The sequence below is a fragment of the Pinus tabuliformis genome, chromosome 3_2, assembly GCF_031772625.1.
Source record: "Pinus tabuliformis cultivar Carrire ecotype Pingquan chromosome 3_2, CPIR1, whole genome shotgun sequence".
NCBI classification, from domain to species: domain Eukaryota; kingdom Viridiplantae; phylum Streptophyta; class Pinopsida; order Pinales; family Pinaceae; genus Pinus; species Pinus tabuliformis.
This window is the reverse complement of record NC_142302.1, coordinates 1216669776-1216741864: the sequence shown is the minus strand read 5'-3', so window position 1 is coordinate 1216741864 and position 72089 is coordinate 1216669776. Positions and strand designations below refer to the sequence as shown.

General features: G+C 38.6%; 2 pseudogenes; one reads left to right on the top strand and one right to left on the bottom strand.

Moving 5' to 3' along the window:
- The first annotated feature begins 24641 nt into the window (after positions 1-24641).
- LOC149185117 (uncharacterized) lies at positions 24642-53165 on the top strand (annotated as a pseudogene).
- Positions 53166-63182: 10017 nt separating this feature from the next.
- On the bottom strand, positions 63183-64673 carry LOC149185116 (putative carboxylesterase 6 pseudogene; annotated as a pseudogene).
- Between the last annotated feature and the right edge of the window lie 7416 nt (positions 64674-72089).

The following is a 72089-nucleotide window of genomic DNA, read 5'->3' as shown; positions in this document are numbered from 1 at the left end:
TGCCGAAACTATACTTCTGGCCAATTTCTTTCAGGATACGACAACTCACATATCTGATCATATTCAGGAATGAAGACGAAGAAAGAGGCTCATTAAAGCCGAAATTCCTCCTGAATATCGTCTCAAATGGTTCTTGAAATTGTTACAAACTGAGATTTCCAAGGATGTCTCTCTGTCCGGAGTCTATTCTGAAGAGAAAGCTAATTTTTGGGCCCAACAGTTAGAATTGATTTAGTCTCAGTCTGGGATTCTTTAGAAAATCTTGCCTGATTCTCCTAGGACTAAGGTTGATATAGCCAAATTTAAGCTAGGTCCTCATGTAGATGGTATTGTTGGATCGATAAACACTAATGTGGTGAACCTGTTGAGTCAATTATAGTAGTTGTTTTTACAAACTGATCCTGCCAATCAGGTCACATCATCTAACCCTTCACCTTCCCAACCCTCTTCCATTAACGTCGTCCAATCTTCTAACCCTAAAGAAAAACAAAATTCCAATTGGAAGAAGAAAGGACGAGGTAAGAAGAAGAATCAAGAAGGTAAATCTAACACAAACAAACCTGGCAATAGTGCTGGTGAGGGTGGAACGTAGTCCAAAAAGAAACTTAAGTTTCCATGCAAGTTATGCAATGGAGACTATTTGACTCATCTCTGCCCAAAAATTCAAGATGCTCAGTGCTTGTTAGTGTAGCAAGGGTCTTCTAGCTCTAAAATAGTGTTAACCAACCCTTTTCCCTAAGGGCAGTAGTTGCTTGCTGGCACAAATTCAAATCCTGGTACCTCTGTAGGGGGCAACCAGGAAGAGGATAAATCATCAAATGTTTTCATGATGGGTTCTCATGTTAATGTGGCCACTCGGTCACGTGATTATGGTGAAACTAAAACATCCAAGGACAAATCTGCTCCTGGAACCACCAACCCCCTTCATATTGAGCGACCCTCTGTCGAGACTACACCTTGGATACTGAAAGGTTTCGCTAAACACACAACTATCAACCCTAATGCTAGGGCCACCTAGAATTACTCCATTGTTGAGGATCTGGCTCAGAGTCCATGCGCTATGTCCACTTTAGAGGTGCTCTAGTCGTGTCCAACTCAACGAAGTGCTTTTCTTTTGGCGATAGGGGCAGTTGATCCAAATAATTCCTTAGTGCTCACTTTTGACATGCTTAATGTCAAAAAGTGACTTCCTCATCATATGGCTTTTCAAATCAAGTCTACTTATCGAAAAACTAATATTTTTTGAACAGTTGTAGATGAGGGAGCTTCCACATCTGTAATGTCTATATCATGCTAGAAGGCCATTGGATCCCCTTCGACCGTTCCTTCACCTACCCTCCTCACAGCCTTTGATGGGAATTCTCATAAGCCACATGGGATTATCCTAGCCTTTCCTATATGTGTTGGGGGAAATGTCGTTAATATCGAAGTAGAAGTCATTGATGTTAACCTAGATTACAATCTCCTCTTAGGATAGAACTGTATTTACGAAATGGATGTCGTTGTTTCGACTTTGTTTCATCTCATTTGCTTTCCTCATGAGGGGAGAATTGTTAATGTTGATCAATTGACTATTCTCAAGTTCGAGAAACTTCAGATCCTACTATTCCCTTAGTGGATAAACCCCGTCTACCTACTATGAATCTGGGAGTTGGGATGTATTCTTCATTGATGGGTACATTATATTTTCCCTCTCCTATCGCTAGAATCAATGTCATTTCATCATCCAAGGAGTCTTCACAGGAAGAGTTCCTCTGAACTCATTATTTTTTAGACCCTTGGACCTTGCCTTCGCCTACAACCACATTAGTTGAAGGAAAAGTTAGTGGAATGGCATTTCCTATGTCTGCAGCAGAGCTTAGATATCAGTTTATTGTCAACTCTACAGACAACCATTCTACTCCTTTCTCTGAGGAGGAGTTAGATGGTGATGTGGCCCCAGCTTGGACCCTTGATTCTACCTCTACTATGGACTACTTAGATACAGTTTTACCATTGGAAGAAGCAATCTTAGAAGCAATGATTGGTGTAGATCGACCTTGGGAAGACTTACACCATCATTCATATTTTCTTCCTCCATTGCAAGAAGTCGAATCTAGGTTCCTCGAGCTATTTACTAGTGATTTTTGTAAGGTATCAAATCCTTTGGCTCCAGTACACATTCGTGCCAAAGGTAACATGTCGATGATTTAAATAACTATACCTATAAACATCTCTAGGAAACTTAGCATGATAGAAAACGTCTTCATCGGAGTCGAGTGTTCCCCTGAAGAGATTCAAATTTACACCGACCTCTTCAAAGAGTTTCAGGATGTATTTGCTTGGTCTTATGAAGAAATTCCTAGTATTGATCCATCCATCGTTCAGTATGAGATCAAGATGTATGAAAATGCTAAGTCGATTCGTCAGAAGCTTCGGTCGGTCAATCCTAGGAAAGCAGCAGCTATTAAAGCTGAAGTAGAAAAGTTGCTCAAGGTGGGTTTCATATACCTCATTCCCCTAACGGATTGGGTTTCTAATCCAGTCCCAGTTAATAAAAAACAAGGAATGATCCGTGTATGCATTGACTTTAGGAATTTGAACAAAGCTTGTACGAAAGATAATTACCCCACACCGTTTATTGATCAGATAGTGGATGAATGGGTGGGTAATGAATTTTTTTCCTTCATGGATGGATTCTCTAGTTATAATCAAATATCTATCCATCCAGATGACCAGCACAAGACAACTTTCATATTTCCCCAGGGTGCCTTTGCATACAAAAAGATGCCTTTCGGTCTTAAAAATGCTGGAGCGACACTTCAGCAGGCCATGTCATATGCTTTCCATGGCATCAAGCATGTCATCAAAGTATACTTAGATGATTTAACTACTTTTTCTCGAAAGAGAATCGATCATCCTGGTCACCTTCGATTGCTTTCAAATGATGTCGTTTTTACAAGATCCAGTTGAATCCAAATAAATGCATTTTTGTGGTTACATCAAGTTGGTTGTTAGGGTTCATTGTATCAACCGAAGGGAATCGAGTTGATCCCTTCAAGGTAGAGGCAATAATTCTGTTGCCTCCCCCGTCCTCAATTCCAGAACTTCAAAGTCTTCAGGGGAATGCTAATCTCTTAAGAAGGTTTATAGCGAATTATGTCGAGATCACTAAAGGGTTTATGCATTTGCTATGGAAATGAGCTCCATTCGTATGGGACAACTTTGCGCAATGGTCATTTGATACCTTGAAAAAGGCATTAGTCTCTGCCTCGCTTTTGAATCCACTGGATTATGGTAGGGATTTCCTTTTATAACTCGTTGTTGCAGAATCAACCATAGGTATGGTTCTCGTTTAGGAAGACAATGCACTCATAGAGCATGTGATTTATTACTTGATCCAAGGCTTGGTAGGTCCTGAACTTCACTATTCTCCTATTGAGAAGTTGGCCTTGGCAGCTGTCCATGCTATCCAGTGGCTCTGTCATTATATCTTGCTACGCAAAACTTTTGTCTCAGCAGCGGCCAATCCATTCCACTTTGTCCTCAGTAGGCGAGTGATTGGGAGAAAATACAATTGATGGATTGTCATTTTACAAGAATTCGATCTCGATTTCTTGTCCGCCAAATCTAAGAAATCTTTAGTTTTCACGGAGTTAATTTCCGAGCTGCCTTGTGGAGAGGATACTCTTTATGAGGAAAGTTTTCCCGGTGAGAATCTATTCCTCATCTCTTCACAATACCCCTGGTATGGAGATATCATTGTCTATCTCTAAACTTCGAATTTTCCCTCTGCTTTCTCTAAGGATGAACGTCAAAAATTACATCACCTGGCTAAGAACTATGTCATCATTGGTGATACGTTATATCGCCGAGGGGTTGATTCGATCCTTGGACGTTGTTTAACCTTGGAGGAAGTAGAGTCTGTGTTCAATGATTGCCACAGTGGAGCTTGTGGTGGTCATCTTTCAGGGCTTGCTACAGCCCATTGTATCTTGTGTTCCGATTACTTTTGGCCTTCGCTCTTCAAAGATTGTGTTGAAGCGATCAAACGTTGCCACCCCTGTCAAGTCTATACTCGGAAGATGCACGCACATTGAGCTCCTCTTTTTCCAGTTGTCACTGTTGGTCCTTTTACTAATGGGGGTATTGATTTTACTACTTGTAATCTGCCTTCAGCAGTGAATCACAAGTACATTATCGTGGCCGTAGACTACTTCATGAAGTGGGCTGAGGCCATGCCCACTTATAAAAATGTTAGTGAAATAGTGACATTGTTCCTCTTCAATTAGATTATCTCAAGGTTCGGCATCCTGAGAGAGATTGTCACTGACCATGGCAGTCGTTTCCAGAATCAAATAATGTCTGAATTGGCTCTTAAATTGGGTTTTCGGCAGGAGCATTCATCTCCATATTATCATCCGACCAATGGATAGGTCAAGGCTGTGAACAAAACCCTTAAGATGATCTTGCAAAGGATGATTGACAAAAATTGGTCCAATTGGAATCTTATGTTGTATCCAGCTCTTTGGGCATACCGAACCTTGGTAAATACTGCCACAGGTTTTACACCCTTTCAGTTAGTTTATGGACTAGAATCTATATTTCCCATTGAATGCAAAATCCCATCCCTTAAACTAGTTGTTGAGCTCCTCCCCAAGACTTCGAGTCTTGAAGAGTGCCTCCTTCATTTGGAACATCTCGATGAGCAGCGTCGAGATGCCACCATAATTAATGAGGCTCATAAGAAAAGGGTTAAAACTTAGTACGATAAAGCTGTTTGTCCTCGAATCTTTTTTGAAGGTGACCTTGTCTTAGTCTATGACCAAGATAAAGACGCCTTGGGGGCAGGCAAGATCAAGCCTATGTGGTATAGTCCCTTTATAGTTAAACAAGTTTTAGAAAAAGGGGCATATGAGTTAGTCGATTTCAAAGGGAACAAGTTGGCAGAGCCATGAAATGGGCTCTACCTTAAGAAGTACTTTTCTTAGGTAGTAGCTAGGCAATGGCTTCTTTGTACATTTTGTATTTTTTGTACATATCTCATAGGGAGTTTTTTGATATCAACACATTTTGATCTGCTGTGGCAGGTGTTGATGGATGACTTGGTCTATTTTGGATTCGATGATGGTGCTAGTCGGCACACTTAGAACCTCGCTTCCACAGCTTGGGTGATCTACTATCCAACTGGTCAGTTGATGGTGTCAAGGGGAGTATGCATTGTTCCTACATCGAATAATATGGCTGAGTATACTGCCGTCATTAATTTACTATCCGAAGCTATTTCTTATGGAATCTATTTTTTGATAGTCTATCTTGATTCACAACTGATAGTGTCACAATTGAATAACATTTATTGGGTTAGGGATCCATGTTTATATCGCCAATATTTAAGAGTGAGGTTATTGCAAAGATCATTTACTTACATTACTTATTCGCACATTCCAAGATCTCATAATTGGTTAGCGGATTCTATTGCTAATGAAGATTTAGATTGGCACATCATTCATTCATCATGATAAAATAAAGCATCACAACTTCGAAACTGTATATATATCATAAAACATCATGAATGTACATAAGTGTGTCCAAAATAATATACAAAAATTAGGACTCAAATGCCCATAATCATGTCCAGACTATCTATGACCCATCTCAGTATGAGCAGCCAAGTATGCGACTACAGCCTTAGCCACACGCCTAAGACTCTGAACCCAGTCCCATGACATTCCAACCACGTGACGCTGCATCTCTATAGGGAGATCGTCTACCACTGCCATCAACACTCGGTGAGTTAACCACACCAATTTCTGCTGAAGTGTATATAGGACCTGCTCTACATTGGCAGCTGCCTCTTCTTCACCTTGGCTGCGACGTCCATGCCGTGGGAAACCATATGGTCATACTGGCCCAATATCTGGAATACGATAATTACATTAGTCATCTGAATCCCATCAAAAATATTTTTCAAGTTCATTTTCATATTTGAAAAATCATAAAAATCATAAAAATCAAAAACATTTGTTACCTATATTTCCCCATGTCATGCCTAGTGGTAATGCTAGATCAGGATCTCCCCAGAAGTCCAAGCTAACATAGCAGTAATCATCCATTGTGATGATTTGCTGCTCCCACCAGAAGAAGAAATTATCGTCAAAAGCTGTCTGCGGTACGTCCCCACCTCCTAGTCATTTCATTAGATCAGCCCACCTGCCCATCCGTGGATCTCACGGGCTATTGATCGGAACTAGTACTCTAGGGTGTAGCACTGGGACCTTCTCAAAAAATAAGGAGCACAGAATGGTCCCATACCCAAAGTTTTTGGTTTGGCCCTTTTTTATAGATGATAGCTGGCTCTTCAAGTTGGTGAGAAGATGTGTACACCAATAAAACACTATGGTGAGACAGTCTACTGCCAAGCTCATGGCAAGCCGTGAAGATTGGTGTAAGGAAGCTAATCCATTCACTCTGGATATAGTGAACAGGATGATCCTCAATGACAAACTCTCTACGTGCTTTATTGGAATTTCGCTTCCAATCTTTTTTGGATGGCCCAGGCAGTATATATGCACATAGTCCTCGATAGAAAGGCTACCTCGTGATCGGCCCATAGAATGTACTACCTCTCCCCTCCAGGAAAGGCCTATGATAAAATAGATATCATCAATCTCTATCCTCAATGGCATTTGATCAATCATGAATGAGTCGTCCTCGACGCTCTAGTAGTGAATGAGCATTTCAAGCAAGTGAGTATTTGCCTTCATATTTGGCATTTTGAAAATTTTTAGCAAACCACATCCTCTTAAGGCATCCAAGGCCTGTTGATCATTCATAACCTCATCATCAACAATGGCATGCTCCCTTTCCCTCCAAGTAATTGTCATCTTGAGAAAAAAACAAGTTTGGACCGTTAGTTTTTTGTTTTGAAATTAAAACAGTGTATACGCGGTCTGTTTTATACATAGTCGTGTCTAGGGCTTGCGTATACGCAGGTTGCATATAGCCAACCCGCTTATATGCCACGATAAAATTTTTGACATAAATTCAATGGTGAAATTTTAATTAAAATTCTTAAAAACAATCACAATTGATGCAAGACAAGTTTGGGGCTTACCTGGTGATTTTGGAAAGATTTGAATGGTCGGATTCAACAAAAGGAAAGATTTCTTCTTTTTCTCCACTCCTTGTGCTCTCAACTCAAACGATAACAATGGTGAGTCAAAAAACTATTTTATAAGATTTAAAAATGTCAAATTTTTTCAAAACTTTATTTTGTTTTGTCTCATATAACTTTTAACTTGGGAGCTTGGAGTGTCGAAAAAAGATTGTTTTTTAGGACATTTTGGATTCTTTTTTGACAGTTTCGAGTTGATTCCATGACAACTATACCGTCATGGTAGGTATCGTTTTCTCATTGGCATATAGGTTAGGAAAGCCATTTTTTCGTTGCATTTTGCATACTAGCCTCCATTTGTCAGTACACTTGCCATAGGGTCGATCCCATCGTATTATGGTTCGTAAACCATCTTCACTCACCGATTTTTTAAGTCATCGAACGATGTTAGAGCCATCCTTTTCATGGGCATCATAGTTAGCACCTCATTGACATTTGTTGCCCATGCTACTTCAATTTGAGTAGGCTCTGGAGTCCTCTGTAGTCCCTCCATGACTTATGCGATGAAGGCTCATTCCTCTTTGCTTCTTCGCTTCATTCTGGCCTTATACCCTAGAGGCTCCTTTATGTTGAGTTGTACTACTGCATTGCATTTTGACCATTTGCACCTTTTGGCCTTGAGCTGGCTTCACTTGGACTCATGTTTAAGCCACTTTTTGACCATGTCATCTGCAAAATCAAACTTGCAATCCCTTAGCTTCTGCAACTTGACACCCTATGACTCGTGGAAGGAACATACCTTTGAGTGTCTTTGACCAGTTTTCGCCACCCTGCATTGAGCATAGGATTGTTCCAATCCCAGGAACTAGATCATCTACTTCACTAGCACTCATTCTTTCCATTGTATTATAGCATTATTTTATTCTTTTTCCAGCTTAAAGAAAAAGAAAAAAAAATTATATATTCCAAAAAAGAGCGGGAACGGGACAATATTTCAATTTATTGTTGGTAGCTAGAGTCATTTGTGTCGCCCTTGAACAAAGCACTCAAAATAAATTCTCTCCTCCATTTTGGCGGGATTTAGTTTTACTTAGGTATGCCTTAACCTTGTTATTGAGTCAGTTCTCCTCCGATTGGTTATCTCTTGCATTCATATGGAGAGTTCGTTCGTGCCTCCTACATGACGAAATTATATAGAGTCATCATATGCTACCACATGGTCATCATTGAGTCATGCTTTTGTTCAAGGCAAGTTAGCCTGAGTCAGCCTCTCTGTGGTTTCTCTTGACTCATTTTTCAGTCGGCCATCCCTAGTTGTCAGTGTCTTGTCCATCATCACATCAGTTATATTGGTCCTTTACTCATGCTGGTTTGAGAAGGTCTCCATTGACTTCTTGTTGGCGGGTCTTGTTCTTATCAACGACAACATCTTGCTCTGAGGACAAGCCTAGAGCCACACCCTGGCCCTATTTTCATTATTGGTAGGTCACCTTGTGCTCAGCATCAATCAATATCATGGTTCTTTGACTGAGTGGTTTCCCTTATGTTCAACATTAGCTTACATTATCACACATTGGGATTCATGCAGTACCTTGGTCTCCATTTGACCCTATTGGTGGATACCTTGCCTCAGTGTCAGCTTTCATTATTGGTCGGTTCAAAGGGTTTCTGTCTTGTGCTAGCCACATCTTGCGTACGCCAAAAATGTGCTTCGATTAGGTTACTACATAGTTTTCATCCAATTCCTTCCACATTATTGGCCTGCAGGTTACACTCACACTATATGATGAAATATGCCTTAATGCCTTCCTTCTAGTGGATCTTTCCCCATCGACCTACGACTCATTGCTCTAGGACAAAGGTCTCGATTCCATTTGGTAGTACCTTGGGGTTTGCAGTCATTAGTGGCAGATCCTTCACTATCGATAGTGGGAAACCATCACTGTCTCCTAATCGATAGATTCTTCTAGGTGTTCGAATTCAGATCATTTATTCACAATTGTTAGATTGTACTAGGGTACCTTGACTCTCATTATCATCATCGATGAGTAGTCTCGCATTTGTTAACATTATACATCAATGAATGGTAATCAAACGATTTCTCACATGGTCGATTTCAGCTCATTCATTCCCATTGTATAGAAATGTACCATGGTGGTCAGTGAAGACCTTGGGTTGCATCAACATTCATTGGTTCACTTGACAGTTTCTCATGTTACTGCTAGTTGATACCATTCCTCCTTATATGTTGCAGTCATTCATGGCGACATTCTATGTGCTGGCACCCGAGTTTGCAGTGTAGTACCATCTTATTCCATCATGTTCATTTTGTACTATTGGGATCAGCCTTTGATATTAGTGATCAGCTTCATCCTTCAGCATCATTGACATTCTTATATGTGATATTCAGACATGTACTTGTTCGATCATGATCAGATGATCCATTATGTATTTCTAATCTTCGATACTTGTATACTTAGTGGATTTGCTTGTACTTGATGTGCAGACATTCTTTACTTTCTTTGAGCATGGGTATGCCCATCTTAGATAGTGTTTCTTTCTGGTCTACTTTTGTGGCTTGGCAAGCTGAAATCTGGTGAAGTCCTTCTCATTTTTTGACAGGTTTCCTTTCCATGTACTTAATACATTTTAGCCATCATTTACCCCTTCTAACCTCATATATTAGGGGGCATATGTTATAGCTCCAAATCTGACCCTTGATATTTGTGATGCTACATTTATGGCCTAGGGAAACCCCTCCTTCTAGACTTGGTCCAAATACTTAAAAAATAGTGTTTTACTCCCTGTACGCGACATTTCCCTAAGCTAAACACGTGTGTACGCAGGTCAGTATATACCCAACTTGCGTATATGTCTTAAAACACTTAAAAAAATTAAATCTCCTTAATTTCATGTGGAGATCACAGGTTTTACCATTTGATTACCTATTAGTGCCCATGGCCCAACTGTTCCCAATGAATTCCCAACTAAAAAACTACTTTGGGAGAAGTATAAAAAGGTTTCAATGGGAAGGCCTTAAGGAGGAGAGAAGAGAGAGAGTTACTCTGCTAAGATTATCCCTAATCAGGTCTAAAGATCCTTGTGCTTCCAACACTCCCCCCACGACAGGAAACCCTTGTTTCCTTGAGTTATGATGTCATTTCACTATTTGAGATATCTTTGTGTGAGTCATGGAAGGAGCGTTTTGAAGACTTGGGATTGGATGGACTCGGAGGATGGTTCCGCTTCGAGCCAGCAAGAGGAAGATTCAGTTGATATCATTCCTTGCTTTGGTTTAGTTATCTGCAATAAATAAACATTTGTCTTGTTCTCAAAATTAATCTTCTTTATGCATATGATGTTATTGTTATGGTTTACATATGAATAATTATTTCAATGTATAATTAACCATCATTCAATAAGTTATGAAGTTGATTTCTATATGATACTTTGTCTATATATGGCTATGCTTCTTTGAATTGGTTGTTTTGCGGGTTCAAGGATCGAGAGGAACTCCAAGAGGGTTTGAACCCTAGCAGGATCTACCCAAACGAAGGACCTACCAGTGCACCTCTCTTCGCGTAGTTTGCTTATTTAAGTATATGGCTGTGTGGAATGCTTGTTTTTTACTGTAGATAACCCCCGCTCTGCTAGGGTGTTGACCTAAAACCCTAGGGGACTTTGTCCCTCAACAATTCCTACATCATGGACGCCATTTGTTTTGTCTCTAATTTTCCTATTATGGGATGGAAGTGGATGGTACAAAATCCTCTTCCCATTCAGTTTTATCGCAATTACTGTGGGAATACAATTTCAACCCACATTTTTACAAGATTTGTCATGGAGTTATGCTCCCTATTCATAAAATTCTCTATAACATAGATGCCCCAAGATTTTCCCCAGAAGTTGAAGTTGACATTCTCCCTATGGGAAGGTGGTTTGGGGAGGAGTTGTTCACATACATTAGGGTGTTTGGCAGCATTGCTTCACCCCATGTGCTTCCTTTTTATGTCCTCGACAAACTAATGGCTAGGGAAATAACCTACTAGACTTGTGGTGTTGGGGGAATGAGTAAAGTACTGAAAGATTCTAAGAAGGCCATTTAGCCTCAATTTCCTGTAGTATGCAGAGCTTTTGCATTATTTGACTTAGGTCATGCTTTTAAAGAGGTTGATAATATGTTATGTTTACAACTACCAAAGTTCCTGGGGAGGCAGTATGATCCTTTTAGTGTTGTAAGTAATTTTACTACAATGGTTAAAATAAAAGTGCTTGCCAATGAAGAAGATCCCTTTAACAATGTATTTCTGCAGAAGAACACTTTTAGAGAGGTTCTACATATGGCACAAATTCAGTTTGACCAAGAAAAACTCCAAAATTTTGAAAATTATAGAAAGTAGAGGTTAACAAAGGTCCCGGTGGACCAATTTCTCATTGAACCAATAAGCGAGCCTATTCCTAGTGTTAGCATAAGTGGTAGTTCAAAACAGGAGAAGTCTAAATCAAATTCTGAAAAACAATCAGCTGAAAAGTCTGGTGATCAGTCCAAGAGTGAACATGGTAGAAGTGAGGGGTCAATTAAAGACACAGATCACTCTACAGAAAACCCTGACCAGCAGGTTTTGTCCCCGAAACAACCTGAAATTCCCACTCCCCTTACAAAGGCAACAAAGCCACTTGTAGTGGATCTAGAAGGGGAATGGGAGAATTTTAATAATTTAATCAACACTAAAGAATAGAGCGTAGAGCCACTGAAAAACCCAAGAGAGATAGCCACAGAAATGGTGGTAGAAGGGACTATCAATACTCAGGAAACAGAGCATATTCCTGTTGCTCTGTCATCTGAAATTGTACTAAAGATAGAGGAGATTCCTCCTCTAGACGTATTTTATAGCCCTCAACATAAGGCTTTCGTCAGAAGGAAAAGGAAGAAAAGAAAAATATATGTCATGCTCGCTCCAGAGGATGAACCTCTGGATGTTCTTTAGAAGGACCCAACTACATACCCATCAGAAAATCTAACGAGGCTCTCTCAGATCGCAGGAGCGTACGCTTCGGCAACAATTGATAAAGCAATAGAAGTTCAAATGCTACTAAAAGAGAGAGGATAGGATTTTGTCTTTAGAACGACAACTACATCAAGTCAGCATCAGTCAAGAAGCATAGATATAGTTGGAAAAACTCTAGCAGGGCTTCTAGCAGATGCAATTGGATCATCAAATCAGTTTGGCCAATAAAGAAGAACAGTTACAAGCTATGATAGAACTGGATAAGAATGATCCTAAGATTTGGGAGTTTATCACAGGAGCACTCGCTCTTAATTTCCAGCTCTTGTAACAGGAAGAATTACTCTGTCAGAACATCTCGCAATGCAATTCCCATTGTGAAATAAGTTATAATATTAAAAATCAAGTCATAAATTTACGACTTGATCATGATTAAATTTTTAAGAAGATTTCAAACTTCTTGAACTGACAAAGATCAGAAGAAGGGAAAAGAGTGGAATTTCCCATAATCGACGAATCGAACAAATAAATGTTACTTGCAAAATGGGATTCCCAGCTTAAAGAAGTAGAACATGTGATGGAAGAGGCACAATAGCTTCAAAAAAAAATGGAAACAAACAGCAGAAGAAAAGGAAGAGTTGATTAACCATGTAAATAGGTTAAACTAGGACACATACTGGCAGTACCTGTTAAAGCCACATAGCCAATGGATGACCCTGAAATGCCTCATAACCTCTAAGGAGAAGATAGTGCTAGCTCTTGCCAACACCGTATTTGCAGGATAGTTAAAAGCTGAAGTTGCCCAACCGATGCTCTTGAAACCGATGCTGGATATTTGCAATCTAAAGGATCAGATGCAAGATTTATCATAGATACAATTTAGTTTTATTTTAGTTCATTTTTGCTTAAAATGAGGCAGGTCGTTTAAACCTCCTCATCTATTTTTGTAATATTTATTTTTAGATTTCATATAGTAGTATTTAACCCCTTTCATTGCATTTGGAGAGGGGTCTAGAGTTTTATCAAAAACAATTCTTTAGAAGGTGTAGTTTGCCCCCCACTGAGGAGGTTTTGATAAAATGAATGGAACGAGATTTATTTTTATATGAGTTTGATGTTTGCTATTGAAATGCACTTTTGTACTCTTAGTGGATGTTGAGTGATTTGAAGATAAATCTATATTGTTGTAGCTCATGAGTATAACTTATTACCAATGATATTTTTATCTCCTAATATTTTTTACTTATGTGCCAATTGATAAATTATTTTCAATTATTGATATATGAAAGTTTGAATGTTTAGTTGTCATTATTGCACTTATATATGGTGATAACTTACATTTTATGCTGAGTATATGAATAACTCTTATGCGATATGTTTCTCATAATTGTTTTGGCTAACTTTTTATACGAAACAATCATTTTTAATGGATTCTTTTCTCGTAGTGATTGAATGATTTTCATTATCAATTGTTGTTAGAAATTATTTTAGATCGCATAAGTGAAACGTTACTCCCAGGATAGTTTAAAGTTAGATGTTTTCTTTCATTAGAATAGATTTCATATGATCATTAAAAGATAGATTAGATTTAGAATAAGAATTCACCCCATAAAATCAAAAAAGAAAAACATTATCCCATTAGTACACCCATCATAAATAGATTGGGAAACTGGTCCCATCATCCCCAGTCGAAGCCACTATTCCAAATTGAAAAGGAGTTGCTTTAAGGTCTGGACTGGGTGGTTATCCCCTTGTTGTAGACCCAATTTTTCAAGCCTTCAACATATTTGGTGCTAGAAGGATGGCCTAACTATGAATGGCAAGTAAATCCACATCTTCATGCCATTATATGAGTAAAACGCCCTCACCATCACCCTCAACTTCTCGCTCTGCATTCCAGATCTTCCATCAATAAACCAAAAGTTGAAAAGAAAAAAACAGAGCACATTGCCAAAATCCCAAACAAGCCAGATCAGTCTTCTTCAGATCCCCCTGAGTTACAAAATTTAATTCATAAGTTACAGGGAATTTCTTTATCTCAAGAAGAATCTGAGTTTTCCCAAGGTAGTGTCACTTCTCATCTCACCTCGACTCAACGACTGACTAGAGCACAAAGCGAAAAGCTAGGAATCCCACTGGTTGAGTTTCCTTTACCAAGTCATAAGAAAGCTAGGAAAACACCAGTAGAATCTCAGAGTGAGGTTTTATCATCATCTTCATCTATCATCCCATCCATATCATCACAAGTCCATTCATCCATCCCACAACTCCAGATCGTGGTTCACATTGGTACAGGAGAAACATCCTCCTCTACCCAACCACCTTCAACTACTACAACTCCTCTCCCTATCCATACTCCAATGATGGTAGGAAATCCTCCACCAAGGCCATGGGCTAATCTAGGATCCATGAGAATGCCTGCGCCCTTATCACAATTACCAGCTCATCCTAAAAAATGGCTCCCCAAGTTCAACCTTGACAATGGCATATCAACTGAAGAGCACATAAATATTTTCATGTTGTCTATTAATTTAAATGAAGTAACAGAAGAGGATGCAATTGTACGATTATTCCCTTATACTTTAAAAGGAGAAGTAAGATCATGGTATTTTTCACTACCATCAAGCTCCATTAATAACTCGGATACATTCCAAGATCAGTTTTTAACTAAATTTGGAGATGACTGATCTACAACAACATTAATCGTGACCTCTCGAATTTGAAAGTTGAACCAAGAGAACCAATTAAGAATTTCAATTCTCGCTTCAATAAATTATTAAACAAAATACTAGTAGTGTCGAAGCCTAGCAACGAAGTCCAAAATGAATGGTATATTTCCGCTTTGCCTTCAAATTCAGCCATCTTTGTGGATAGGGCTGCCAAGCCAACACTAGCTGAAAATATGAAAGAGGTGATAGCTATAGAGAAACGTATCCTAGTCGTAGAAAAGAAAAATGTTGTAGATGAAAGAATGTCTAAAAATGTAGCTTTTAGAGATTATCCTAAGAAAAAATAATCAAAGGACCCATTCAACCTGGAAGGGTTACAAAAAGTTTTAAAATCCATGTCCAACGAAATGGTTGAGATTAAAAAACAAGTAGCGGAAACCTCTTCCAAGAAACCTTTTAAAACTTTCAAGAGGAATCCTTCAACCGATCCGAAACCCCAAAATGCTATAACAAATGCAGAATCAGAAGGGGAAGAAGAGGATGTTTCGAATGAGGAACAAACTGATGATGATGAAGTCGTGGAACTACAAGGAATGTGGGACTTCATTCTTCCAGATGAAGAAGATCAAGATGTATTGCCTATTGCTACAAGAAGTAGAAATCAACTTGATCCTCCACAATCCAGTTCTAAATAGAAAAACCCAAGCCCAGCTCCTAAGGATAAAATCACAGGTAAGAAATCCTCACCAAAGGCTACTCAAACAAACCCAGTCTAATTTGATTCAACAACTCCATCTAAAACGCTTATCATCTCCAATGAAATGGAGTATAACATTGTTGAAGACATGAAGAAGACTAGGGCTAATATTACTTTTCATGAGCTAAGCAAATTAAAGCATCAACAGAAATTGCTCTTGAAAGAGCTACATGCAGTACATATTGTGCCTCTACCTGCCACTGTAATTTCGCAAGCTACTCATGAAATGGGAAGACCTCTGACTGTTATGTCAAATAAAGTCAATCCAAATGACATTGCTTTGATTGGAGGAAGGTCAAAATCCCATACTTCACCATTTCTCCTTACCTTTGAAGTTTTCAATAAAAATTTGCATAACTGTCTAGTAAATTTTGGTGCTTCTAATATTTTGCCTAAGATAATTTGCACAAAGTTAAATGTCCAACCTCAGAAATATACAGTACGCATAGTACGGTTGGATTGGTCTCAATTTGAGGTTATCGATGAGCTTAATCAAGTGACCATAAGGCTTTCATCAAATCCAAAGGTATGTCAAGTCATTGATATACTTGTTGCAAATATTCTTGAATTTTATGGACTAATTCTTAGCAGAGATTGGTCAGAGAAGCTTCACGGTTACTTTGTGACTGACTAGTCTCATATGTGGCTCCCTTACAACGGTAAGCCAAATCATATAAAGGTTGAGTGAGAAAGACACCAAAAGTATATAGTAACAGAGTTAGAAGGGGAAAACGAACCTATAACGTACAACAATAATATAATTGGAAACTATTCCATTGATTCATTCTTAGGGAATTTCAATGCTCATACTTCACCTTTTTTAGAAAATTCCATTTTATCTCAAATAGAAATTTTTTCTCAAATAGATACTTCTAGATGCATTAATTTTGTAGATAGACCTGTAAATAAATCTTTGTTTTGGAAATTATTTTTTGATGGTTCTAAGTCTAATGATGGAGCAGGAGCAGGTTGTATATTAGTTAGTCCAAAAGGAGATAAAACCATGCTAACATGTAGACTCAAGTTCAATTGCATGAATAATACTGCTGAATATGAAGCATTACTTCAAGGGTTATACAAGGCAATCAGGCTTGATATCAAATATCTACAAGTCTTTGGAGATTCTGAGATTGTTATCAAGCAGGTAAGAAATACTATACATTGTCTATCAGGACACCTGAAGCATTATTAATTGTTAGTACAAGACCTGACTTCACACTTTATGGCATTTAATGTATTTCCAGACTCCAAAATGCTAGTGCTAATCTCCTTGCTAATGTAGCTTCCAAGCTCATTCCATCAGAAGACTATAGTCCAGAAAAATTCTCAATTGAATTAATCTTTAGACCCTCCATTCCTGATAATATTACCAACTGGAGAGTTTTCAACGATGACCCTGATATTGTAAGTTTTCTGACTTCATAAGGCTCTTATAATAATCAGATAATTGATGAAGACCAACATGACAAGCAGCTAGAACAAGGAAGTAGCAATAGTGCTATACCTAAATCTGTATTCAAGTTGAAAGACCTATATGATTTAAAAGACAGATTCAAACGGTCCACCAATTCAAAACTTTAGAGTTCAACTCTGAGATATGAATTAGTGAATCTAGGGACTGACATAAAACCACAAAATATCAACTTAGGTCTTGGTCTAACACCCGAGGAAAAATCAACTTTCATTCCACTATTGAAACAATATTAAGATGTATTTTCCTGGAATTACAATGATCTCTATTTTCACAAAATCTGACCTTGATAGGCTGCTGATCAAGTAGACTCTGAGTAACTCTTTCAAACCAATCTTTTGGTTGAAGCTTAGCCTCCTCAACCTGAGAGGGCTCTCTCACTAGGTTTAGGGTTTTTGATTAATGATTAGATGGCTAACTATAGGAACAAAATGAACAAAAGTACAACTAGTTGGCTAGTTGAAACTATGATTAGTAGATATCTATTGGGCTATGGAGTCAAAATAGTATTCAACATAAAAACATGATCAGAAAATCATGGAATTCAAGGCACTTAGAGTTTAGGAATAAAATAGTAACACAGTGAAACAACGTAGTTTACAAGCATGTGAAGGAAGTTAGAGAATTTTCTAATGAATTCTAAGTATCACAAGCTCATACCACTGCAAATAAGTAATTGAAAAAAGCCATCAGAACATCAAACACATAAACTCTTTATGAATCTTGAGTAGTCAAACTTATCTCTGTATTAAGTATGAAAAACACCGTTTTTTACAATAACACAATCTTTCCTTCACTAATGAAATTTCCAACCACTATGCATCTATAAGACCCAAATGATCATCTTCAGTGGTTTCTTAGTGTGCTACGAAACTACTATGTGTGTTCTTTTTCAACACAGCCTGCAACAATCAGTGGTTTGGGAGCTTTTCCCAAAATTTTGAAAAAACTAATGTATTAACCAAAAATCAAAATCACATCCCTTCACATATATTCTTCTTTGCAGTTGTTCGACATCTATATTCCAAAATCCTTTTATGTGCCCAAAATTGTTTCAATACATCTCCTTCAGGTCTTGAAGATGGTAATTCTAACTCTTCATGAACAACAAAGGCTTCTTCTATTCTCTCCAACTCAACATTGGACTCTTGTAGCTTCTTGGATTTCTGGGTTAAGGGTTTTCTGGATTTGAAAACAAAATCTACAACCTCATCCTTAAATTCCAGTTTTTTGGAGGATTTCACTTTCTTCGACTTCCTTTGATCAACTTCTATCATACCTGCTTGCACCAATGAGGACTTTGTAATGTCAATGGCCCTTAAGATATCACTTAAGTCACCCTTCAAGCTTGAACCTTCTTCGAAATCACTATTTTCCCCTTTTCCTTTGCAATCTGGCTCCTAGTAAGTCTCCTTTGAACTGGTTTACTAGATGATTGTTCTAGTGTTTCTCCTTTAAGCTCAGATATCTTTCCCTTTATAGAATTACGAGTTTCAAGAATGATTGCTGGACTTTTAGCCGCTGAGGTTTTGCTTGCTTTTTCTTTCAGCAAACCTTTTTGCCCTAGTCATTGCAGACCTACTATCTTTTGCTGATGAAGTTTCTTTGACCCCAAAGCTAGTACCTTCACCTTGCTTTTCTGTTCCAAAATCACATACAAACAAAAACGAAGACCAATCCTTTTTTACCCTTTTGAGTTCATGTAACACTATCAATTTAATTAGGCCATGATGAAACAAGGAAGTCTCACACCCTTGGGACTTTAGCTGAACTTTATCAGCCATCTTAGCTATACTTCGAAATAGGAAGTAAGGAAAATCTAGAGAAATCATACCAGTAAAATGTAAAAGAAGTTTAAAATGATACGAATAGAGCTTCTGGTATCTGCCTTCATAGGTGAAATAACGCTGAATTTTGAAGAGCAGGTTGGTGTAGCTATCCTTGATGTAGTCTTTGGGAACTACTTTGGTTAAGTCGGTTTCTAAAAATTGTGTCTTCAGGAACACCTTGCATGATTCCATGTTGAATCTAAAGTTCTTGAACCAGGCCTCTTGTCCCCTAGGAATTTCAGTCACCAATGCTATAACCTCTGGACAAACTTGCATATCAAACATTTCGACCTTTGTCTTTAAACCATCAAAATGAAGTGCAAACTCCTTGGTTACTTGGGTATGCCCTCCTTGCAATTTTTTACAAAACTTCCAGCACCCTACTTTCTTGAAGGCCTCTACAACTGCTTTGTCTCTGCTTAGGACCTCAGTGTTTTATGGCTCAATTCTCAAGCAATGGCCAGAGCTGTGGTGCTTCTTTTCCTCCATCATCTTTTCTTCTAAGTCCCTGTAACAAAACCAGCTTGTCTTGTAATTCAATTGATCAGCCTCGCCTGAATGATGGATGAGGAAAAACCTTGGTGAATTATTCCCAAAGTTTACTATCAAAAACAACTCGGTTTCAAGGGTTTGCATGCAACTTAAGAGGATGAGACTAGCCAGCTTCTTTGAATTTTGAAATTATGATACATAATGGCCCCTAAATTCAAAATGATGAGTTTGGAGTGGTGGCATGCTCATGGAATGACTTGTGACTGACACCTAATCATGAAAATTCTAACGAGTTTTTACCGTATTGATGTTTGATAAGACTATTTTTACGAATCCATGCTTTTGTAGCACGCTATCAAAAGCGCTGCGAAAAGAATAGTGTTTCCGTAGCACAACACTGTCTCCACTATGAAAACGTAGTTTCAGAACTAACTTCAAAATTTTCAAATTTTCCTTGAGCTATGAGTTTCTAAATAGGGATGTGGGACTCATGAAACATAAGAAAGGGATGTTAGACTTTATTTGGACACAAAAGAAAAACTAAACCTTTGAGACTCCTAACATAACACCTACCCATTGAGCATAAGATGACTTGACACACTCATCTAAGACCATGAAAAAGAAAAAGTAAACTCCTGTTTTGGTGATAACAATCTCAAAACTTATGACACTTCAATAATACAACATACAATTCTGATGATCACTAATGAAAAGCTAGTCTAGCAAAAATTGAGGAAAATCCATCCTAATTTGGAAAACTAGATTAAGTCTAAGTTGAAAAAATTACTGAAAGCCAAAATTATTTTTCCTGTTAGGCATTCTATATGGGTTTCCAACCTGGTACCAGTCAGAAAGAAAAATGGAGATATCTAGATTTGTATTGACTTTCGAAATCTCAATAAAGCTTGCCAAAAGGATAATTTTCCACTACCCCCTATGGAACAGATATTACAAGTGGTTGTAGGGTCTAAACTGATGTCATTTTAAGATGGCTTCTCGGGGCATAACCAAATCTTAGTCCACCCAGATGATCAATTGAAGACTACATTTAGAATGAAATAGGGCACTTATGCACATCAAAAGATGCCATTTGGGTTGATTAATGTTGGTGCCACATTTCAAAGGGCCATGGACATTGCGTTTAAAGGATTAGTGAATAGGTCAATGGTGATTTACTTAGATGACATAACAGTGTATTCTAAAAAATGCAGTAGTCACCTTAGAGACTTAAAACATATCTTCCAACGATGTCAAAAATATGGGATCTCACTTAATCCAAAAAAGTCTTTTTTTGCATTAAGTGAAGGAAAGCTTCTCGGATTCATAGTGTCTAAATCTGGAATCCATATTGATCCAAATAGGATTAAGGAGATTTCTAAGATATCCTTACCCCATAACAAAAAAGCGATGCAATCCTTCCTTGGTCAGATCAATTTCGTTAAAATATTTGTCCCCGACTTCTCAAGAATCGTGTCACCTCTCCAAGCCATGATAAAGAAAAACTCTCTCTTCAAATGGGGTCAGGCAGAACATGAAGCGTTCAGCCTAATAAAACAAGCAATTATAAATGCCCCATCTCTAGCGACTCCAAATTTTTTTGATCCTTTCATTTTGTATACATTTGCCTCTGAGAAATTGTATGCTACAATACTCACACATGCCAATCAAGATAAAGTCGAAGCCCCAATTGCCTTCTTTAGTTCAAACTTGCAAGGAGCTAAATTAAATTACTCCGACATTGAGAAACAAGCTTATTCTATATTCAAAGCAATCAAACACTTTAGATGCTTCCTTCCCAAGACTCATACAAAAATAATAGTACCATTTCCAGCGGTAAGAAATCTTTTGGTACAGAAAGACATGGGTAAAAAGAGGGCAAATTGGGTCACAACCCTACAAGAATATGACACTGAAATCAAACCAACAAATATTGTAAACGTTCAAGGTTTTCGCAGGATGTTGGCTGGATCTTCGTACATATCAGAAATGCAGTCTCCAGACAATGAGGTACAAATGTATGAGTTAAGCCTAAACGACACTCAATCAAGATATGCAGATATCATTTTTTACTTCAAAAATGGATATGCACCTTCACATTTGAATCAAACAAGGAAAAGATCCCTAAGGCTAAAAGCTAAACAATATCAAATTGTAAATGATGTACTCTTTAAGATGAATTATGATTATGTTCTTCTTAGATGCCTTGAGAAATATGAAGCTGAAAAAGTATTGTAGGAACTTCATGATGGACCAGCGGGCGGACACTATGCAGGAGATGCGACAGCACACAAAATCTTGCACGTAGGCTACTACTGGCCAATGTTATTTAAGGATGCACATAGCTATGTAAGAAGATGTCAGATTTGTCAAACTACTGCTGGAAGACAGAGGAAACCATCGTTGCCATTACAACCAGTTAACATCGATCAACCATTTGAACAATGGGGATTAGATATAATAGGTGAGATCGTTCCTCACTCTTCTAAATAGCATAAATACATCCTTACTGCTACCGATTACTTTACTAAATGGGTGGAAGCAGTTCCACTCAAGTCAGCCAACTCTGAGAGTATCATCGAATTCATAGATCAATTCATAATTACGAGGTTTGGCTTACCTTCCACTTTAATGTTTGATAATGCATCATATTTCTCAGGTAATGCTATGACTTAATTTATGCTCAAAAGAAGTTTTAAGCTTAAGTATTCTGCCAACTATTATCCGCAAGAAAATGGGTTGGCTGAATCAACAAACAAAGCCCTTATTAGAATAATTAAATGGACTATTGATCAAAATCATAGAAACTAGCATAAGCCTTTAATGTACGCTCTTTGCACAAATCGAATAACTCAGAAAACTCCTATTGGCACTTCTCCTTTTAATTTAGTTTATGGGAAAGAAGTGGTCCTCCCAACTAATCTAGCTATTCCTTCTTTAGCCTTAGTTCAATTCATTGAAGAAACTCCTTCCTCATCCTTGCAATTAAGACAATTGCAGATCCTTAAGCTTGAAGAGGAATGAGAAAAAGCCAGAATTACCCATGCGCATCATCAACAATTAGTAAAAGCTTCTTTTGATTCAAACTTGGTATCTAGAAAATATTTTCAGCTTGGAGACTTAGTATTGAAATGGGATAAAGCCCATGAAGAGAAAGGCAAGCATACTAAATTCCAATGGATGTGGCTTGGGCCATTCCAAATTGTCGAAATCATAGGTCCATTGACTTTCATGTTACAAGATTTAGCAGGGAAAAGAGAGTCTTTACCTGTTAATGGACAAATCCTTAAAAAATATTTCCCATAGAAGATGATCTCTTCTATTTTTTGTAGATTATTGTTTTTAGTTTAGTTTTCTTTTTGATAATAAAACAGGTTGAAAATGTTTACTTTTGGTTTCCACGAAAAGAATAGTGTCTCATGTCAATTTTGTTTTTTTTCGCTTGTATAAGTGGAAGTGGTTAGGAAAATTAATCTTTATTTTTGAAACATAGGGTCAAGTGCTATTATTCTGAAAATTTTTACTTGTTCTTTTGTTTCAGCTATACAAGTTTTGGTTAAAATCAACCTTAGGAAGAAGTTTTCCTCATATCAGTCATAAAAGGTATCAATAACAAGACAAAGATTCTCTACAGAAAAGCTATTTTTAAACTCTACAATTGTCGTCCAGAAGAATTCTTAAGGAACCAATGACTTCCTCCCCACTTTAGGAAATTGCGAGATTCAAAGAGTAATCCAACTATGCACTTTAAACTTAAAGAATAAGAGGTCTCATCAAGAGCCAGCTTATCATGATCATAAAGATTATAACTAACTGAAATTGCCAAACTACATACCAAAATAGGGTAATGGCTTGAGATTTTTTCAATCAAAAAGAAAAGGGGTCTCATCACGAGCCAACTTGTTCAGTTAAGTTATAAATCAAGTGAATGGCACTGTCAATTTTTGCCACCAAACCAAGAAATTGTTCTTTAATAATTAAAAGAAAAATAAGAAAAGAAAGAGAAATAAGTGTATATGAGGATTTATCTTTGAAAATTACATACTTCTTAAGTAGGATACTGGATCATTGCTAGGTAACAGGTAACCCTGTCGAGGCTAGGGACACCTGTTGGAAGCAGAGGCTCTACCTACGACAAATGAGTATACCTAAAATAATCTAAGGAGATGTCTTTGTTTTTATCTTTAAAAACCAAGTAATGACTGATGTAAGTATAATGACTAAATTTGGGAAGAAGATAATCAGAATAAGGATAGTTGGAACAAGATGTTGTTGTTAGCAAATAGCACTATTTACCTTATATTTTTACAATAAAATTTGATTTTTAAAACCATTTCTATTCTAGAAGTTTTAGAAAATTCAAAAAACCATCAGAGATAACTGGTTCTTTTAAGTGAATCGCCAATTGTTGTGACCATGAACAACCCCCCTTTTATTAGTGTTAGCAATAACATTAATAAATGGGGACCCTTCCAAAAAATCAAATCTTAGCATTTAATGTTTCCTTTTGTTTTTAGAATGAAACAAGATATCAAAGTGGAACTTGCTAAAACATGTAAATTTACCTTTTCATACTCCAAGTGCATACAACATCACAAGCTATGAGTTTCCATATAAAAAGCGCTACATGACCACAAGACCTAAGAAAAATCTTTATAGCGGAAAAATATCTAACATTAAGAGAAGCTTTAAAAAACCCGCTTTCAAACGATATTATCGCATCGCAAAAGGTCACAGCGGGCATCTCTTATAAAAGTAACTCCTCAAAAATGTGATCCACAAGAATGCGAGATCACAAAGTCTTACAACCTCATCGCATCGCAAATTCCAAATTCTGCGGTGCTACTTAACATAACATACCAAAATATCGCGAAATGCAATAGCCTCTCGCAAGTTGCATATTGCAGTCATCTGACGAAACAATGGTTTTTAACGATAGAAAGTTTTGCAATATTGCGAAGAAAATCACATAATCACTTTTATCTCATATCTAAGGGCTCAGAGTTCTATGACAGTACTTTCCATCATTTGATGCAAAGTTATGAACATTAAATTTTAACTTAATGGTCCATTAGTGGTCATTTATTAAAAAACAATTTGGATCAGGGCAAAGGACCATTTGACGCAAGGTGATATCTTTGATATGATTTAAGAATTAAATATTTCCTGTCACTTTATTTTTTTCTTTCTATTGATGTTTCCTGTATTCACTAGCATCTTGATCATATCCTTGCTCTCTGCTTGCAATTTTCAGGAAGAGTATGCAGAATGTAATACATGACAAAATGGGGAAGAAAGGCAAGGCACTCGCATCTGAGGAAACATAAATGACTCCATTATTCACAGACACCACTTGTACCAGGGACACAGGTATATCTACTTGGGAAGCCATGTACCAATTGTTAGAAGAGGAAAATCCAAGAATTATGAAGGTTACAGTTACAGCAGATGGACGCGACTCTTCTAAAGCATCCCTAATTGAGCTTGCATGCTCGTTTCTACACTGTATTGTTGTGAGGCCAAAGATACTCCCCTACACTGATATGGTGAAATGGATTATAGATCATGCAGACATATCTGATAGAGATTTCAAGACGGCCAGTCAGCAAGTCATGGGGTCGTTTGCCCCAAATAATTTGAGATGCATGTATCACTTGCCAGAACCCCAGGCTAGCTACAACAAGCAGTTTGTAGAAAAGTTTGCCAAAGAGAATGAACATTTGGTAGAATGCACAAAGCACTGGTCAAACAATGAGGAAAGATTAAAGAAGGATAAAAATGGTATGTACACCACTGGCTCTCTTTCTTCTCCTTATTGTTTTGCCACTGCAATGTTATGTAGATTGTTTGGGAGACCAGACATCAACAAGTTTTCATCAAAGTGGTTACCTCTATTGGATTTAGCTACCAATGCCACCATAATGGATTGGGCCCAAATTTTATCAGATAATTTAGTCTCTGCAATTTTAGGATATCGAGCTAAAAGAGGTTTTACTTCAAGGTTTACCCTCCACTATTTTTGAGTGCCTACGTCATGGACGCCATTTGTTTTGTCTCTGATTTTCCTATTATGGGATCGAAGTAGACAGTACAAAATCCTCTTCCCATTCAGGTTTATCAAAAATTATTATGGGAATCCAATTTCATCCCACATTTTTACAAGATTTGTCAAGGAGTTATGCTCCCTATTCATAAAATGCTCTACAACAGAGACGCCCCAAGATTTTCCCTAGAAGCTGAAGTTGACATTTTGCCTGTGGGAAGGTGGTTTGGAGAGGGGTTTTTCACATACAGCAGGGTGTTTGGCAGAATTATTTCACCCAATGTGCTTCCTTTTATTGTCCCCGACAAACTAATGGCCAAGGAAATAGCCTACCAGACTTGTGGTGTTGGGGGAATGAGTAAAGTACTGAAAGATTCTAAGAAGGCCATTTGGCCTCAATTTCCTATAGTATGTGGAGCTTTTGCATTATTTGACTTAGGTCATGCTTTTAAATAGGTTGATAATATGTTATGTTTACAACTACCAAAGTTCTTGGGGAGGCAGTATGATCCCTTTGGTGTTGTAAGTAATTTTACTACAATGGTTAAAATAAAAGTGTTTACCAATGAAGAAGATCCCTTTGACGATGTCTTTCTACAGAAGAACACTTTCAAAGAGGTTATACATATGGCATGAATTCAGTTTGACCAAGAAAATCTCCAAAATTTTGACAATTATAGAAATCAGAGGTTGACAAAGGTCCCAGTGGACCAATTTCCCATTGAACCAATAAGGGAGCCTACTCCCAGTATTAGCATAAGTGGTAGTTCAAAAGAGGAGAAGTCTAAATCAAATTTTGAAAAAGAATCAGCTGAAAATTCTGGTGATTAGTCCAAGAGTGAACACAGCAGAAGTGAGGGGTCAATTAAAGACACAACTCACTCTACAGAAAGCCCTGACCAGCAGGTTTTGTCCCCGAAACAAGCTAAAATTCCCACTCCCCTTACAAAGCCAACTGTAGTGGATCTAGAAGGGGAATGGGAGAATTTTAATAAGTTAATCAACATTGAGGAACAGAGTGCAGAGCCAGTGACAAACCTAAGAGAGACAACCACAAAAATGGTGGTAGAAGGGACTATCAATACTCAGGAAATGGAGCATATTCCTATTGCTCCATCATTTGAAATTGTACTAAAGATAGAGGAGATTCCTCCTCTAGACGTATTTTATAGCCCTCAACATAAGGCTATCGTTAGAAGGAAAAGGAAGAAAAGAAAAATAGATGTTGTGCTCGCTCTAGAGGATGAACCTCTGGATGTTCTTTGGAAGGACCCAACTACAGACCCATCGGAAAATCTAACTAGGCTCTCTCAGATCGCAGGAGCATATGCTTCGGAAACAATTGATAAAGCAACAGAAGTTCAAATGCTACTAAAAGAGAAAGAGGATAGGATTTTGTCTTTAGAATAGCAACTACATCAAGTCAACATCAGTCAAGAAGCAGAGATACAGTTGGCAAAACTCCAGCAGGACTTCCAGCAGATGCAATTGGATCATCAAAGTAGTTTGGCCAATAAAGAAGAACAATTACAAGCTATGATAGAACTACATAAGAATGATCCTAAGATTGGGGAGTTTATCACAAGAGCACTCGCTCTTAATTCCCAGCTCTTGCAACAGGAAGAATTACTTTGTCAAAAGATCTCGCAGTGGAATTCCCATTGTGAAATAAGTGATAATGTTACAAATAAAGTTGTATATTTACGAATTGATTATGATTCAATTTTTAAGAAGATTTTAGACTTCTTGAATTGGAAAAGATTAGAAGAAGGAAAAGAGCTGAATTGCCCAAAATCAACGAATTGCACAAAGAAATGTTATTTACGAAATGGGATTCCCAGCTTAAAGAAGCATAACAAGTGATGGAAGAGGCACAACAACTTCAAACAAAGTGGAAGCAAACAACAGAAGAAAAGGCAGAGTTGATTAATCAGGTAAACAAGTTAAATTGGGACAGATACTGGCAATACCTTCTAAAGCCACATAGCCAATGGATGACCTCGAAATGCCTCATAACCTCTACCGAGAAGATAGTGCCAGATCTTGCCAATGCCGTATTTGCAGGACAGTTAAAAGTTGAAGTCGGCCAACCAACGCTCTTGAAACCGATGCTGGATATTTGCAATCTAAAGGATTAGATGCAGGATTTATCATAGATATAATTTAGTTTTATTTTAGTTCATTTTTGCTTAAAATGAGGTAGGTCATTTAAACCTCCTCATCTATTTTTGTAATATTTATTTTTAGATTTCATAGAGTAGTATTTAACCCCTCTCATTGCATTTGGAGAGGGGTCTAGAGTTTTATCAAAAAAAATTCTTCAGAACATGCAGTTTTCCCCCCACTGAGGAGGTTTTGATAAAATGAATGGAACGAGATTTATTTTTATATGAGTTTGATGTTTGCTACCAAAATGAACTTTTTTACTCTTAGTGGATGTTGAGTGATTTGAAGATAAATCTATATTACTGCAGCTCATGAGTAGAACTTATTACCAATGGTATTTTTATCTCCTAATATTTTTTACTTATGTGCCAAGTGATAAATTATTTTCAGTTATTGATATATGAAATTCTGAATGTTTAGTTGTCATTATTGCACTTTTGTATGGTGATAACTTACTTTTTATGCTGAGTATATGAATAACTTTTATGCGATATGTTTCTCATAATTGTTTCAGCTAACTTTTTATATGAAACAATCATTTTTAATGGATTATTTTCTCGTAGTGATTGAATGATTTTCATTATCAATTGCTGTTAGAAATCATTTTAGGTCGCATAAGTGAAACGTTACTCTTGGGACAATTTAAAGTTAGATGTTTTCTTTCATTAGAATAGATTGCATATGATCGTTAAAAGATAGATTAGATTTAGAATAAGCATTCACCCCATAAACTCAAAAAAGAAAAACATCATCCCGTTATTACACCCATCATAAACAGATTGGGAAACTGGTCCCATCATCCCTAGTCGGAGCCACTATTCCAAACGGAGAAGGAGCTACTTTAAGGTCAGGATCGGGTGGTTATCCCCCTTGTTGTAGACCCAATTTTTCGAGCCTTCAACAGAGCCCTGAGTCATCATGAGGAAATTTATGAAGCTGAGAAAGGACACACCATCCCTAGATAGAAGCTATCAGGTCATCCATCCATTTCAGCAACAAAAAAATGAGCACTGAAAAGAGGCCTTCACAACAAATAAAAAGAAAAGGGGTTTCAAGAGTAAAAAAATCATTATGCTATGAAGACTTGTGTAGAAGCAAAGAAAGGAAATCAACTTGTTCAAAATAATCCTATTATGAAGCCCAACTATAGCATGCATGCATCTCCAACAATTCAACATCACAAGAAGGATAAGGTATGACACCCCTCACCTCTTCTTTATGCACATAATGGAAGAATGCATTTAATGATCGAGAATGGAATTTTTGTGGGCTGGAGGTGGCTAGTAAACTTGGTCAACTTTGATTAGTTAACTACAATTTTCTCAGCCAGCATGCAACATGTAAAAGTAAAGTTACTTGGGTTGATGATTATGAGGAGTGGGGTGATGATTACGAGGAGTGGGGACAATGGTTCAAAAAAGGAAACTCATGCAAAAGCCAAGTAACCAAAGCGCTTCGAGCCTTCACCCTAAAAAGGAATAAAAAGTACAAGGCTTGACTCCATTTGTATAATCGCTCATTTCTAGAACACTGTTGGAGAAGTACAAGCTAGATACTACCATAGACTACCTAGGGTGCCACTGAGTTGCTACAAACTCAATTTGTAGGTTTAGAAGAATTGCTACAGGAGGAGTTATAGGAGGGTATCAATTGCTACAAGAAGCATAGAGGGGAAGCTACAAGGAGAATTAAGGGGAGAAAAAGGGATTCAAAACTACCAAAGGTTGTCTTCAAACCCTCATGCACATGATGTATTCATCCTGAAAAGAGTAAGTGACCTCCTCCCTCTCTAATTCCAATACACTTGCATAAGGAATTTTATTTGAATCGGGTATCCTGTAGCAAAAAATTGTGCAATATTTTCCTTTGAAATATATTATATGAGAATGAAAGATAGGGATAGACAAAAGTTTATTTTTTTAGAAAAATTAGCATCCTTATCCTCCTCTATTAAAAAAAAGGGAAATTTGATGCCATCTTTGCACCTGAGACTACTCTAAGGCCAACATTGAAATTCACCCAAAATAACCCTGAGAAGGAGCAGTAGGAGAAATGGTGGGGGGGGTTTCAATAGAAGAGAACCCCTATACACAAAAAGTATCCATCAACATCCCCTTGTTATAGACATTTTCTTAAGACATCAGTGGATGGGGTTCTTTGAGCAATTAAAGGGGTATGATGAAGCAAGGAGGATAAAGAAGTAAGTGTTACAACCAGTAAAAAATTCTTCATTCATAGAGAAAATATTGTACAAGATAAAAATGGACTGAGAAGAGAGAGACTACCTTACCCCTGGGATGAAGTGGCCTATCACATCCTCAAATATATTTCTTGTGAGGGGAGGTTGAGAATTGTGTATGCCTATCATTTTAGGCTACCCCATGAGCTAAGGCTCAAAGCATAATTACCCACTCCATAGAGACTAAGTGTTCCACATTTCCTCTTGCATTCTACCATTGAAATGAGATAGAAAGTGAGGGAAGGAAAACACCAACACATTGATAACCATGGCCTCATTAAGTTGATTCTAATGGATGCCTTGAGCCACCTAAGGAACCCAGTGCTATGGACTGACTTTGTAGACATGGATAGGGAAATTTTCATTGAAACAAAAGTCATTACCTTCATACATCAAGAAGGAACACCAGCCTCTAGTATTTGGGGTAGGGAAGGAAAGGAAGAAGAGAAGGAGGTAATAGAAACCAAAGAAAAAGAGGAAGAGAAACAAAGAACATAGGGATAGAACCTTGAGGAGAGCACCAAACCTCAAGGGAGAAAAAGACAAGGATGGCATATAAGCCTCTCACCAGGAAACATGGAGCAAGAAATATTTGCCACATTGGCCACACTTGGTACACCTGTCAAGCCCAAAATAAAGAAGCCAAGGCAAGACCCCTTAAATTTTAAAACAAGGAAGAGCACCAGGATAAGTTAAGGGAAGCCTCAATCTCCTTCAAAAATCCCTATCATCATTGATGAATCAACAAGCAAAAAGGAAGAAGTGGGACATAGTGAGGGAAATATTGAGGAAGTTACCTCTCCTAAGGCCAAGACTAAGCAACATGTTCTACCCCTAGGGAGGTCCACCATTATAGTAGTCACATTTAAAACTCTCAAGACACAAGATTCCCTATTACAAGAGGAAACATAAGAGCTACAGGAGAAACAAGGGCTACTAAAGGAGAAGTAGGGGATGCTACAAGAGCAACAAAAGGTGTTATAGGAAGAGGAAACCAATCCAAAAGAAGAGGAAAAATTCCACCAGGAACTCCAAGAGCCTGATCCAAAACCAAACCTAGCATCTTACTACAAATTTATTGAGGAAGGTAGGATTATACTTGATAAATTTTGTATCCCTCTTCTTTGAGTTAGAAAAGGAGAGAGGTAGAACACATACATGGATGCAAATTGGAAGATCCAAAAAGGTAGAATATGTGGGCCTCATGTGTTGAGAATTGCAACAAGAAATGCTAAAAATAGAAAATTATAAAAATAGCTCTGATATAAATAGCCGGGCTATAAATAGCAGTTTACCAATTGGAGATCTTAGCAACAATGGATGAAAAGTGAAAGTGCTAAAAATAGCTTTTCTATTAATAGCATTTCAGGATCCCTTCTTATTTTAGTCAGTCCCTGGACTAAACATAGGAATTAAAATTCGAATTTGGTATCAACAACAGTTTGGAAATTAATTAATTAATTCATCTTGAGTTAATTAGTTAAGGAAAATCAAACTTGAAGTCTATGTGAGGAGATGCAACAATTTCTCCTTTGATTGAGGAATTTAACCTTCAGTTAAAGAGATAAGGATGAGTTGTACTATTGAGTTGTAATTAGTTGACTTAGTTTAACTTAGTCAAGTCTAGTTAGATTAATTTAATATTTTGTTAAATTAATGAGAGTTTAGTTAGTTAATGCTTGCATGCATGTAACTACTGTAATTCAGATAACTAAAGATTCACTCATGGATAACTCACGCATGTCAGTTCAGTCAAAGCCCCAATTGTACTATCAGTTGCTAGGATATTCCTTGGTGAATATTCCTTGCATGCAGAAGGAATATTATTCCTTATGGATTGCGCAATTGGACCTGAGGTTACAGTGAGTGTGATGAGGCCAATTCACACATGTGATATCATTGGACCCCAATCAAAACTACACAAGGAAATAGGAGGCTTGGAGGGCTTGAGGAAGATATGTTCTATGTCTATTGAGTCTGTGAGTTGTATTGTTTGAGTGTAGAGAGATCAGGATAAATTGAGAGCTAATTCTTTTTGTAACTTGAACAAGATTTCCACTTGTATGATAATACAGAGTTGAGGTTTTAGGTTGGTGCTTTCCCCAATAATATATCTTCTATTTTACGGTTGATTACTTCTCATTCTCAGTTATATCTGTTCATGCTTGATGTTGCTCATGTTCAATTAAGCTTCCACTAAATTTTTTGTACAAGTAGATCAAGTGTTTTGCTTTAGTACATTGCATTACTAGGTGATCTACAGTGGGAAAAATCTACATGGTATCAGAGCAAAGGTGATCAAGTCAGAACAGTATACAAGCAGGAGAAGTATGAAGTTTGGTTTCTGAATATTGAATTGAGTTCTTATCACATCTATTTCACCGATGATGTTCAATGGCTTAAGACTTGAATATGCCCTTGATGACAGTTTAAATTATATAGCCTGGAAGGATCACATGGAGGCAATATTGGAAGATAACGGTCTCAAGGACTTCATTGATCAAGAAGTACAAAAGCAAACCAATGCTACTCAACTTGCGGAATGGAAAAAGTGTGTGGCTAAAGCAAGGAGAATCCTCTTGGAGGGAGTTCGAGATCACATTGTCTCGAGCCTCCATGGGAAGGAGACTCCGTTTTCGATGTGGAAAACATTGAAATATCTTTATCAGAATAGTAGCGATCAGAGGAAGTTGGCACTGAAGGACAAACTTCGCAAGATCAATTGCAAAAAGGGCAACACCATCTATACGTTCCTGAACAAGCTCACCACCTGCAGGGATAAGCTTGCAAGTGTAGGGGTCATGACTGTTGATGATGACATGGTGAGTCTAACACTCCTCAGTCTTCCTATGAGTTGGCATAGCTACCAGGACTCAGTTAATGGAAGAGAGAAATTGCCAGATTGGGAAAGACTTTGGTCAGACCTAATGCAGGAGGAGATAAGGTGGATCACCAGGGATGGATCTTCATCAAAACAAGATGATGAAGAAAATATAGCTTTAGCAAGTAAAGCTAAGAAAGGGAAAGGGAATGCATCCCAATCCAAATCTTCTCATGGTGGGAAAAAAGGTTGACAAGTCGAAGGTGTGATGCTTTAATTGTCATGAAGTGGGCCATTATGCTATGCATTTCCCATAGAAGAAATCCATGAAGGGTTCCTCAAAGGGATCTGATGGTGATACACTAGCTTCACAATTTGAGCTAGATTTCTCGCTTATTGCATGCATGGTTTCATCCATGGTGGGATTTGTTTGGTACCTGGACAATGGAGCTTCTTTCCACATGTTGGGTGACAAGAATATTTTCAGTACATTGGAGGAGAAGGATCCCCAGATGCAGATAGAGATGGGCGATGATGGAAAATACTGTGTCTAGTGAAGGTATAGTTGTGTTTCAGAGGGAGCATGGTGCTCCTCTCACCCTATCTGCTATTAAATATGTACCAGGTTTGAAAAAGAATCTTGTGTCTATTGCTATGCTAGAAGATAAAGGCTATGATGTAGTCTTTAGTAAAGGAAAAGTGTTCCTGAGGCATATCGGCACTGGACAAACCAAGAGAATCAGGATTCAAGTAAAGAATCTCTACAAGCTGGAGGTAGATGACTGTGCGACACTGAGTTCCAAAGCAAAGGTGGTGCAAAGCCAAGATGTTGGTGAGATGTGGCATAGAATATTGGGCCACTTGCATCATGGGGCCTTGAAGATCATGCAACAAATTTCTACCGACTTACCCAAGGGAAAACTAGAGCAAACAGATACATGTAAAGGATGCACCCTGGGTAAGTATGCAAAAGATTCCTTTAAATATCAGGATAGTAGAGTTGGAGCAATCCTGGAGCAAGTTCACTCAGATGTATGTGGACCATTCTCTATAGCCTCCACTGCTAAGCAAAGGTACTATGTTATTTTTATTGATGATTTTTCTCGTAGATGTTGGATCTACTTTATGCAAAAGAAGGATCAGACCTTCTTGAGGTTTTGTGAGTTTAAAGCCTCGGCAGAGAAATAATCTAGGAAGAAAGTAAAAGCCTTCTGTAGTGAAAATGGTGGAGAGTATATTTCCGAGTAGTTTAAAGAATTCTGTGAAGCAGAAGGAATTAAACGGGAACTGACGGCACCTCATAACCCACAACAAAATGGGTTGGCCGAAAGGAATAACAGATCTATTGTGGGAGCAACTCGAGCAATGTTTCATGACCAAGGCCTGCCACTTCATCGGTGGGCTGAGGCATGCAATACAGCAGTGTACCTTCAGAACAGAAGTCCACATCGTGTTTCGAGGATGAAGACACCTATGGAGGCCTTTTCGAAGAAGCGACAAGATGTGAGTCACTTCCACATCTTTGGATCACCAATTTTTTTTTCATGTGACCAAAGATGCTTGAAAGAAGCTAGACCCAACAACTGAGTTGGGGATACTTGAGGGGTACACAGATACACCCCACAACTATCGTGTGTTTCTGCCTACCAGTTAGAGGACTGTAGTGCACAGGGATCTGAAGTTCAATGAGTAGAGAGCCATGTGAGTGTCACTTGAGAGGGAGCTCAAGTTGCATGGCAATGAGGAAATTTTAGTTCCAAAGGAGGAGGAGCCTCCTGATGATGTGGAATAGCCACATGCAGAGGATCCAGTAGTGGAGACCACCACTCCTAGAGAGTCCTCCAGAGACGGGTGGAAACTCTCGCGGAAAGCTGACAGAATGATGCAGGATGCACGTGAGAATGTGGGGTAGGCATCCTCTCATCGCAGACAGAGGAGATATCCCGAGAGATACACTGGCTACATGGCCCTGGTTAGGGAGTGTGTAGCGACCAAACCTTCTTCTTTTTAGGAGGTAGTGTAGCAACCAGTCTAGGTTGATGCAATGGTATAAGAGTATGATTCTATCATGAGGAATAGTGTGTGGGATGTTGTCCCTACACCTATGGACAAATTAGTGGTTAGTTCCCGATGGCTTTACAAGGTAAAGTAGGCAGCTAATGCCGGTGTTGAGAAACACAAGGCAAGGTTTGTTTCCCAAGGTTTGACATAGGTTAAGGGGATCGACTACGATGGGAACTTTGCTCCTATAGCAAGCTACTCATGTATCAGATCGATGCTAGCTCTATCAGCTCAAATGGGTTGGAATATCCATCATATGGATGTGAAGACGATGTTCCTCAATGGGAAGATTGGGGAATAGGTATACATTGAGCATCCCAAAGGATTTGACACCTTCGATCGCGAGTCGCATGTCTGCCGACTCAATCGAGCACTATATGGGCTGAAGCAATCACCTCGTGCTTAGTATACCAGGATCGACAGCTATTTCACCCGTTTGGGCTTCACCAAGAGTGAAGCAGATGCAAACCTATACCACATCATGGTAGATGGTAAGCCCTTGATTATTGTACTTTATGTTGATGATCTGATTTTGAAAAGTGATGAGCAGCTGATATAGTCTTGCAAGGAGGACCTTGCAAGAGATTTCGAGATGAAGGACATGGGCCTCATGCACTACTTTCTAGGCATGGAAGTGTGGAAAAAATACGGGGAAGTATTTTTGTCTCAAGGAAAGTATGCCAATGAGATACTCAAGTGCTTTCACATGGAGAAGTGCAAACCCATGCAGACTCCTCTAGTTGGGAACTAGAGGAAGGAGGATGCTACTTCAGGTGAGGTAGTAGTTGCTACTGTTTATCGATAGATGGTGGGTTCACTCATGTATCTGGTGAACACATGACCCGACTTATGCTTTGTGATGAACTAGCTGAGTCAAGCTATGGTTCAGCCTACCAAGTTGTTTTGGAAGGCAGTGAAGCATGTGCTGAGATATCTTAGAGGCACTACACAGTATGGATTATGGTACAGACGGATAGAGGGAGTGAAGTCATAAGGCTTCAAGGATGCGGATTATGCTAGTAGTCCATCAAACCAGAAGAGCACTTCTGGAGGAATCTTCAACCTTGGTTCAGCAGTAGTTTCTTGGTATAGCAGGAAATAGAGATTAGTTGCACGTAGCTTAGCAGAGGCTGAATACGTGGCTGTGAGTCAGGCAGCATGTGAGGCCATTTGAATGTGAAATATTATAGTGGGATTGTTTGGTCAGATGATGGATCCTATGGTGATATACTATGATAATCAGAGTTGCATAAAACTCTCTAAGAATCCAGTGTTTCATGATAGGTCCAAGCATATAGATATTTGTTACCATCATCTATGAGACTATGTGATCAAGAGGATCATGACGTTGCAGTATGTTTCGACCGAGGAGCAGGATGCAGATATTTTGACAAAGGCTTTGTTAAAATGCAAGTTCGAGTTCCACAGAGATAGGATCGGTGTTGCTGATAATCCATTTCTTGTTGAGAGGGAGTGTTGAGATTTGCAACAAGAAATGCCAAAAATAGAAAATTCTAAAAATAGCACTGCTATAAATAGCTGGGTTATAAATAGTAGTTCAGCCATTGGAGATCTTAGCAACAATTGGTTAAAAGTGAAAATGATAAAAATAGCGTTTCTAAAAGTAGCATTTCAGGATCCCTTCTTTTTTTAGTCAGTCCTTGGACTAAACATAGGAAGTAAAATTCGAATTTGATATCAACAGCAGTTTGGAAATTAATTAATTAATTCATCTTGAGTTAATTAGTTAAGGAAAATCAAACTTGAAGTCTATGTGAGGACATGCAATAGTTTCTCCTTTGATTGAGGAATTTAAGCTTCAGTTAAAGAGATAAGGATGAGTTGTAATATTGAGCTTTAATTAGTTGACTTAGTTTAACTTAGTCAAGTCCAGTTAGATTAATTTAACAGGTTGTTAAATTAATGAGAGTTCAGTTAGTTAATGCTTTCATGCATGTAACTACTATAATTCAGATAACTGAAGATTCACTCATGGATAACTCATGCATGTCAGTTCAGTCAGAGACCTAGTTGAGATCAGATGGAGGGACAGTGTACTATCAATTGCTAAGATATTCCTTGGTGAATATTCCTTGCATGCAGAAGGAATATTATTGCTTATGGATTTTGCAGTTGGACCTAAGGTTACAGTGAGTGTGATGATGCCAATTCACACATGTGATATCATTGGACCCCAATCAAAACTGCACAAGGAAATAGGAGGCTTGGAGGGCTTGAGGGAGATATATTCTGTCTATTAAGTCTGTGAGTTGTATTTTTTGAGTGCAGAGAGATCAGGATAGCTTGAGAGCTAATTCTTTTTGTAACTTGAACAAGATTTCCACTTGTATGATAATACAAAGTTGGGGGTTTAGGCTAGTGCTTTCCCCAGTGATATATCTTCTATGTTATGGTTTATTGCTTCTCATTCTACCTGTTCATGCTTGATGTTTCTCATGTTTTATTAAGCTTCTGCTAAATTTTTTGTAGAAGTAGATCAAGTGTTTTGCTTTAGTACATTGCATTACTAGGTGATCTACAGAGGGAAAATTCCACATCATGGAGGAGAAAATCAATGAAATGGTAAAGGACTTGAATGACTTGAGATTAATGGAGTCATTCGTGAGGGAGCAACTCCAGGTAGAAAAAAAAAGGCTAAGAGAGAAGCTGCAAGAAAATGAGACACAAATTTCCACTATGGGAAGTTTATCTGTGGAAGTCATACAATGCAGGAATCCATCCAAATCCTATCCTAATTTACTCAAGGAGAAGTGGCTAAATTACAGATAAATACACTAGCACAATATGGCTCCTCACCTTTGCAAGACTATAGAAATTTCATTGACTTTTGCAGAAAGACAAGTATTGAGGATAGAGCCAAACTAGCTGAGTTCTACATATGCAATCTGATCATCACAGGCATGAATTCTTGGGACCCTAGCTCAATATTAGGAAACATGAAACTAATGGCATTAGCCTCTTGGCTGAGCCATCAGGAAACCAGGGCTAAAGAAGTGAAAAGGGTGAGCGAAAAGGAAGAAAAGGAGCCCTTATGTATTGGAGCAGAATTAATGAGCCCCAAGGTTGTCATCAAAAACCACAATCTAATCTCCTATGATCCTCAATTAGAACCTAGGTACATGGAAACCCAAGAACAATACATCCTAAGACACCTCTAGAATGTTGGGCACATAAGGTTTACAGGCTTGCCAAAGAAGATGGCATGCCCTGCCACACAGTTTCCAAATCAGAGAGTATCACTCTCTAGAAATATTGAGGAATTCCTTGGAGAGAACCCCACTATACAAGAGAATCATGTAAAGGTTAAAGATCTAGTGGATAGGACTCAAACTCATTCCTCCTTTACTATTGGGCCTATAAAAGATAAGAAACCGAGCAGAAGAACAAAAGGAATGGACAGACATAGAGAATGCAGGTTTCTATCCCCATGAAGGCACACCATTTGAGATGCCTTATGTCAGAGAGGCCACCAGGGCCATGAATGAGCTTCATATCAGTGTCTGAATTTATCAAAGGGTGAGAAACACCTACAATAGGGGGGTGATGATGGGTCCCATCAACAATTATATTTTGAGGCTCATTGTGCCATCCTCTAGCCCTTAAAACTCTCCTTTTCTCACATCAATTCACATTTTTAGTCATAATATGCTTAGTAAGAATACTAAATGGTGTTTTTCGTATTGTATGGTCTAATGTGATTAATATACAGGAAAAAGATGCATTTTTGGAGATATTTACTACGCACGAGGCTCGATGGAGACAACTAGAGAGAATATAGGAGGCTTGTCCACCTCATTAACTCTCCAACTCGGCTTGAGATAACAGAATCCTCACCAAAATCTTGAATTCAATAGCAGGCGAGGAACTCCAAGTACATGTGAATATCAAAGGGAAATAGATCCACAAATCTCGAGATTTTGGAGGGAATCACTCGTCTATTCAAGGGAGCTTCCCTCAACTACTTTTTGTATAAATAAACTAGCTAAAAGGATCATTAGGATTCAAATTTTTGTTGCAGCTAGGAGTAGCTACTGAGAGCCTAGTGCTTGAAATTGTTATTCTCATCTTTCATATGATGTATGTGACTCTTATTTTCTTTTAATGGGAAGTTCACTATTTTTCTGCATCTGAGTTAGTTTTGGAGGGCTAAAACCCTTGGGTTTGGGCCTAACGCAGAGGCTTTAATCATTCTCTTGTATTTCTTCCTAGCTCTTGTTCAAGTCATTGCAATTATTTTTGTTTTAGTAGGTATTATATCATAAAAAATTGTGATTGGAGGCTTGCCTATCACCTCTCTTGTGGGAAGAGTGATTGGAAGATATACAATAACCAAAAATATGTGTTTATGATTTCTTGGAAATTGTTAAGTATTGGATTGCAATCCTTCTGCATGTTTAGTTTTTGCAACTTATAAGTTAGAAACCTTGGTTTGAAAATTGGAGTTGTGTTGTAGGGTAGAGTAGATCTTAATAAAATTCAACTCATCTTCTCCATGTTAATTTACTTTGTTGTAATAGTGATTTAATGCATGTTTTTGACTGGTTTGTAGGGATTGTGTTGACCTTCAGGGGTGGGTACACCTTTCTACAACCACCTAGGCCACTCCATATCCCTCATAGACACCTCACATTGCCTCCAAACTCTGCCACCGAGATCACTCTCCTAAGGTAAATGGAGGACACCATGGGCACAAACTTTGTTGCAAGATAGACCTCCGAGGGGTACTACACACTTCAAACACCTTCTTATACCTTCATCCACCTTTGTTTACCTTCAATACACCATTATTGTCCACAAAAAGCTCCCATACCCCCTCTTGTAGCAAAACAAGGCCTCTTGTAGCACTTCCTGTAGCAAACCTGTGAAACTGTTTCTTAAGCCAGATTTCGGCCCTTGGGTATTGAAGTTGAACAGTGGCCCACAAGCCTTGAATTCATGATCTTGGAGAATTCTAAGACTACTACAACTCCATTTTCTCCTCACTCCAAACATAAGACAACAAATAGAATTAGAATTAGCATTTTTTTCATAATTATGTTGAAGGTTGAATTTCTTATTTTCAAGGAAGTAGAAATAAATAGATTATTCATGCTAGGATGTTACATTGATTAGGTCTGCAAATATAATAACATGGTTTATGTCTGCAACTAGACTAAATGTTTTCCTTTCATGCAATTTCAATTCAACATTTACATTGAATGTATGACCCTTTCACTTCTATAGTAGAATCATGTTCATCTCATTGCAATTGTGACTTATTTTTCTCTTTGTAGTTAGCTGAAGGAGTGGTCTCTGAACACCTTGATTTGATCTCATGAAGGAGGATGACATGATCTGGATTTAAACAGGAACACAACAAATTACAGATATAACCATACATATAGAGATGCAGCAGAAATAATACTTCATTTCATTACTGTAAAATACTGAAATATGCTTACAAACAGAAATGGAAATAAACTAGCCAGGGCGATGGTAGCTTATCTCTGAGAAGAGATGTGGTGGATACATGCCTATGAACTATGTTACAATGAGGCTCAAAGGCCTATTTATTGTTGAGAAACAATGGAAAATCCCAAACATCCAAAAACCTAACCCTAGGAGATGAAACACCAAACTGTGGGCCCCGTTTCATGTAAATTGGTACATCAACTTCCCGGGTCATAACTTTGGCATATGATCTCCGTTTGACACGCACAATAGCTCGTTAGAAAGATCTATCCAAGGACTACAAATTTGGGAAGAGAAACATTGGTCCATGGACACATGTTGCTCCCAAATTTCCAAAAAAATGTCGTTTAGGGCCTCAAAACAGCTCTGGAAGTTCAGGACCTGAAAAACTGCTAAAAATAGTAAATTGTGCTACAAATAAAGAAACTGAAAAACTGAAAGAGACAGTTGTGGGGGTCCAAGTGGGATAGGTGGGTGGCCACTGACATCCACCTGGATCATTCCTCCCCCCTTAGGAAGCAATGGTCCCCATTGTGTTGAGTTCCTCCATCTGCTGAAATTGGTCCCTAATGAGTTGTTCTGCAATCCTTGATGTGTCCAATAATGGTGGGAAACATGGTAGAGGGTGGTTGTTGGGTAGTGGATCCCCCCATAACATGTTTTTGGGGCTTAAAGCCCAAATTTTGGTCAATGTAATGTAAATAACTAGCAAAATGCAGGCACGGAGCATGATAATCTAGGGTTGTCCACCCCTGCAATTGAGTGTGCAGGGCAGAGTTGGGATTGTACTTGAACAGAGGATTAATAAAAGATAAGTTGATTATGAAATACTATGTGTTTATTTCTTCTGTGATATTTATGCATTTCTTTACAGTTTATGATTGGGCGCACTGGTTATAAATGTTGAATGATTAATGAGAAAATTGGGCCCATATAATTAAGTTAAGATCTATAAAAAACACACAGTTAGGAATAAGGATCTAGACAGCGCCTCTTCATGCTTGTTATAGAGCTATGCGGAAGCAGTCGCACGAGTTGCGAAGGATAGACGGCTGCATGGAGCAGCACAAGCGCACAGGATCAATTTGCGAACTTCCCAGACTTCATCACGAGATCCCTAGGGTGCAAAAACTTGGTTCCAGCACCCTCCCATACTACCTTGGGTGAGACCTCAGTCCGTGCACCGTGGACTATTGCCGATAGGGCCGGTAATTTCAGGATTTATTTGGCCAAATCACTTCTGAACCTGGGTCAAGCCCCAATAAGCCAAAAAATTGTTCTGTTGTTGGGACCGGGATCTGCCTAAGGGATGTCTGATGTCGGAACACTGGAATCCCACGAAGAAGGAAATTGAAGAGTGGTTGGATCAGAATATTCACAAGTTCATGATATAGGAAAATAGAACTCTGCAACTATCTGAGAAAAGGTGGCTAGATCACTATGTGTATACGGAAATCCACGAGATCTTCTTTACATCCTTTCCATCAAAGCTGTATCATTGGATCGTGAGGTTAGCCGATAGCCAGGGAAGGTACAAATTTGATCAACCAATAGTGTGGACTCCCGAGTTAGTGCGCATACTAGAGGCATTAGAAGATAAGATCGCGCGAGCTGTGGACCATTGGCTCAACCGGATAATAGAAGGGTTTATCACTGAGTTCACGGTAGACATGACTGTGAGCTATAGTGAAGCAGAACGACGTTTTCTTAAGGGATCGCGAGGTAGGTACATTAAATCCCTGAATAGTTGGATTAAGATGTTGTTATGTCAGAAACGGGTTATGCGAATACATTAATGTTTGGAATGACGTGGAGCGGAAAGATCTACAAAGGTATAGAGGGATTAGCAAATAGTCCCTTAATTTCACCTTTGCGCGAGAGCGAGGAAGATCTCACTCGGTTTTCTTCGAGAAGTGTGGTCAGTTTGATAAGGAAGCACATTCTGCAATTATCCCCTCCACTTACACCATCACCTGCTTCACCTACTTCACCTCCATCTTCACCTACCCCACCTCCACCAAAACCGTAGTTCAGCATGGCGAGCACAGTCAAGCTACCCATATTCAGAGGAGTAGGGAATGAGGATCCGGATCAGTTCTGGTTCATGGTAAGTGTTGTGTGGGAAGCACAAGGGGTCATGGACGACAACATCAAGAAGGCTACATTGGTGAGTGCACTGCAGGATTGCACATTGACATGGTATATCAAGCACTCTAATGATCACCCAAATGCAGGAATAGCGGAGATCCAGAATGCACTGAACAGAGAATTAAGCCAGCCAAAATCAGAGACATAGTCAATACTCAAATATAAAGATATCATGATGCTTCCAGGCGAGACCCCTTGGGATCTGGATTAGAGGCTGAAGAGTATGATCTGCGAGGCTAATATGATGCTAACGGATGCACAACACCACACATGGTTTGTAGCATCTTTGACACCACACTTGAGGATGGTGTTGTCATAGTAGAAGATTTCAACCCAGGCCGAAGCATTGGAAATAGCAATGAGGGTGCATGAAACACCAATACAGGATCCAGGGTTGGGAGTCCAACAAATCCATGCGCAACTACAGAATCTATGCTTGGAGATGCAGAGTTTGAAGCAGGATAGGGCGCCACGGCCAGAGGCACACGAAGAAGTGTGGTGCATAAAATGTAAAGGCTAAGGCCATGACAAAGACCACTGTCCAGTATTCGCAAACTACTTGGTAGGAGGGGGACCAATGCCGTTGAGACCGGAGGCATAGGCAGGGCCTAGTGCGGCACCTGCGCTATGGTGTGCAATTTGTCATATAGGAGGAAAGCACACGACAGATAACTATCACTTGTTGTATAAGTATACACAGACTCCACAACAGTTGTTTTGTAATTTTTGTAGGTCGGTGGGCCATGATGAGCAGACTTTTCATAGCTATGAGTTAATGATGGAGTGGACCCCAGTATATAGAATGCAGATAGAAATGCAAGGCCTCGACCCAGCCGCAGGGATGGCGCGCACTGGATTTCAAGGCCGATGTCGAGGACGAGGAGGAATAGGACCAGGAAGGGGCCACAGACAGTTAATCTGTTACAATTGAGGAGGACCAGGGCACTATGCTCACAATTGTACCAATCCAATGAGAATATCTTGTTCATACTATAATCAATTTGACCATGAAATGGTAGATTGTCCTATGTTGATTGCACAGATGTGCGAGAAAGGGGTACTACAACTTACTCTGACTCAAAATATCCAAATGATGAGATCTGAACCACACGAAGAAGACCCCAATGTGAATATAGTGCTCAGAAGTGGTGCGACTATAGGGGAAGATAAGGGGAAGCAGCCCGAGGAAGATACATGGGTTCACAAGGCTCCTAGAAAGGAACCTGAGTTTGACTTGGAACGCGTAAAGGAGACATTTATGGAAGCTAAGAAGAGCTTCATGGAGGCCTATACTTCAGATAGTAAGGATCAACCAGAGGTAGGAATGGATCCTTCTATGCTTACCACCTTTTTAGAGACATGCATGAAGCTGCTGCGTGACGATAGGGTAGTTAAAGGACTACAAGAGCTGATCACTAGGTGTGCAGGGTCGGGTGAACTGCGCATAGTTCAGAAACTAGGAAAACATACATTGTGCACTGGGAGGAAAATGAGATTAATGGCACAAATTGGCAAATACGAAATGGACCAGGTAATCCTAGACGTGGGTTTGGATGCGAATGATTTACCAAAGTAGACATGGGAACGCATGGGTAGGCTTGTGTTGTAGTGGTCCCCTATTTAATTACGAATGGAAAATCAACAGAAGATTTTGCCCATGGGGAGGTTGCAAGGGGTAATAGTTGATATCGAAGGCACAAGCATGCAGATGGACTTTGAAGTAATAGAGATTGTTGATGGCAGCAATCCTTATCCTGCGTTGCTAGGAATAGAACAGGCCATTGATATGAATGGAGTCATCAAACTGAAAAAGCGGAAGATAATATTTGAGAAAAAGTCCCTTCGTGTAGTCATTTCACTAGATCCAGCAGAAGGAGCATGCTACATTGAACCTGTGCACAATGATGAAAGAAACGATGAGCTAGATTTCATTTACTAGATAACGACACAAGACCAGGATCGGGTGAACCGGACTGCAGATGGGAGAATCTTACGGGTACGCGACATTTTTTGTACTTTGGATTTAGATGAAGAAGTAGAACGCTAGAAGAACTAGTTGCACGAAGTAAAAACGCTGAATTGCAACATGATGATTAGACCATTGCAATGTGTGATGACAGAAGCAAGGGAACTACCAACATATAATGGGGTAATAGCGGTGGATGAATTCTTAGACAAGTTTGAGAGTGCAGTACCGAAGCAGCAGTGGTACGGTGTGCTGGAATGGGCGGTGCGCGCGACACCTGCACGATGGTGGTGTACACATTAGAAGACTATTGGAAACTAGTGCGAATGTAGAAGATAGATGCACTTACAATTTGGAAGTCCCTAGCATTGAATAAGAGCCGGGTAGCCCGGACGAAGCAACTTGCGCACCCACCTATGTTGATGGGTGCAGACGGGTGTTGTGTAAGTACGTCCTAGACTAAGGATTGAAAATCAGAACCAGATGCAGCAACAGGAAAAGCGATAACTATCCCATGTCGAGGCATTCAAAAAGCTCTGCAGAATCATGAACAAAGTTCACTAGGCGAGACGAACTAATTGGGACCTGCGTGTACCAGCGGTTCGATGGGCCTATAGGGCCATGAGCAAAAACTGGAGCACAAAAGCGATCCCAACACTGATGAGAGGAGATGAAACCATAAGAGCAGAGGAGTATCCCCATACCACAACTCCCATAATTGGGACAACACGCGAGGACCAACGCGAAGAAATTATGCAGCCACGCGAAGACGAACATATGCAGATTCAGGAAGACATTTAGAGAGGGAAATTGAAACATCACGAGCTTGAAGAAGCATGGGCACAAATGAAGCATAAAAGCATGGTAATAGACGTGGAAATCAGAAATCTAGAGACTGAAATCATGCAAACATGTCACGTCAACGGAAGGGCAGGATAAGATACGGGCAACCATACCACTATATTAAAAGATTGTCGCCAAGAATTTCTAGCTCTTCTACCATGGATACAACCACACCTTATCAAATAAAGTAACCAAGGGAGTGCACCATATCAAGAATAACGTGAGGTGCTGACTAATTCAAAGGTAACTAAGGGAGGCCCGTGGACCAGACTGAAAGGTGACTTGAAGCCTCATACCATGGGTGCGACCAGCTGACTATCTGTAGGAAGCACAGTCTCAGCGCTCCCAGTAGTTGAAAGAGAGTGCACGACTATAAACAAGTCTATAAGAGAGTTGCGTGGGAAGGAGGTTATGCATAGGGTTAGTATGTCATAGGGGTCGCAGTAGTGCATAAGGGGCTGTGTTGTTGCGCAGGTAAGCTAGAAGTAGACTGTTGGTGTCATTGTTCATGACAAGAGGTCCAATTTTAGGTAGAAAGGAGCAGGTGGTGGGTAATTAAGATAGGAATTAAGAGCCAGATTTGGGATGATCTGCTGTCAAGAAGGTATTAATGACTCAGAATTAGAGGGAATGGTCAAATTCAAATTCAAACGATACTATAAAATCCCTTGAGTTAGCCTCGAGGCAACACTTAGTTGTTTAAGATTTGAGCCAGTACTGAGCATTAGGCACCAAGCACTCTTGCCACCCTTGAGTATGCGACCAAACAGATCCATTGTAGACACAATGTCGGTTGCGAGAACCAGAGTGTGATTCGCGGAAGTCACCCCAGAGCCCCATATGATCTAAGAGGAGCCTGGAGAGGCAACGACTGCACCAGAGGTTCCAAAGTCACCCCACACGCCGCCACCACAGAAAGACAAGTAGATGATGGGGCCAGTCTGGGTATCACCACGAAACCCATGGTTTAGTAAGATGTCAATGGCAGAGAAGGGCAAAGTCATCACCTTTGAAACAGAGGAGGAGGAGGAAGATTTGCAAGCCTTGATCGCCCAAATTGAAGCACAGGATGATGAGACAGAGAATTTCTCCCAAGTGCCTTCGAAGATAAGGTTACCCCCCTACATCCCTCGGCAGAAGGGGAAAGCCAAGATAGCAAAGGACCTGGCGGCCACGAAGAGTGTGCTCCAGACCCCACTCCTTCCTGATGAAATAAGGTTTGAAGGTCCACCGTTGGGATGAGTACCTAATATTAAGTTTGAGGACTGGGACCTCGCAGATGGCGAGAAGTTCCCACAGTTGGCTGCGGAGAAATTACTAAAGAAGATATGGCTACGCGGTGTAGAGAAGGTTGGGCTACTCTATCTACGATGGATACCCCACTACCACCATGCGCCCATCACAATTTTTGTCATCTCACAGTTGTTGTACCTAGTACATGATGGGTATCTCTAGCTGGAGGAGCCGATTCCCATCATGGCTGATTTAATTCACCGGATTTCTCCGCTGCCCATCAAAGGAAACGACCCCGCAACCATAGCAGGAAAAAGCAACGACTTGGCCCTTGCAGAAGCTATGAAGGCAAAATATAAGCTGGAGAAGAGGAAGTGAGGGTACGTAATCGTAAGCATCAAGGACCAAGGGGTGCGCGTAGCCACCCAACTGCTGGCCAAAAAGCTAATGAGGAAATGCCAGGCTGATGAAGAGCCAGCCTTTGTAATTGCGTTGGCAGAGCAGTGTGCAGAGGGGGTCCAGTTCAACTGGGTATAATTCCTCTATGATGAGTTCTTGACAAACTGTAGAGAGGCCCAAGAGCAGGTTAAGACGTTCCACTATGCGTGGTTGCTCTTATCCATCTTGTTGGTTGTAGGAGAGCTTCCGGAAGACAGCCAACTGCCACAGTTGAGGGTGACTTACCCGAAGCCATGAGGTAAACCTTGCTCTGGGCAACGAAAGATGTGATGACGATTCATGAAATAAAGGTGTTTTGGGTGTTCGTAGAGACGCGCATACGAACATGGATCAACCGCAGGTCATGCTTATCCCCTATAGTATATCGCAGCTTGCAAAGCGTAGCAGCGTTCAAGGCAGATATGCACAACCTATATATCCAGGCGTGCAAGGATCTATCCCAAACATGGGTGAAGCTTCTTTTCATTGCAACGAATGATGCAATCTTCGATGTGACGGTGTCATGGTCTCCGGAGTGGCACACCCCAGACTTGTCGGAACTGGAGAAGATCGCAGCACAACAGTGAAAGAAGGAAACCAAGCTGTGTATCACGGAGTTGGTGTAGAGAAAGTGCCAGGAACAAGAAGCAACCACGCAGCGGAAGGTGGCTGAGGTAGAAGTGGCAGTGCAAATGGCAGAGACCACAACCACACCCACCAAAGAGACTGAGGAAGGCCAGGGAATGTCCACGAAGTAGGACATACAGGGGGAGGCTGAGACAGAGGAACACACGGACCTGGCACCAACATCGACCCAACTCAAGAGGCTGTGTGTCCATGAGAAGCCAGCCTTGCAGAAAAAGACAAAGGCATCAAAGACCTCCACCGACCCAATCCAGCTCACTAAGGGAGACCTTCTTGACACTGGCAAAATAGTTCGTGATGTCACCAAGGATTCTCTTCAAGCAGTAATGACGAAGCAGAAAACTGTGTTGGGGGCACTTAGAGCATAGTTGCAGGCATTACAGGTGTGACTCCCAGGCATGATGACACCACACCTTGTAGAAGGTACATTTGAAGCTGAGCAGATGTTGCGCACCCACACAATGAACACTTTTATGTTACCAGAAGGCGCAGTCTTAGCAGCATCCGAGGGTGACACGGCCAAGGCAAGAAAAATGAGGGGTTGGGGGCTGAATTTGGCCACCCTTCCCAGGGAAACCCTATACTAGCTACAGGATGGGGTGACTGCTGAGCTCCGTGCCCTCCAAGTTTTGAGCGAGAAGAAGTTAAATTTAGAACATCTTAGCCTGTAGTGCAAAAACCTAGTTGCACAAGCACAGGGATTGGAACAGGCCGTGGAGGAGGCCTATAGTAGCATACCAGAGTTGGTCGTGTTGGTAGTACTCCTGACATCATAAAAAATTCACCAGCTAGCGATGGGAGTCCGCAAGGCCCAGGAGAAGGGCACAAAGGTTCAATTGGAGCTGAACCTACAGATCGCTAAGATGTGATTAAGGGCACAACCCTCTACACCCCCAAAAGTCAGAGAGCAATCCCACTACATCATTCAATTAGGGTTGGAAGCGATAGAGCACGCTATACAGGACTACACAGGATTATTGGATCAGTGCCTCTTCACGCTCACCTCACTGCAGGAAGATCTAACCATACAGTGCATGGAGACAGAAGCAAGGCAGCTACAGCAGGCATATGACAATATCAGGGGGACCGCATAGACGGTTACCCTTACTCAGTGACTTGCCAAGATGGAGGCCCAGGATCTAAAGGAATAGGTGGACGCCGCGCGCTAAAAAGAAGTAGCGCTTAAAGCACGCATCCAGCCTTAGCTCAAGGAAGCATTCATGGTCACTTCCATGATCGAGGGAAAGCTAGCCCAGATGCAGGATACATATGCGCTAAGGCAAGAAGGTGCCCCTGAAAACGATGCATCAGAGAGTCATGCACAACTGTTACAGTGGACAGCGGAAGAATGTGTGGCGGACGTAAGTGAAGTGCAGAGGTTGTTGGATGAACTCCATGCGAAGATCCACGCACCAACTGAGTGACTCAGGATGAGTCACGATGATTGTGTTGGGGGCCTATTGAGCAGCAGATCCCCCCATAACATGTTTTTGGGGCTTAAAGCCCGAATTTTGGTTAATGTAATGTAAAGATCCCAAAAAATACGGGTGTAGAGAGTGAGAGTCTAGGGTTGTCTACCCTAAAATAATGTAATTTAATATAGAATGTGTCGACCTACCAATGGTCCATGGACCATGGGATTGTATAAATAGAGTGAGGCTCTAAGTGTAAAGGGGTCATAGTCTTAAATTTCAGAAAAGATATTGGTTTTGGATGTTGAATTAGCTCTGAGTCTGTAAGTCTGAGTCTTGGGTTGTAGTAGTAGGAAGAGGCTCTGAAGCTAAGTGTGTAGAGGCTTAGTAGAGTCCGCAACTGTGTGCGCGGACCCCTACAATTGAGTGCGTAGGGCAGAGTTTGGATTGTACTTGAACAGAGGATTAATAAAGATTAAGTTGATTATGAAATACTATGTGTTTATTGCTTCTGTGATATTTATGCATCTCTTTACAGTTTATGATTGCACGCACTGGTTATAAATTTTGAATGATCAATGAGAATATTGGCCCATATAATTAAGCTAAGATCTATAACAAACACACATTCAGGAATAAGGATTTGGACAGCTCGTCTTCGTGCTTTTTATAGAGCTACACGGAAGTAGTTGCATGAGTTGCGAAGAATAGATGACTGCGCTGAGTAGCACAAGCACATAGGATCGGTTTCCAAACTTCCAATAATTCATCAAGACATCCCTAGGGTGCGGAAACCTAGTTCCAGCACCCTCCCATACTACTTCAGGTGAGATCTCAGTCCACGCACTGCATACTATTGCCGAAAGGGCCGGTAGTTTCGAGATTTGTTTGGCTAAATCACTTCTGAACTTGGGTCAAGCCCCAATAAGCCAACAATGGTCCACATTGAACACTCGGTGCAAGTGAAGGAATGGGGGAATTTTGTGCTCCAAAGAATTGTTCCCCACAACCTTGGTACCAGTGTAAGGACCATGTCGCTTCTTGTACTTGTCATTTTTCAGAATGAAGTGGTGATATATCGGCCTGTTGGGCAGAGGTGTTGTGGGAGTCAGATTGAATGAATGCTTGAGCTCATAGTGCAACAGTATCCCTATGGGTGAGGAGAAGATGTTCCTGTCTGCTTTCATGACCGTATCCATTTGTTGTTATTGCTTCATGGAGGAACCCTTTGCGAGGGTCATGGATGTGGCGACGATCTTCCCCTTACTTTGGGAGTGAACCAGACAGAAAATGAATTTCCTAGTCTAGGAGACGATATTATTGCATTTCTTAGCAGAGATCAAAGAGGTGGCAATAGGTGGGGCTACCTCCGGTATCCTATATAGTGAATGACCCAAAGAAATAATAACAATGCAAGGCCTTGACTCGTATAGAGCATGTCACCTCCATAAGTATTGTTGGCCTAATAGTACATCACAAACATCAAGAGGTGCAACATCACAGAATACCTCATCTGTGAAAGGCTTGATCTTGTAGGGAAGGTGGAATTGTTGGCAGACTTGGAGATCTTGTCCTTGGTGATGCCATCCGATACTGTACGACTACGGGTGTGGTGTAGTTAGTAGGCCCAACCGCTTCATGACCTTTGTTAAAATGAGGTTCTTTTGGCTGCCACTATGACAATGAATTGTATTGGTGAACCCTTCACCCACATTTGTGAGTGGGAAAGACGCTCCCCCTCCTCTGGATCTTTGGGCTCATTCTTCTAGATCTTGGTGGTAGCAACAGTGGCACTGGGCTCCATGTAAATGATTTGCTTCCCTTTGCCATTCCCCTTGTTGGGTTCTTACTCAGGGTCGAAACATGCAACTGATTCTAAAGCCTTCAACTCGGCCACCAACGATTGCTTGGTCCGACACTCACTTGTGTTGTGAGTGGGGCTCTTATGGAACTAACACCACTTTCTTGTGTCCTTCTTCAACTTCATGGTGTTGTTCTTTTCTTGCAGCTTCGACAGTTTTCTTGGGTCACCCCGCCTTGGCTTTGTCCTTTGGTCTTCAAATTCGCAGATCCAAAGTCTCACTTCTTCTATTTAAATTTTTGTTCAATCTTGACAACGTATCGGTATGTCGTGCCAAGCGAGGAGATGTTTAGGAACTCCATCTCATCTTAGATGTATCTATGTAGGCATCCACAGTATTTGAGTATCAAATGCAACTCAGAATCCTTGATACCCAACTGTGTGCGAAGGGTATGAAAAATCTTTGTGAACTCCAACACATCTTGGTACCTTCTCTACTGCAGCGTGGTCCCTTTTATGTATTTGTCCTTATAACTCTTGACAGGGTAGTACTACTCCTTGATGGCATCCCGGAATGAATTCCAAGTGGGTGCGGCTGAAAATAGTGAGCCCGTACTTTCATCTTTCTGCTCACAGTAGGTTTCCCACCAATCCTTGACATGGGGGGTTGCTTTGAGAAGAGCGGAAATAATATTTTCCCGACTGGAATAATCGTGAACAAAAAACTACCCTTCAAGTAGATTTAACCATTTATCTACGACATTTGCGTCTATCTGACCCTCGAATATGGGGATTTCAAAATTAACTTGTACCTTAAAGGGTGTGGCATTTCCAAAGTAGCTGTTGGAAGCCGATGCATCACCCCTGGGTAGCCGCTGAAGGATTTGGGCAAATTTTTCCATCATCGCATTCCTTTGTCGCTCGAGGGCTTCTTCGAGCAAGATTTTGATAGGATCTCCTGCCCCCTCATCTTTATTTTCATCTGCCATGGGAGGCTATCAGGATTTGTGATGCTGGTCTTGCAAAGTTTCAACCAGTTCAAGCCCTAACTCCTTATAACCTGACCTTGTTGGGGACATGCAAAGAAAAAAGAGAAAAAGCAGACTGCTCTAATACCTCTGATCTAGATTTAAATAGGAATGCAACAAATTACATATATAACCATACATATAGAGATGCAACAAAAATAATACTTCATTTCATTACTATAAAATACTGAAATATGCTTACAAACATAAATGGAAATAAACCAGCTAGGGCGATGGTAGTTTATCTCTGAGAAGAGATGTGGCTGCTACATGCCTCTGAAATGTGTTACAATGAGGCTTGAAGGCCTATTTATTGTTGAGAAACAATGGAAAACCCCAAACATCCAAAAACCTAATACTAGGAGATGAAATGCCAAACTATGGGTCCCGTCTCGAGTAAATTGGTACATTAACTTCCCGGGGTCATAACTTTGGCATACAATCTCGGTTTGACACGCACAATAGCTTGTTAGAAAGATCTATCCGAGGACTACAACTTTCAGAAGATCCACATCAATTCATGGACCCATGTTTCTCCCAAATCCCAAAAAACGTCGTTTAGGGCCTCAAAACAACTCCGAACTTTAGGACCTGAAAAACTACTAAAAATAGTAAATTGTCCTACAAATAAGGAAACTAAAAAACTAAAAGAGATAGTTGTGGTGGTCCAAAAGGGATAGGTGGGTGGCCACCGACATCCACCTAGATCATGACATGAGTAGAACCTAACCCGTTGTGAAAATATCACTATCACATCTAATTTTGTATGAACCCCGAGTTGATAATTTAAGTTGAGAATCCCTTGGGAGTTGCAACATCCTTGGTGCAATACCAGGGCTCATTAGTTGGGCCATGCACGAATACAGGCTTATTGGTGCCGAGATAGGGGAGTCTTTTTTGTTTTGTTCTCTGTCAAGTATTCCTCAAAAGTGGCTCTGGTGCAAAAACTTGGGAACAACATGGAGGTTTACTTTCAAGAGAAGATTCAAGATCAACAGATAATCAATTTGTACTTGTGACAAAAGACAAACAATATGATGATGTTATACTCAATCTTTAGGGGAGGGTGAGGTAGAAGAGACATATTCACTGCTAAAGCCCCTTACTGCCACTTCAGAGGAAAACACCATTCCCTAGGATGAAGACCTTGTTTCCAAGTTCTTGTTGGAATGTCTTAATGAGCCAAATAATGAACATACTACTTCTGATTCACTACAAAGTCTAGTTGGGGTTGTTGAATGGTCCAATTTAATTAATGATCCTTTTGTTGAAGTGAAGGGTGTCAACACTCTTACTGATGAAGTAGATTTTGATAAGAAATGATACACATGAACAAAGTTCAACTGATTAGAAATTACATATAGAAAGGAATGTTCACAGGGTTGATTATATGGATGGAGCAGGCATTACTGAGCAATCAAATTTCGAGGCATTATTTTCTCCAACTTATTTAGGTGGAGAACTTATTGGAGTTGAATGATCTAATTCCACCACTTGAGTCAAATTCCTTCTCTAGGTCAATATCAATGATATAAAGGCTACCACATTAGTAGCCTAAATATGGTTGGAAGTGATAAGTCTGCTTGGTTATTGTTGACAAAATCAATGTTGTGCTTTTCTTGTGAATATTAGCCTCATTCCTGAAGTAGTGTCACTGAGACTAGTGGAATCTTGCAGGATAAACCATTATGCGGTCTAGGGAACGAATTATTGGCTTTGGATGGAGATTGATCTTGATCTTCATATAATATTTATTTTAGTAGAAATAAGAGTTTATGTTTAGTAATTTAATTTTTCAAAATAGTCAAGTTCCAAATCTTCTATTCCTTCGATGTACCTTTTCATTTTTAGGGGAAATTGCTACTTATAAGTAAAATGAATATTTTCACATGAGTTTTCATATAATGAGTATTATTTAGTTTTGGCTATCAAATTAGTATGTTTAGATAATATAAAAAGAATTTTAGTTTTTCAAATAAAACAAGATTTATAGTAAAATTTAGAGAAAAAAAATAACTTCTAAATTTATTTAAAATGTAATTATTTAGTAAAAAAAAAGGCCAATTATAAACTTTACCCAACTAAACTAATACACCGTATGAAAAAAAATATTTCTCTATTCTATACTACAAAGCTTTTAGATTTAATAAGAGTAAAAAAGATAGAAAATTGTTAATCTAATTACGGAGTCCATACAAATAATTAATACGTGGAAAATTACATTAGATTAAGATAAGAATTTTATTACAGCTAAAAGAGATTAGATCAAAAAGATCATGTGTTTTATATGCATGTAATGGCTTTAAATCCCTTATCCTTGGGTTTATTTTGTTATTTTGTTATGGTTTTGTTAAGTTCAACAATGTTATCTTTGGGTTTATTTTGTTATGGCTTTGTGTCGTTTAACAATGTTATGGTTTTGTCAAATTCAACTATTTTCATGAAATTTTAAAAATTGTTTTGTCTTTATTCCTTCCTAAGTAAATTTGACAAGTAAAAAGAAATGTGTAAATTGGGCAATCTTTTAAATGCCAATAATAAAAGAGATATGAATCATAATCACATTATCAAAGTTTGATATATACATGATCAAAGATATCCCATGGGTGAGATGGAGGGGTGAGATGGAGGTGCTTTTATACTGTTAAGATTCATCCTAATATTTTTACATAAAGAATATGTCCATATTCTAAAGTTTTCTTAGGATAACTATGCCTTTAAGTAAAGAATATATCTACATTCTCAAGCTTTCTTAGGGTAACTATGTTTTAAGTGCACCACACGCCATTACATTTGACAAAACCAATGTAAAAGTATACTATGCATCATAATCATGTTTGACTTTGTCAACATGAGAAACATTGAAAACATCCTATTCATAGCATTGTTAGTAGTCCGATTGAAGGAATGTAGGTTTTGTTCTAATTAACTTAAAATTGTTAATTTTTTTAATGTTTTAGTTTATTCTTATAACTCCATACTAGATAGATTTTATAACTCCATACCAGATAGACTTTATGGCAATGCATTTTTAGGGTAAGATAATTTAGTACACATAAAACAAAGTCAACTATTAAGAGTTATAAATTATTATTAGAGAAACAACAACAATATTTTTGGAAGAACCAATTAGGAAGGTACATGGTTGACCACTATTAGGTTTTTGGTGATTACAACAATGTCATGTTGCGATGTCATCATGCTAATTGTCTTTACCTCCAGAGTTTCCAAAATTCCTTTATTTAAGGAAATATGGTATTTTATATATATATATATATATATATATTATAATTACATGCACATTTTACAACATGCATGTGTTTCCAAAATTCCTTTGTTTAAGGGAATATGGTATTTTTTTATATATATACTATAGATGTTATAACTGCATGCACATTTTACAACATGCATGTGTTTCTGGTACCCGGTTAATACTAATGCGGTCAACAAAATATATGTATAGTTTAAACTGGACATTATCAAACATTACATAATATATATTTTATAAATATAATTATCACATATTATTAAATATTTGTGTTTAGAGGTATTCTCTAGATTATTTCATGGATATTTGGTCTCGTAATATTACAAAAAAATAAAAATTAAATTAAATTAAAAAATAAAAAAAAATACACATCAATTTTAAGTAAATTTAGATTTGGAATTAGCAATTTGGATTACAAATGAAGAGTGATAGAGATTTCAAATTGCAAAATCATGGTGCAACAAATTTTTGTACTTATGCTATTATAGGCCAAACACATGTGATGTAATAAAAACACAATGGAAGAGATGAAGCAAATGCTTCTCCATAATTATGAAGGAACGCCTCATTGGGGGAGAATTGAGTCTACATGTTCTAGGGAGTTGCAAGATGGGCAATGAATTTGAATAATTTTATAGATGGGCAATTTTGAATAATCATATAATGATTTGAATAATTTTATAGATGGGCAATAAAGGTTTTGGAAATGATAGTGTTCCATTACAATGCCCCATGGATGGAATCAAAAGAAGAGCATATGGTATATTAAACAAAACATTTGTCAGCGATCAAGTGCATAGAGGATAGAACATGAACACCTATAGAATGCATTTGTTACTGAGTTTTGATCTCATAAACAAAGAATATGTTAGACAAAGGTACCTGTAGCTGATCAGAGAGGAAAATTGTGCATTATGTTTGTATAAGTAGTAGAACGGTGTAATGAGGCTTGTAACAATGTTGAATGATGACATTGTTTATCTTGCAGGGGTTGCATGTAGTTTGTAGAAGTACATAATACTTTGTATTTCTTCATATGACATATAATAATAGGGTTATGTATGTAGTTGTCCATTGTGTGGGTGAGAGAGGTATATTATTTCTAGTATATTAAGTGAGTTGTTTTCTATGCATATTCGATTGATTGTGGCATAATGGTGTTTGAGAGTGTTTTTATATTTGGAATTATAGAGTTTGGATTGTATTGAGATGACGTATTTAATGAAGAAAGGTTGTTTCTGCTTTGTTTGGGTTCTAGTATGAAACATAATGAAATGTGGCCCTAAAGAGTTTGAGGAGGTTGTGGCCTCTGATGAGTGGAGGCTTGCTAAGACATGGGTAGTGGCTCATTTCTTGTGGTGGCCAGTTAAATTGTCATAGGGGTAGAGGCTCCTTGTTGGTGGTGACCAACTATATTTCTATAGGGGTAGTGGCTCCTTACTGGTGGTGACTAGCTAAATTGCTATAGGGGTAGTGGCTCCTTGTTGGTGTGACCAACTAAATGTTGTAAAAGAAATTAAATGATTAATAGAAGAAAGAGAAGCAAAGCAATAAGAAAAACAAGGTGGTTTTTGTCCCTTCGAGGTTTCCATTGGATATCTTTGTGTCCTTTATGTTTGCTTGATATGATGTCTATGTTAACTGTTTATTATGGTTTACTTGCTCAAATCTGATGATGATATGCTATATGGTGTTTGATTAATTCATTTAGTGAATTTTTTTTAAAGATATATATTTTCGATCATTAATGAGTCACCTCGCTCTTACTAGTGGCTTGGTTTCCAACACACATACACAAAAAATACTTAAATTAATTAATCAAATCATTATATGATTTTTTTTTCTAGTGTTATAATTGTATTTATTAAATTTTACTCACATCCGTTCTCATTTCCAAAACCTTTGACATACTACCAACCTTCTTGACTTGTTAAGTCAACAAAACTATAGTGATTTAGGAACACTTCTATCCATTCTTTTTTATAATAAAAATAAAATATTAAAGAGTCTCAATTAATCTCTTATTTTCTCAAGATTAAATAGACCATATTAATTTTAGTGAACATTAATTATCATCATTATCATTATCATCACTTATATAAAAATATAAAAATCAATTTAAATTTATGAAATATATAAAAAATAAAATTTTGAGATATAAATTTTTGTACATATATATTTCTAAATATTTAATCTCTATATTTAATAAATTTATTATTATTATTTTAAAACTATTAACTTTATATATATAAATATTAAAATAAAATAAGTTTATGTATATGTATACCATTTTAAAGATGCTGATTATAAATACTAACGTTCAAGTGAGCATACTCAAAAACATATGAAAACCAATCCAGGGAAAGAAGAAAACATAGGTTAAAAATCATTTAACAACTATTAACGCTATCCACTTTCCAGTTAAAAAAAAAACATTTCCTTTCATAAGAAAAATAATCTCCATGGATATGGAGGGATGCATCTTGACCGTAAATACCGACCTTCATGTGAGAATACTCCAAGATATATGAAAAGAAGAAAACATAATGAAAAATCATTTAACAACAGTTAATGCTAACCACTTTCAAGTTAAAAAAAAAGACATTTCATTTCATAAGAAGAATAGCCTCCAAGGATCATGCAAGGATGCATCTTTGAGTGGATTGGCTTATCATAGGCACCGAGCTACCTATCTTTTTAGTAACATAGGCCTTTAAGATATTTTGTATAAGAAAATAGAGTTGTACCTTAGGTTATAAAAAAAATATTTGTAATATTTGTAATTATATTTTTTAATTATAATAAATTTTGTTATAATTTATTTTTTATTTAGAAAGAAAGAAAGTAATTATTTTAACAAAGTTACAAATAGTCTATGAGATAATTTTTTTTTTTATTTGGCTCTTGTATTTGGCTTTTTCGTTGTGAAGTCTCACAATAAACGCTCTCAGCTTCTCGACAATCCTCTCGCTGAATAGATTATCCCAAGAGCTAGTTGCCAGAATATCTGCATAAATTTCCCTGTTGTCTTTGAAGGCCTCTCATTCTAAAATGAAATGCTTTTTTGTTTCCACTTTTCGAGAAGAGAAAAAAACACATACTCTTTCCTCCCACACTTATTTTGGCATTTTCCAATGCCTTGTTTCACAATGGAGTTGATGAGAATTAGTCCTTAGTTGAGCAATAAGAATTTTGGCTCTCCAAGAAATATTGGCCCCTATGTACACTTTTTGTTGATGATTATGAGTGGGATTAAACTCTTTAATATAATACTTTTTCTTTCTTCCTAGCTCCTTCTCCCAAGTACGTTTGTGGAACTTATCCATAACAAAAGTTTTGATCTCTTTACTGTTTGTGGGACACATGCTCAAGCCAATACCCCATTTACTAAACCATTTATTATTTTTCTGCATCCAAGTCTTTTTTCGTTAGCACAATATGTCATTAAAAACAACCTTAGGCCATTTTCCCTCTTCCATTTGCTTAATTTTTTTTAAAAACAGTATGACTCACACCATAACAATTGCTTCAATAGGAGAAACCACTATTTCACTTAACAAGATAGCACAAGGAAGTGCACTTTTAATTTTGAATTTGTTTGTAATTAAACGCTTCTAAATCTTCTCAATTTGTTCCCACTTCATATTGGATGTACTACTAGCCCATAATTCACAATTATAGAGAACCATCAGAATCACTAAAACCCTAAAAAGAGTTAGAATGGTTTTCCAGTCCCATAACTCTGCCTTTGAACACCTATTTTGAAAAGCATAAAATGCTTTCCAACACCCCAAAGTTCTTTTCTTTCTACATCCATCCCAACTTAGATTTTTTTTGAAGTCAATTCCGAGGTATTTGTAATCCAAAACTTCTTCAAGAATGTTTCCTTTAAAGTAGAACTTATGTTGGTTATATTTTTTTTGTTAGAGAAAACCACTACTTTCGTTTTGCTAATATTGACTTGCACCCCCACCCTTCTACAAAAATTCTAAAGGGAATGTAAGTTCTCTTGCAAACCAAGATCATATTTAGCAATTAGAATACTCCTCCACTCTTCATGTGATGCCTACTTGTATATGCCTGCCTATTCACCTCATCAGTCAGTCGGGGAGTAGAAAACATTTGCGTACAAAAGAAGCCTTATAAAAAACTTGCCCAAATGGATACCATCACCCCCTTGCGAATTTATTCGCTTTTCAAGCTTGTCGATATAAAAATCAAAAAGGGTAGGAGAGAATGGGAAACCTTTCTTGACCCCGATATTGCTTCTAAAACTTTTAGAAATGTTTGCTGAAGTTTTAATTTTGACTTTCACCACTTCATATAGCCTGTGCATAGATGCTCTCAAATGCCTAGGAACCCCAAGTTCCTCCATTTTGTGCTAAAGCTTATCCTTAGGAAGTGTGTCAAAGACTTTTATGAAATTAACAAAGCAAAAAAAGACTTCTTCCTTTTCTCACAAACGTTTTCAATGATGTGCCTTAAAGTTATATCATGACCAACTATGAAAATCTCTTTCTTCTTCCCACTTACTGATTTTATTTTCTAACATGCTTCCAAATAACTTTGCAAATAAGGGGTTTATCATTATGGTCTTATAATTGGAGGGATTATTGACATCACTACTCTTTAAAAGAGGTATTTGCAGACTAGTTTTCCAATCTGTGGGGAACCTCTATTGTATGATGTTATTGAAAATTTTTGTAATGTGAGGTGCAAGAATTTTTAAGTCCTCTTTAGATACTGTGCTTGGAGTTCAACCAAGTCCTTTGCTTTTCCAACACCCAACTTCTTGATAGACTTATCTACCTCTTGCACTATGAAGAGTTTTGTATCAGTGTTAACCAAGGCAAGAGGGTCAACCTTGGGATCTACTCATAAATTTGTCTTGCATAGTCAAACCATTTAGAAGCTGTAATACTATTTTTAGTTTGCATCTTTCTCAGTTGGAGCTCCTCCTAAAATAATTTAGGATTTTTTTTCCCAAGGAATATTAGTTCTTCTCTCCTTGAAACCATGAAATCAACCTTTTTCTTTCTTAATATTTGCTTGTGAGATTTGAGCTTTATGCTATCCTTGTTTAACTCTTTCCACATTCCCCTTTCCTTTTTGCATTCCTCATCAAACCAAGCATTAACCGAAAAGAAATTTGTTTTAGAATTCTTAATATTTTCTCTTTTGCACTCTGCAAAGTGTGCTTTGAATTAAATGTGTTAATTCGTGAGTATGAAGGTCGTAAAAAGGGATTTTCTCCTTCTCGAAGAGCCTCTTTAGCGTTATTTTAAAGGTTTTACAATTTTCTGGAGTCAAAAGAATTTCTCCCTTTGGGAGATTTTGTTGACCACACTCAGTTTTTGACCCCAACTACTTCTTTCCGGTTCGAGAGAAACTTAAATAAATTGGCTTGTGATCTAATTTTAAGTCCCAAAGTTGATCTCCAATCAAAACTTCCTCCATTTTCTTACACAAACCATGTGAGAAAATTACATAATCTACTACACTTTCTCCATTGTAAGTATTGCAACTGAAATTACTAGACTTTTCCCATCTAGTCAAACCATTACAAATGACTAAATGGAAAGCCCCACATAGAGTAATAAATTGTTCACTAAAGAGATTACAACCCTTGTCCTCTGAAATTCTTTCCCACTGATGATTACTCTCTTCTGTAAGCCAGATAGGGTCGTAGTCTTCTTTACAACAAAGAATGGTAGCTTGTTCACTTGTAGTAATAGCATTGAAATCATCCACTATAAGGACTTCACCTAGCTGAGAATATGTTACAATATCTGCTTTTAAGGTTGCAAAGGGACCTTTGTGGTCAATCCCTCTACAAATTTTTGAAACTTGTGACACAAAATGTTGCGATTCTGAGTGATTTCCATTTTCTCATATTTTAAACCAAACAAATTTTTTATTTGAGTCTTCTTTTTTTAGCTAAATGAAATGACATTCTTTTTCTCTCACTAATGGCATGATATCCCTTTTTCCTTTGCCATTCCCTGCTTCCTTTTTCCACACTTCCATCTTCTAGTACCCTTGAAACAAAGGTTTCTTGCACCCTTCATGCTCATGTGTTTCTAGGAGGCAAATTATGTCTCTATCTTCTACAATAGGCCCTAACCCAACTCCTTGTCTCCATGGGTAATGTATGTAGTTTCAACAAACTAATATTAAGGAAACATAAGTATGACTTGATTGCTATTTGTTTTGACATGCAACACTCACAGTTGAGTCTTTGTCCCTGCTTGCCCATACTCACCTTTCTTCTTGATTTCCTGTTAAAGAGTTTGTTGTGTCTTCTTTATTATCATCTTGCTACCTTGTTTTGGAAGGAGGTCCAAATCGCGCTATCACAACTTTAACTTTATAAATCCATGCTCTCTTGCCCTCATCTCTTGCTTCCCTAACCTTTGACATTTCCTCCCTCATTTCCTCTTGTTGTCTTACAGTTAAATCTTCTTCTAGAAAAAAGAGACAACCCCTTAAGAGTTTCTTTTTGCTTAGAATGATATATTTATCACGAAAGCTAGGCATAATGACTTGTTTGGGCCCGACTCTCTTACTATTAAACTTACCTACCCTCCATGCTTGGCATATTTGTCCTTGCCATAGCAACTTGTCTTTCAAGAAATCCCTTGTAAGGTCAAGAGTACATTCATTTTTCCCATAGTCTTTCACGTTTTTAATAATTATGTTTGCTACTCCATCTTCCTTTCCTTTCTTTCTCTATCTTGCATGTTTCCAACTTGAATGTTTGCTTCTCCTTCCCTATTAGCAGAATTGCTAATAACTTGAGCCCAAGTTTTAGAAACTTTTGTGGAACCTCCTTTCCTTTCTTCTCTTGCTCTCTCTTCATGGTTAGCTATTTGGAAAACCGCTTTCCCTTTATCCTGTGATGGTTTCACATTCACTACCTCCATTTTCTCCACTACAAATTTCTTCATGTTTTGCACATCCACCTTCATGCATTGCCATTTTGTCTTCCCTATCAGGAAAGCTTCGTGTAGCAATGTCACTTGCTCCTTTAAAACTTTATTTCTTTTTGCTAAAGCCTAGTTTTTAGTTGTTATTACATGAATTGTATGATCTCTTTCCTACTATTTTAAAGCTTCTAAAACCTCCAACCTCTTTTTTTCACTTAACAATTCTTTCACATAAAGTTCAGATGACCAGGTGAGAGGTGTGGATGTGGGACTATAGAAGGTGTAATTGTCAATGACTTTTCCTCTAGGCCTGTTGTTGCCACATGTGTGCAAAGGGTACTTGTTTGAATATTGCTTATTGCGAAGGGCCCGAGTGCTTTCCTTTTGAGACCATTTTTTCCTTGTCTCCTCCCATTTTAGACGGGATAGTCTTTGTTTTAAAATCCCCCAAACTATTTGCCATTGAACCAAACCCACTTCCTAGCTTTGGCTAATGAGACAATTTTCACTTGTCTTAGATTATTTGTTTCCACAGGTTTTGAAATTTCTTGTCTTATTTTCATGTTTGAATGCATTTTTGATGCATTGTCCTTTCATCAAACGTCTTTGAAAATGTTGAAAAATCTGTCCAAAAAAACTTCTAAATGTAAGTAACCTACAACAATTGTATATGTTAAGCTCCAACCCCTTCACTGTTGCAGTTACGAACTCCTAATTCCTCCACCCAACTTCGAACAGTGCCTCCCTTAAACTCAAACCCTCTTCTCGACAAACTCCCATTCAATGTTGTAGTGCCGAACTCCTAATTCCTCCACCCAACTTCAAATAGTGTCTCCCTCAAACCCAAACCCTCCTCTCCACAAACTCTTATTTTTTTTAAAACCCAAAAAAAAAAAAAAACCTTTTCTTGCCAAGACCAACTACGATATAATAATATAAATATCTTAATAAATAAATATAATAATATTAAAAAATAATAAAATATTAATAAATGAATATTTTTTGCCAAAATTATATAATTCATTATATGAACAGCCAATTCAAATAAAATTTCGCATAGAACATGACAAAAAAGGGAAAATTCAAGTTTTGATTTCAACAAAATTCATATACAATTTTGAGTAAAACCTGACCAAAAAGGGCGAAAAAAAAACTTATGATGAGTATCCATCACTGCTTTAGAATCTTTTGGATAACCCGATTTCGTAGGATAATATAGAATAGCTTTGTCGCAAAAAGAATTAATAGATTATTTCGCACAAGATCACATGGGACATGGTAAATCTAAAGCAATGAATCTAGAATTAGATGACTGAATCAGACACATTCAGTGTGGCACATACGTACTTCATATTATTAAATATTTCTTTTACATCCTTTTTTCTGTTGCAGAGAACCAAAATGACGAAAGTGTTCCAAAAAGGACTTAAGCTTTACACTCTGAGAGTATATGCGATATGAGATAACGCAGTACTGGTGGTTTTTCCATAACATGTAATTAAACACCGGGCTTTGTGCAAAATCAGCTCTGAACTTAACACAGAGAAACAGATTCGGGGTTGGGTACTAAATATTTCACTATTTTTATTTGGAAATGAAGTCGCGTGTAACCTTTGTTAATTCCCGGATTCGTGGGGACTGTGGCTGAAGAAGTTGAAACGCATGGCCGACATCCTTGAAGATCACATGCCTCACCTTCTTACCTGCCCTTTTCAGGGCTTCGTAGTACTCCAGGTTCCGCTCCCGCATCACGTCCCGCTCCGAGACACAGAGCAGTACTGGCGGCAACGCAATATCTTGCAGCCTCGACGAATTAATAGGGTTACATGCAGGATGGTCTCTGTTGGCTCCCACGGGCAGCGAAAGCTTCCAGAAGACGTCGATCCATTTCTGGGGCAGAGCAGGGTCGGACGTTTCGCATTCCCATGCCGACCGGTTCTCTCCGCCGAAGAAGGGTTGGATGATAATCGCCCCTCTGATTTGCAGCGGCCTCACATCCGTTCTCGCCACACGTACCGCAACGTGATGAGCGATGTTACCCCCGGCACTGTCTCCGGCCAAGAAGCACCGCGAAAAATTGCAGTACGATTTCAACCACAATTCTTCCGGTTCCTTAGGGTTTTGAGCTTGCACTGACCTAACGCCCGCGGCTTGTCGACGGACCCACTCGACGGCACTGAAACAATCGTCGTAAGCCACTGGGAGGCGATGCTCGGGAGCAAGCCTGTAGCCTACTGAAATTATCACACAATTTGTGTCACTAGCCAATCTGCACATGAAGGCATGGTAAATAGACCATGCCGGCGAGCCTAGCACAAATCCCCCACCATGGAAATATATGACCAGCGGTAATTTTCCGCGCCTCTGGTGTTGATCAGCCGGAAGATAAAGCCGCGCCCATACACGAGTGGCTGCATCTATAACAACATCTTTTGAAGCCACAGGTTCAGTAGCCTTGTCACATGGGGGAACATTTGAAACAACGTAGGAGATCCTCTCTACAGACCCATCTCTGTACACTCTTAGAAATCCTTCCAGCTCCTCCTCAACTTTGCCTGCTCCGGGCACAAGGTGGGGAGTAGTTTTCCCAACAGGCTTATATGAAAAACTATCCATTTAAATCTAGCCTTTGGATTAATTTGTGTGTGGCCAATGCCTCCTTTCCCTCTACCACTGATTGCTCACTCACTCACTCTTCTGTAGAATTTAAAGAAAATGAAGAAACTACACGACCGAGCGACATGCAGACAGACTACTGACTATGACTATGACCCAATGCCCACCACTATCTTGCTCTCTGCTCTGGGCAAGGGCTGACTTTTTATAGTGAGGAGTAGCAGAAGAGCAGAACGCTTTGAAAACCTTTTTTCCACCACTTGCCCACTTCCCAGCATCAACAGTCACCTTACTGCAAAGGGAATCTAAATAGGCTAAAAATAACACTAGGAATATTAGAACCCTGTCACTTAGTCCCTGATTTGGCAGAAAAGAGGAATCCCAAATTAAAATATTAAATTCCTACAGCGTTAAGGTTTTCAGGTCTCTGAAAACATCACCCACCCTTTAAGAAACAAAAAAAAAACAGAAAACTATGTTGGCCACAGTGGTGGCTGGTGGCTACTATAGCAGCTCATCTTTCTTATTGTTTTCATTACAATGACCTAATTAGGGGTATAGAAACACCAACTACCAAAATTTATAGAAGCTGGTGGCCCTTTTTGCTTGTCATTATTAGAGTTGGAATTTTAAAAGAGACTTGCCCGTTAAATTTGATGTTTTTCACCCTTGTTGACCTGAGCTTCTTGATGGTTTTGTAATTTTCTTGTCCGTTAAATTTGATGTTTTTCATGGTTATTGACCTAATATTCTGGACAATTTTGTAATTTTTTAAAATGTATTTGAAAAGCAAATCACCCTATGACCAGCCTCAAATTCCAACCTTGCTCATTACAATGACTTAAATACTGATATATAAACATCAAAACTTACTAAATATGAAATGACACTAACTACCAATAGCTGGTGACTTTTCTTGCTTCTCATTATAATGACCCAACTACAGATATATAAACATCAAAACTTACTAAATATGAAATGGTGTAACTTGACTTTTCTCTAACTGATATGCAAACTCACTCTTGACTTGCTTTTCTAAATTTAACTCAACTCTCAATTACTGAAGTAATTACTATTTCTAACTATTTCATGCGGAATAACATGCAAACTTATAATTGATTTGCTTTTCTTAACTTAACTCTCAATTACTGAAGTAATTATTATTGTTAGCGTAATTACTATTTCTAACAAATTCATGTTTTATTAAAAGCAATGAACTAAGAGTTATTCTTAAATTTCCATTTTTTTACATAAAAATTTACAAGCGAAAAAATTAGATTCTTCTCCACTCATATCACATCGAATTTAAAATGGATGTATACTTGTCTTATTAAAAGCCATTTTTCGATCTCCATTTTCTGAGAAATTCATAAGTTATGCATCATTTCATTCTACAGTTACTTAATAATTTGCAGAGAATCCAAATTAGCTAATGTCACTAATTCTTGATGAGGGGGATCGCAGCAGCTGTTCAGTTGCGTGACATTTCACAAATCAAAAGGCAAACAAACATCGTGCAGTCCTGATCTTTCGGGCGCTCGATGTCGGCCGGAATAATACGCGATGTCGGCGTTCGGAGGGGCCCCATGTTAGAGCTGCTGAGGCGATTGCCAACCAGCCGTTGACTGTCCTACTTGGAAACGTACGCGCGCAAATTCTTTCGTGATTCCCAGCCAATGCAAATCCAGAAAAATGCGAAATTGATATCATGGATTTCTTTGCCTATTTTATGGTGTCCTGGAATTTCAAATCAAAGAAAAGGACATAAAGTTTATTATTTTACTCTGATCTGACAATTTTGCCTAGCACACTCACTCAGACATTATCCTTACTGGTTTCAAGCTTTAATCATGGAAAATCAATGTTTTTTTTAATCGCAAATTGTGAACTGTTCGTTGCACTAAGCAAGAGGACTGCCCTTTACAACTGTTTGCAACGCCAAAGTCGTAGTCGATATGGCCGTTCTATGATGCCCAGCACCAACCAACTTATGAAATTAATGCACTTAGAAAGTGGATTAAGTCGCTTACGCAACATTGTGGGAAAGTTGGAAGTAATGAGGGGAGCAAGGGAGGTGTTTTATTTGAGTCAACAAGAAACATAACATTGTGTTAATTTCCCTATGGAGTTCAGGTTTGGCTTTAATGAAGATGAAGCTTATGCTTTATATCGAGAAGTCAAAATATTTATTGTTTAGTTATTTAGAAGTTTATAATTGTTGGAGATTCTAAAAATAATTTAGTACTTTCATCTATATTCCATTCTTATATGTGGGAAGTTGAGTTCCATTTTTCATTAAATTTGATTAATCTTTCATCTGATTTATGGAATAGGCTTCTTTCGTGTCTTCCTTCAACTGGGCACAATTCCTTTATATGCCAAGTTGAGTTTGATTTTCCATTGAATTTGGTTGGCCTTGCATTTGATTCATGAAGTTGACTTCTTCTATGTCTTCTCCATAAATAAATTCCAAGTTGATTGTTTGTCAATTTAATTATTTCATTTTGTTTCATGGAGCTTCATTTGTAACTACCATTATGGAAGGGAAGTATAATATTTTTGTTTTTTTCTAATTATTGAAGGAGGATTCAATTATGCAACTTGTATAGTTGGAAGCCCTCAATATCATTTTCTAAGGTTTTTGTTGGCTAAATTTCTACACTCTATTCTTCATAATGCTTTAATAGTTATGAATTATACCATTTTCATCTTTGTTTTTTATTTCCATGTTTGGGTTTGACTTATTTTATTTTCTCCTTTTATAGTATTCTTGTGCTGGAGGACGTGAATCCTACAAATAAATCTCTTGTTAAAAAAATTGACGCCAAAAGTTTATATTTTTATAAACCAATTTCCGATTCTATCTAGAACATTCCCTCTAGAGGGCTAGCTTATTCATTAGTCCCTTACTAATATTGATCTCCACACATATATGTACATATGTAGAAAGATCAAATTGAGGCTAATCTATATTAGTTTTTAAATATATGCTCGATGTAAATTCCTAATGTCTTCATAAGGTGTTAACTCCTAAAAACCTACTAGCATATTTAGGAGGCATAACTAAATAGGCATCTTAGCGATAAAAAAGGAGAGGATGGGCTAAATTTTGGTAGTTATTGATAGCAAAAAGACCCATGCTTCCCTAGAACAAGGACTCTCCTAGATTTTTTTTTGCTTATTCATAGGATTGTGAAATTAAATAACGAGAAACCTTTTAGAGTACCTTGCAATCGTTTATCTAGTTCATATGGAACCATTAGTACAACTCTAATCTAGGAGGAAAGAAATCACTAATGCTATATATCACCATTATATTTTTGTAGTAGATAGTAGGTGGAGACTATCTCCTGCTTTACCTCAAGTATTAGAACCTCCTCCTTTATTTAATGATCATTTTTTGCTTACATATGAAATAGCCATTGTTAGAGTAAGGCCTCATCATCATTCCTTTATTATTCTATGGACTCACTGTTTAAAAAGGGCCCTCTATAAACCTATTCTAGAATTAGTGAGAAATTAATGCAAATGAGAAATCCATGGAAGAAATTATGTCGTTTCAACTAGACTTGAGTGAGAATAATTAGTGTTTGAACTTCAGGGGAAGCAATTTCTTGACCTAAATCCTTCTTTTGGCCCTTTGGGACTAAGGAAGCACCTACTATTGTAGAACCCTGTTTTGGCAAGGAAGTAGATGACTACCTTAGAGGATCTAGCAGGGAGTTTGTGAGGAGGAGCATGATGTAGTTTTATTTTGTCTAGAAAAAGACAAACCTTATGAATGTCTAGTATATAGTCATTATTTCTAGGTACCTCACAATGTGCACCAACTATTTAAAAGAGTGTTTTCTTATCAAGCATTTGTAGAAATGACTACTCACCATGTGTTTGTTGAAATGCTAGTTATTGAAATTCCTTTGATGAACTTTAAAATACCAATGTAGTTACATGAGGGTAATACCCTTACATTGCAGGTATAATCGCTAAAATATGTGGCATCCATTAAGCCAAAAATATAGAATAAAGAGGGGATCTCGATGGCCTAACAATGCATTAAATAAGCTAGAATGTAATTGCATGATCATCATATGCTATTAGATTATGACACTAGTAACAAATGCATGTTATTCCTAGATCCTCATCTTTGTGGTAGAGATGGAGGTAAGGAAAATCACTCTCATCCAAGGGACACTCTTTTAAGGATCCTTGAATGTTACTCCTATGACATCTTCCTTCTCTCCACCATGTTTTCTATACAAAATGTATAGAAGTGAAGTTGAAAAATATCAAAAATAAATCTAAAATGGGACTTGGTGGTGGAAGCATGGACTTATCTATTATAATATTTTTTAATGTAGATTAAATTATCATCCTCAATTATTAGATTATTTGATGTAACCCAACCAAATCTATGTTAGAAAATTATATATTACAGAGAAATGGAACACATAAAATATTGCAGAAACATAAACACAGAAAATCCATAAAACAAGAGAGACACAGATATATGTGGTGTTGGCTTGATGGGGCTTGACCCAGGTTCGAAGTTATTTAGCCAAACAAATCCTTGTACTACTGGCCCTTTCGGAAACAACCCGTAGAGTGCTGACTAAGGTCTCACTCGAAGCAGTATGGGGGGATGCTGGAACCAGGTTTCCACACCCTTGAGATGTCTTAGGGGTCAATTTAGTCCAACTGTGAATCCCTTCGCGTAGGTTACTTTGTGCACTTTCCTAACCTACGAGGCCTTTGCGCATCCCTAACCAGGGTTTATGGAGCTTTCGCACTGCTAGAGCAGCGATCTGCGCTATTTCCTCAAGTTACACTATGGATCTTACTTATCTTCTTATAATAGTTAGTTATTTTCGTGTAAACAAATACTTTATCTTATATTCACTTATTCAACATATTCATATAAGTTCACGCAACAAATAAATAGTAACCTTACAATTCATGCCCAATATACTTCAAAGCATAAAACAGGAAACGATACATAGAAATAATGTAAAAATTTTCTTAATTATTTCTTCAATTGGTTACGGACTCAACCTATCATGCACACTCAGCTACAGACTACTAGGCTTCTGCGCTCTCAGCTGTAGAGCCGTCTCGTACTCTACGACCCAACGACTCACCCTATACTTAGATCAGACTCAATTCATTATCATTCATCTATTTCATTCATTCTTGTTCCTTTACAACTTAGAGACTCACTCTATTTATACAATCCCATGGTTCGCGAACCATGGATAGATCTCTCAAGCCAACATTACATTACAAAAATGAGGGTGGACAATCCCCGACTCATTTACAATCTTCGCGCTCCGCACCCACACATCGCAGAGTCTTTACATTAGACTTCGTCAAAACTTGGGGTCTAAGCCCCAAAACTTTCCTTGGGGGATCTCGTGCCCAACAAGCCCACAACACAAACATCGTGACTCACCCTTGAGTCAGTCTGTCGGTGCAAAGATCTTCATGTGGAGACCTCCCAACTCTGCTCGGACCGTTAGAATGTCAGAAATGCACTGAGCGGCCTCCTATTGTATCTCCTTCAGCTAGTTAGATGGTGGGGCCACCTTTGTAAGGCTTCAACTGACTACCATTTACTTTTCTGGGGAAGAGTTCGCCATTTAGTTTCACTAGCTGCACCGTGCCACCCTCTATGACTTCCTTAATAATGTATGGTCCCATCCAATGCATTTGGAGTTTCCCCGGGAATTTATCAAACTTGCAGTCGTATAATAGCACCAAATCGTTCACCTTAAATGTGCGCAACTTAATATGTCGATCATGTCATGCCTTTTCGTGCTGCTTTTGTACTTGCTGATGAAATCCTGCCAAAAATCGTTCTTCTTCGAGTTCTTCCAACTACGCGAGCCTGTCCTCCAAGGCTCCGTGGTCTGTCATGCCTATGAGCATCGCTATGCGTAGACAAGGCATGATATATTCCATCGGCATTACGACTTTCACTCCATAGACCAGCCTGAAGGGAATTTGTCTCGTGAGTTTCTTGCATGTTGTCATGTAAGCCCATAGTATTATGGGGATGCGTAGGTTCCAATCGCTCCACTGTGCATTGCATACTTTTGTCAGCACAGTCTCTAATACTTTGTTAAATGATTCTACAGTCCCGTTAGCCTGTGGGTGATACATCGTGCTTTTCTGATGATACACCTGAAACCCTTCTATCAGTGCGCTGATCGTCTCATTCAAGAAATGTGTACCGCAATCGCTCATCAAGATTTTTGGATAATCGAATCATATCAATACATGCTTAAACAGAAACTTTGTGGTCATCACAGTTGTGCAATCTTTTACTGGTTGTGCTTCTTCCCAACGCATGAGGTATTCAGTCACAGTAATAATATACGCACGCCTGTCATTCCTTGCAGTTTGATGGGTCCTACAAAGTTGATCGCCCACTTTTCAAAGGGTTGCAATGTGATTTGCAGATTCAAAGGCATCCCATCCCTTCACAATGGCTTGCCCGTTCTTTGACATACATCACATGCCTTGCAATATGCTTTTGAATCTTGATGAAGGGTCAACCACCACAACCCTGCGTGGAGAATTTTTTGTACAAATTCTCTTCCTGCATCATGACCTCCCGCGGGCCCCCCATGAGCGTCTGTGAGGATACTGATTCGTTCAAACTCTGGTACATACCTTCGCAGTATCTCATCATTCCCCATCTTATACAGATGCCTTGCAATGACAGAAAAGTCTGTCGTGCGCACCACTAGCTCCTTTTTTTGCTGGACAGAGTAACCTTCTGGTGCAGTTCCAGTTGTTAGAAAGTGGATTATATCATCAAAGTGTCCATCCACTACGTGCACAACAAAAATATATGCATCGGGTAGTCCTTCCTCCAAACTGGTAGGTTCCTCCCCTGTCTCAATGCGTGACAAGTGATCTGGTCCCGCGTTCAACCATCCAGGCTTCACAACAACTTTGAAATCATATTCTTGGAACAATAAGAGCCACCTGCATATGCGCCCCCCCAACACAGGCTTATTGACCAAGTATTTTAGCATGGAATGATTTGTGTACATCTTGAAGTGTCCCCCTAGGAAATAGTGTTGATATTTCTGGAGCACATACACCATAGCCAATCCCTCATGTTCAGTGGTGGAGTAGTTATTTTCCATTTTAGATAATCTGTGGCTCACGAATGCAATAGGGTGATCCAATCCTTCTTCACCCTCTAGTGTAAGTACAACCCCCAATGCTATACACGACGCATCAACATGAACATGAAATTCTTTCTTCCAGTTCGAGAAGACAAGAATTGGTGCAATAACCATCTTCTGCTTCAATATATCCAGGCTTTTCTTATAGTCATCATCCCAGCAAAACATGACATGCTTCTTCAATAGTTTTTCCATCGGCGCGATGATCTGAGCGTAACTCTTGATAAACTTTCTATAGTACCCAGTGTGTCCCAAAGTAGCGTGCAACTGTTTCACACTGCACGGCACTTCTAAATTTAGAATTACCACAATTTTCACGAGGTCTACCATCAGCCCCTGTTTACAAACCACATGTCCCAACAGGTTCCCAAAAGGAACAAGAAACGTACATTTCTTGAGGTTGAGCGTGATTTGGTATCTTCAGCATGTATCCAGCATTAAGCTTAGATTCACTAC